This window comes from Anabrus simplex, chromosome 1 (assembly GCF_040414725.1).
Source record: "Anabrus simplex isolate iqAnaSimp1 chromosome 1, ASM4041472v1, whole genome shotgun sequence".
Lineage (NCBI taxonomy): Eukaryota > Metazoa > Arthropoda > Insecta > Orthoptera > Tettigoniidae > Anabrus > Anabrus simplex.
The window spans coordinates 1,255,789,673-1,255,861,761 of record NC_090265.1 but is presented as its reverse complement, the minus strand read 5'-3'; positions in this window follow the sequence as shown (position 1 = coordinate 1,255,861,761).

Genomic DNA, 72,089 nt, shown 5'->3' with positions numbered 1-72,089 from the left:
TTTGACTCGCCAAGTGCAGTCTTTATCTGACGCCCGTTTTGCTGGTAGCGAAGACGCGCAAAATATACAAAAATTAACTGAATATTTCCAGTCCGATACGCATCTTTAACCTCTACTCTTTTGTTACATCTAAATGAGGACAATAGGGCGGGAGGGAGTAGAAGTAGGTCCTACAATGTCAGCAAGGACAGGCTGGCTACCTTGCTCTGCCTCGGGCGGACAGGTTGAGCCTACCCACACAGCGCAACGCATGGCCGGGTAGCCAACGTCTAGGAGAATACGAGTGAATGTACTGTACTTTCACTGTTGAATACAGAGTCGCTGAACTTTTCAGAGCTTATCTGAATCCTGCATAGCGAGCAGACAAGGACTGTAAAAACAGAATAGAAATATTGCTAGCGACTTTACGTCATCGCACCGACACAGGTCTCATGGCGACGATGGGATAGGAAAGGTCTAGGAGTGGGGAGGAAGCGGCTTGACCTTGAGGTACAGCCCCAGCATTTGCCTGGTGTGAAAATGGGTAACCAAGGAAAACCATCTTCAGGGTTGCCGACAGTGGGATTCGAACCCACTACCTCCCGGATGCAAGCTCACAGCCGCGCGCCCCCAACCGCATGGCCAACTCGCCAGGTAGAATAGAATTAAAAGGCAGAATATTTGATCGGGGCAAAAGTAGTAAATGTAATATAAATTTCAGCATTTCTTTCAAGTACTTTTTCCCGGCCCCGCGGTGTAGCGGTAGCGTGCCTGCCGCTTAGCCCCGGGTTCGATTTCCGACCAGACCAGAGATTTTTACCTAGATCTGAGGGCTGGTTCGAGGTCCACTCAGCGTACGTTATTACAATGGAGCAGCTGTCTGAGTGTGACATGGCAGCCCCGGTCTAGAAAACAAAGGATAACGGCCGAGAGGATTCGTCGTACCGACCACACGACAGCTCGTAACATCCAGGCCTTCGAGCTGAGCAGCAGTCGCCTGGTAGGCCATGGCCCTTCGGGGCTCTTGCGTCTTGGTTTGGTTTTAGGTACGTTTAAGAAAATAAGAGTAAAAATCAACGTACGGCCTTTGCTACTGTGTGCAGGTAATTTGATTTGACGCCACTTGGCCTGCCGGCTCGTCAATTTCGATGTTCCATTTTACTCTATCAGATGGCAGAGTACTGTAACCAGACCTCTATCGAGCGATCTATGATAGTTTTAATTTTGACGTGTAAACGAAAAATTTGTCACCAAAGATTTTTATATACCGATATCATGCGACACGAAGTACTGAATGCACTTATTTCCGCCTTTCAAGGATACCACTACCTCTTCCGGGTTTGAACACGTGTTACAGGGATCTGTAGGCAGACACTGAGTAGAGCCCTGCACGGATGTGGATATCCGCGAAGGTAGCGTCTTGGCGGATGCAAATTTTCAAATACTGTAATTTATTGATTTTTCACTCAGGTACACTCTTATTTTTGCTTGTGGTTAGGCGACCCTTGACATTGGTATGGGAGAGTGGAGATATATAAAGAACCTTGAGACCATAAAGTCATAAATCTGACATAAGCCTAACTGGCTCCTGCCCGCTATTACTGAAAGGAAGGAACCAAGGTTCCGAAAGAGAACCGTAGTTGTCACAAGAGGAAATCCCTCATAAATCTAGTCAATGTAGGGAGTCCGGTGCGATGTATCAGGCCTGTTATGTTATCTCTCAGTTTCGATACCTTCGGGCTAAGATAGTTAAATATTTGCAATATCCGCGTATAACCGTGCGGATGAAGGAAGAGCAGATGCGGATAATATTTTGTATATCCGCGCAGGGCTCCAACTATCGGTGACAAATTTTAACAGCATGTACAAATGACGCAGGCGTATGGTATTTCAATACGGTAAGAACAGATCCAGCCATTTCTTTAGAAGTGTTTCCCAAATTTCTGTTTTTTTTTTTCTTTTCGTTATCGATCACAAAGCACGACTGTAAAATCACATTTCCACTGGATTGATATTAAATAAATAAATAAATTTTAATTCTGAAGTTCATTTTCGAAAGCAGGCCGAGAGGCTTGCTAGATACCCAACTTCAAAGTCAGGTTCAGATAATTTCTGTGCTGGTTAGTCATTTAAAACAACCGGCATTCGGTCTGTTAGACCATGCGGTCAGCACTGTACATTTATTAAAGGAGGAAGGACAAGCTGCAATATCTTCACGACACGGAGCCTGTCATGGCATTATGACTTCTTGGTGATGGTAGACCACGGTGTAGGAAATTGGGCTGGTTTTATACAAAGGAGAGTCCCTCTTCACGAGAGACCACACGAGTGTATTCATAGCTGAGTAGATCACACTTACAAAGCCGCACAATGGTTATAATCGTCCCATTTCCGTACACGTAGTCTGGTGCAAGGTAATTTTCGTCCGATAAGTAATTCAACTCTTCTACCCAATATGTTAAAATATGGAACTAACTGAAACAACAAATCATATTTTCACTTGATTAATATTACGTACAGTTTAATTCTGAATTCGTTTTTGAAAACAGATCGGGTGGCTCGCTATACGCTATACGCTCGTATATTCGACTTCAGACTCAGGTTTACATACTTCCGGCTGTATAGGACGGTCACCAATATAGGCGGCACAGTTTAAAGAAAGATGGGACTACCAGCAGGTTGTGAGTCAACGAAAAACAGGAGCGTTGCAGAGGAACTCGCAAAAGTCAGGAGAAAGAATACTGTGTTGTGTATAACGAGACAGGAATGTGTTGGTGATGTAGGGAAAGTTGAAATACAAAAAATCCCATGTCAGGAAAATATTGGGAAAATACTCAAGTGAGGGGAAATGTATGCAAATTTTGTTACTCCTTAGATAAATTCCTAACATAAATTGATTACTGAAATATCTCCATTTTCTTCGATTAAATCTTAACTTTACAGGATTCGTCAAAAAGCACTGCGGAGGAATTCATGAGCGTCTTTTTTTACAAGATCTTCGTATTCCACTTGATTTGCTTACAATGGAAGATGGTTCCTAATTTCTCTTGGTCGACGAATCAGTTGATAGTGAAGAGAGAATATCACCCTTTGCAACATCTAATGAATAGATGGTTGCCCAGTTGTACTTTCTCTTAAAGCAATAATCACCCATCTAAGGGAAAACAGGCTTCAAGTGCGTACACTCAATTCTTCTTAAACGAGGCCTTTAAATGTTGCAGCAAACAGTGCAACCAGTATTTTTCAGTACATGATGTACTGTATTGTGTTTATGATTAAACATTCGAAAAAATACCCAACGATCGGGGGGGGGGGTGTAGGAGTAAATTAAAAACGAAATTAACAGATTACGGATGTATGTGTGTTCCAAAACAGCTCTCACTCAAACTTTGTACACTTATGACTTAGGCCTACTATCCGAAAAAAATATAATATGGAGTAAAACACCCCTAGCCGTGCGCGTAGAGGCGCGCGGCTGTGAGCTTGCATCCGGGAGATAGTAGGTTCGAATCCCACTATCGGCAGCCCTGAAAATGGTTTTCCGTGGTTTCCCATTTTCACACCAGGCAAATGCTGGGGCTGTACCTTAATTAAGGCCACGGCCGCTTCCTTCCAACTCCTAGACCTTTCCTATCCCATCGTCGCCATAAGACCTATCTGTGTCGGTGCGACGTAAAGCCCCTAGCAAAAAAAAAAAAACACCCCTAGCACCCTTAGAGGTTCGACATAAAAATAATTGAAAACAAATATTAGTGTCAAATCCATAGTTTTCTGGGTCACTCAGATGAACAGTGACACTCCGGATGCCGTTTAAGTAGAACTTCGCCCCCACTGGCATGCAGGGTGAGAAGGTGTGGAAACGAATATGTCCAAAACGTCCACTGTTATGGATGTGTGTACGTTCCCGAACAGCTCCTTACCAAACGTTGTACACATATGAATTACTGTCTGAAAAAAGGTCCCGTAGGGGTAAGACAATCCTAGCACCCTTAGAAGAGGTATGACATAAAAATAATGGTAAACGACTAATATTAGTGTCGAATCCGTAGTTTTCGGGGTCACTGAGATGAGCAGTGACATTCCGGATGCCGTTTAAGTTCAATTTCATCCCCCAATCGGCATGGGGGTGAAAATTGGTGGAGAAGAAAATGTCCAAACTGGCCGAGATTAGTGTTGAATCCACAGTTTCGTGGGCCCTAGGCTGATTGATGACGGTCCCAGTGACAGATGGAATCATGTACATCATATCTATGGCGCTACGCGTAAATACATACAGTCATTACTTTATTTTATTATTTCTTCGAAAGGATCAACCATTTGCCAGACAACACGGGCTGCTGCAAGTCCGAAGTTCAATTAACACGAAACAAAATAATCCTAAACTAAAACTTTTAACTCCTAACAATAACTAACAACATAGTTACCCCCTTTGGATGGGGGACGCAGATGAATACACGCACGGTATCCCCTGCCTGTCGTAAGAAGCGACTAAAAGGGTCCCAAGGGGCTCTCAACTTGGGAGCGTGGGTTGGCGACCACGGGGCCCTTAGCTGAAATCTGGCATTGCTTCCACTTACTTGTGCCAGGCTCCTCACTTTCATCTATCCTGTCCGACCTCCCTTGGTCAACTCTTGTTCTTTTCCGACCCCGACGGTATTAGAGCATTCGAGGCCTAGGGAGTCTTTCATTTCACGCCCTTCGTGGCCGTTGCCTTTCATCGTCCGTTACTTCATTTTTCGAAGTGACGGATCCCTTCTTATTTCTTCCTTTTTCTCTGTGTGCCCCCTGTGGGTGGGGAATGCAGATGAAGAATACACCCACGTTATACCCTGCCTGTCGTGAGAAGTGACTAAAAGGGGCGACCAAGGGATGATTGTATCAGAACCATGAAACTACTTTTGATTAGTACCATCACGCGGGGAACACCGTGGGTTGCCTGTACTTGCGAGTAGTACCACTATATTAAGTACTAAATGGGTTTGTGATTAGTAGTAGCAGAGAGTGGGTCACTGAGGGTTTCCAGTACTCGTAAGTCGTACCCTTGGTGAGCAACACCACGGGTCTGGGCGTTGCCCGTGATTAGTACACCTAGGTGAGGAACACCATAGGTTTGCGTTGCCTATGTGTGGTGCCATTATGTGAGAACACCATAGGTCTGCGTTACCTGTACGACGTCCAATACTTGTGAGTAGTACCATCATGTGTGGAACACTGAGTCTACGCTACTTTTGATTAGTACCCCAACAAGACTAACACCATAGTTCTCCTTTACTAGCAATAAGTACCCTTATGCGGGGCCGTTGACCTGTATTTTGGACCCCTTTAGACAAAAGCATCCTCGATTCAGGATTGTGCTTTAGAGGTGGTCTCTTGGTCAGTAATACTATTTTTATGGTAGTTTTTGGGTAGGATCCACTGATTGTTTTAAATTCATATCCATCCATTCATTCTTCGTGCCATTTTTTATTTTGGTCAGTGGATGATTTAAAACTTTTAATTTGTCATTTCATTTCATACCATCAGGGGCCGATGACCTAGATGTTAGGCCCCTTAAAACAACAAGTATCATACAAAATAGTTCGTACAATGTCAATCAACGTTACAATAAAGGAATCTATAAAAATTGGCTTCACAAGTAATTAATAGGTATTAAAAATATTAGAAGTAAACATTCAATTAAGTACCCGGGCAGCGCTGTGTAATATAGCTAGTAACAATAAAAAAAATCGCTTATCATTATCGGCACAAAACGTGTAAACGGCTAAAAAATCATAATATGACCAGAAATATGCATTTGTACAATGTCTTAATCAAATATGACACCGATAAAATATTTTTTAAAATATGCATTAATATGATCAATAACCTTGCCATTGTGTTCATAAAAACTAGAAATGTGATTAACTTAATTTTATAAAAAGAGGTCAGAATAAAAATATGACGTGGTAATGGATCGTCGTTGAATTTACAGTCGTTCTAACAGGACTCCGAATCAGTTCACAGTGGCTTGTTCGTATAAGCGGCTCGTGGTTGCATCAATCCTATTCTTGCCTCCGTGAACGACAGGGGGAACATACGAGAGCATTCAATAAAACAATCCTCCCGTCTCGTACAAGTAGCACCAATAAAACTGCTACTCTGAAACACTACAAGCTAGTGCTAGGCCCTGTACTAGTGAGCACCGAGTGCCGAGAAAAGCCTTACCTCTAGACGAGCATACAGACTGGATTTATTGAATGTTCTGGCCAGGAGCGATAATTACGGCACTCAATCAATTAAAAAGCTTTCAGTTCCCACCTAGAATCAATCTAAGCGGATGGACAGTTATTACCATATCTCCGTCCTATTTAAAATTCTCGGTTCAGTACCTACTGTTATTAACCAAGAGATATTCACAAAACAATAACCCTAACACGCCTGTTCCCATGATTGTGGGTTCGATTCTGGTTCAGATCGGTTCATAAGAGTGATGAAAGGCAACAAGTGCATGACATTTCTCTTAGCCCTTTTCCCAATTTACTGGGTTCGGCATTTCATGTTGATTTCGCCCAGTTTTACGTCACAATGCCCTTCCCGACGCCGACTAAGTGAAGAGGATGTATTCGCCATTGGGGGTAGTTGCATGAATTAAGACGAACGTAAACACCCAGTCCCCAAACCAGAGTAACAGGCCACACGCAGTTAAAATCCCCGACCAGGTCGGGAAAAATAGCTGAAGGCCAGTAAGGTGGTCATTCAGCCAAGGAACTGGACCCAAAAATGGTAAAGAAAAACACATTTCTAGCTTATATAAAAGCGGTAACACGGTTTTGATTGGCCATGTATGCACGGGTCTTTTAATATATGTTATCACTCATCTTTTACCAAAAACTGGTATAAATGCTTTTTTTTATTTTTTATGAAATTATAATTGTTTTAGCAATTCTCCAAGGTTATTCACATGTCTTGTGTCCATAATGCCCAGTGATTCTAAGGGAAGGAAATGCGAAATAAACAAATACTTTTTGGTTAAAAGAAGTTTTGAAGATAACAGATTTCGTGGACAGTAAATTGTCAACATAGAAAGGACCAAGAAATGTTAGGAATTTCGCCAATTTGCTGCTGGTCAACTTTATCTACACCCCGCATAAAGATTCCTTGTAAAGTGGCTCTAATCACCATTGTTGCCAGGTAGTTTCACAGTATAGTCAGTGAATCCTAATATAACTGCGAAATAATTAGCTGTGTCGAGGAAAAGCGCTGTATATTTTTCTCTTTTTTTCTTAGAGATCTTTCATCTCCTCTACAGTGAAGGGTGGAATCTCTAAAATACATGTTCTTGTTTTCGCGGGAAAAAATTAATTCAGTTTGAGCTCATATTCAATCATTTCTTTTTGTGGAATGGAATTAAAAAGGTATCTTCTAAGCAATTTTTGAGCATTTAATTTCTTTTGCGTCATATTTCCACGTCTTTATAGCATATGTTATGGCATAAGAGAATGCATATTTGCATATTCGCACAGTGCTTACGACATAAAATAATAATTATATTATATAATTATATACAATATATATATATTATATATAATTATAATTATATTATATTATATATTATTATTATTATTATTATTATTATCTGCCATTGATGTTTTCACGGCCCTAACTTACATACATGATATAGGCTTTTCGGCTTATGCCGTGTCAAAAAAATAAGGTGAAATTCTTCACGTTTCGCAGAGAACTAGGCCTATGCTCTGTGTTATCAGAAGAAAATCTCGACTGTCCTCGAGAAAGGCTTCTAAAATAATGAGCTTTGAATTTAGACGTTACCCAATAGAAGTGGAAATGGTACGTTCATTCGTCACCAGATGGCTCCTGTTACCAGACTGTAGTCGTATTGTCCTGCCATTCGTTTATGACGTCCTAATTCCGACATCTTGCATGACGTACCATTACCATGTCTAATGCTATTCTTAAGAAGTAGGAAGGCGCACAGTACTCCTGTCACTTGACTATTCATCGTAAAATACAGGCTTGAGAAAGCAAAAGTGACAGTCCATATCTACAAGGATGTACTAGTGAAGTGTATCGTTCCTACCACCTAATGAAAGGACTAGTGGTTCACACGAAGAGGCTCGAGCCTTCGTCAACTGACAATGAATGTCTCACCATATGGAAATCAACACGCTGAATGCCTTCATCAAGCCACAATAGTAAGAGTACAAAAGATGGGTTTACAAGTCCCGTTGGCGATATCTTCTGCAGTGTATTGTATCCCTTGTAGGGCACCGTCCTGGCATTGTTTGAAAGCTTACAAAAAATACTAGTAACGATATAACGCACTTTGCAGTAGGCTATATAATATATACATTTAATAAAACAGTTATTTACATTACAAGGTATAAAGAGAGGTGTTACGTGGAGCTGAGATGTTTCGAACCGAACGAGCGAACGTAGTACACTTCCAGCTAACCGTGCTTCCAGCCGTGTAATAATGAACACATTATACTTAGTTCAGGGACCACCGCAATTAATAATAATAATAATAATAATAATAATAATAGTCTAATAATAATAATAATAATAATAATAATAATAATAATAATAATAATAATAATAGTCTAATAATAATAATAATAATAATAATAATAGTCTAATAATAATAATAATAATAATAATATATAATAATCGTACAGCCCAACTTGGCAGGTTTGATCCTGGTTCAGACTGGTGGTATTTAAAAGTGCTCAAACAGGTCAACCTCGCGTCGGTTGATTTACTGCATGTAAAACAACGGCTCCGTGGTCAAGACGAACAGTTAAATCTCCACACGTACGAGAAGCGTACAGATAGATAACTCCTCTGCAAACTTAGGTGGGTCCAAGTCAGCAAAGTGAGAAATTCCAACTCCTCTCCGTACAGACAGGATTTTGCAACTATTCAATTTTCCATGCAGACGTTGTCATTCATAAACAGCAATCTTCGTTCACCTGTCTTGGCAATTAGTTCAGAATAATATGAGTAACAGCGGGATAGAAGTGCCTAGCAAGGAAACCCTGCCATCTGCAAGTCTCCGATCTGATCGAGATTTGGAACGACTTCAAAATTAGATGCCCAGTCGTATATTTAGCACCTGTTTCGGGGCGTCAAAGTTTGCTCGTTTAAGTACCGCATTAACAGGTGTGAGGGTAGTGAAACAGGTAGTAGAGGCGGGGCGGCCAGCCAGTTCATGTGTCACACACACACACACACACACACACACACACACACACACACACACACACACACACACACACACACACACACACACACACACACACATTACTTCCCCTCTTGATAATCAAGGTACAGCCACAGCATTTACCTAATGTGAAAATGGAAAACAATCTTCAGGGCTGCCGACAGTGGGGTTCGAACCCACTATCTCCCGAAAGCAAGCTCACAAGCTGCTCGACCCTAACCGCACGGCCAACTCGCTCGGTCATGCATTTTCTAAAGTTTTCTTACCGCAAATGTTTACTTATTGCCGGCAAAAATTTCTTTCATCTGTACTTGAATGATTAAGGCAAAAATTTCACTTGATGATGATGATGCTTGTTTAAAGAGACCTAACATCTAGGTCTTCGGCCCCTAATGGTATGAAATGAGACGAAATGTAACGACAATTTAGAAGTCCAAAATCATCCACTGACCACAATTCAAAACGCGATGACTAAGAATGAATGGATGGATATGAATTTAAAACAATCAGTGGATCAGATCTGAAATGCCCCACCTTCCCAGAAACTAGCGTTAAACAATAGTGTTACTGACCAAGGAACTGCTTGTATAGCACAATCCTGAATCGATGATGCTTGTAGTCTAAAGGGGTCCAAAATCCAGATCATCGGCCCCTCATAATGGTACTTATCGCTAGGAAAGTAGGACCATGGTATTTGTCATGTTGTGGTATTAATCAAAAGTAGCACAGACTCGCGGTATTCCACATGTTACAGGTAATGTAATGCACACATATAACACAGACCTATGGTGTTTGTCACATTACAGGCAACGCAAACCTATGGTGATCCTCACATAGGTGTACTAATCACAGGGACTCGTGGTAGCCCGTGGTGTTCCTCACATAGTGGGTACCGGTACTAATCCTAGGCAAGACAGATCCATGGTGTCGCTCATATAGTGGTACACAGGTACTGTAAAACCCACCCGGATTCACACACTGTCAGTACTAATCACAAACCGATTGTGTACCTAACATAGTGGTACTATGCGCAAGTAAAAGCGACCTATGGTGTTCCCTGCGTCATGATACTAATTAAAAGTAGTCTCATGGTTCTAATTCGATCATCCCTTGGTCCCCCCTTTTAGTCGCCTGTTACGATAAGCAGGGTATACTGTGGGTGTATTCTTCGGCTGCGTACCCCACCCACAGGGGGTTAAAATTTCAATTACCTAGCATTTTTTGCACTTATTCCTGTTCTGTAAGCCTCTGCTCTGAAGTTATTTCGAACACATCACCATGTAGGGTACACTTGTTACCTTCACATACATAATGAACGTGTTTACTTTTCTCGCTGTACCTCAAGAATATATCTATGACGAAGCACAACAAACCTTGAACAACGCAACCAAGCTACTTCAGGCAGGCATCCCTATGTCGGTACACTGCCAATTCAACACATGCAGGAAGAGTACATAGCTTTGAGGCAATTCACATAAGTTATACCTCCACAGACACTTTTGTGCCACTTCACATAATGTCCATTTTACAAATTGTAATTCGGTGGCAATTTACCGGGCCCTTCTCCGAACACCCTTAATTAGAAGAGAAAAAGGAAAATGTTTGACCCGTTGAAGAAGGAAGGGTGTACAAATGAAAGAAGAAAAGAAACTACCTACGTCTCGGTAACTCAATAAGACTTCTACGGTGAGTTATGGCCTTTTCTTTTTATGATCAATGATCAGAATTAAGAGGAGATGATTCTGTATTTCACCTTCAAACAATAATCAGCATTCATTTGTGATAACCAGGCACTACAACACCATTAAACAAATTGGCGAATTCTCCCAAATATCGCATGAATGGCGGAATTCCAGTAGATATTACATGAATGGCATTTCATGGTTTTTTCGGAGGATGAATAAACGACAATACGGACACAAAAACTGCAGTCGATAAGTTACATATCATATCACTAACATCGTAAGGAGAGCTGATTGCACACTCGTTCTACCATGCTATACTGCTGCTGTACATAAATATGCAGTTAAAAATACGTAGTTAAATACAGTATGTAATAACTAAAAATTATTAACTTAATATCAATGCTTTATCTGATGTATTCTGTACACAGAAAAGGAAACAAAACCGAAAAAAGTTAGAAATGCAGATGTCATTCAACCTCTAAATTTCAATTGTAGGCACAATTAATAACTAAATAGTTTTCCAAATTTTCTGCGCCCATCGAATACCTTCTGTCTGTCAGGATGTTCTTATATATAGAACAAGAATTTTCGACTTTACATGAAGTCACTGGCACGTATTTCAAATTGCCCCGCAAATAAATATTTAATTGTAGATTTGCTCAAGCAAGGGAGGTCATTATTAAGAGAGCAGAAACACAACATGCTTATTAGAAAATGTTTCTGAAGACTTTTGTATGGAGCCATGTATGGAAGTGAAGCACGGGCAATAACCGAAGAAGAAAGAAAGAAAAAAAAGAAAGAGAAAAGGCGCTTTTGACAAATGGCATTAAACCGAAGGGATCACAAAAGAACAGTCACTAAATCTGAGAGCAGAACAATGTGACGAAGTTTGTGCAAGGGAAGACAGACATAGCTCGAGACACTCAATAATTGCTCCGTCAACACAGCTAAGGGATGCGATTCTTTGTCAGAATACCTCACTTTAAATTATTAAATTATGTTTAGAAGTTAGATACGTACAGGCTTTAAAAACTATTTCCAATTGTTTAATTAAAAGCTTAAAATCGATATAAAATTAGTGAAAAAAGAATCGTTTTCTTTCAAATGTGCTATATCCTTCAAAATATTTAAAATATGTAATATTTATCAACATATGTATTATGCATCGAAATATGTAAAAAAAATAAGTAACTTTAAACTCGTGGAATAACGGTCCTTTTAGTGTGATTCGCCGATATTTTAGTTTTTCTTGTAGCTACATACAGTATATGGGAACAGAATATGTACTGTACTCATACGTACGCGGAGACGAGACAGGTGAGAATAGTCCAGTGTTACCATGCAAAGCGTTCAAGCTCTAGGAGATGGTGAAGCTTTCTCGATAAAGATTAGTTCTACGATGTTTACCAGAGGAAGCAAGAAAAAACACTGTATTCTTCGTTTCATGACTAGAGAACTCTCAGACAGGCGCGTAACACCAACAAGGGAAGGGACATACAAAGATCCGCAAGCCCACCCCTCAAAAATCAACGCTGTCAGTTCTATGCCTTTGTGAAAAATGGTTGTGTAGAAAGGATGAAATAGTAAACTTGGCAACAGATTGAAACCTTTCCTCTAGTAGTACCTGTCATCCAACAGCAGTGCTGTAGAGCAGGGTTCTTATTTCGTGAACCAAAGTAGAGTATACTAGTTTTTTAGCATTGAGAAGTAAGCGTAATATAATTCTGTGTCTAACGTTTCTGTTTATCACTGGAAGTGAATTGGTAGGCCAATAACGCTTCTTAATAATAAAATATTTTCGCCCAATCACGAAGGACCATCAACTGGAGAGAGAAAGTACTCCTTTATTGTAATCGTTATAAACACATGCAGTTAGTTGTTAATAGCAAAATTCTAAAGATAATCCGAACGATAAAATGTTAGAAGAATTATAATATAATTTGCATATGCCCTACATACACAAAACAGCCCATTGCAACCTTGCCCTGCCAAGAAGGCTACTGTACAGTCAAATGGCCAGCAGATACTGGAGTATCACGTGGTCAGCATTACATCCTCGTCCAACTGTTTGGCTTTCTTGACCGTGACCGCTGTTTCCTATATCAGATAACGTCTCAGTTGATCAAACGGGACTGGCTTATACGGATCCTCTAAATCTTTCTTGGGCGTATTCTCAATGACTGAACTTATACTTTCGCAGATAGTTGAGTCATACAGCCTAGTATATAGTATCATGTAGGCCTGCAGTATATATTTACTTCGTTACTAAGAAAATGTACCTCTTCAGCTTTCATCTTATTCAAACTTTATTTCCTTTATTCCTCCGATAATATGTTGTAGTTTTCTTTCACCCCTCGTTGGTTTTTTCCATCTTCTGTTTCCTGACTTACATGTAAAAGATTGAGTATAAGTCACTGGTAAGATCTCAATTAGAGTATGGTTCCAGTGTATGGGACTCTCACCAGAATTACTCGATTCGAGAACTGGAGCCTGGAGGAAATCCAAAGGAAAGCAGCCCGTTTTTTTCTGGGTGATATCCTACAAAATAGTTGTGTTACAAAAACTTTGGGCTGGGAAGGAGAGCTACTCTACTAAGCGGTATGTTCCGAGCTGTCGGTGGGAAGATGGAAGGACAAATAAGCTTGAATGAAGATATCTCATTCAATTCAAATACAAGCCTATTCTGATGTTTCAGTAAATATCCTTTTCTAAATGGCGGTCATTTATATGTAGGTATTTACTGAACTTTCACATGTTTTATGTTAAAAACGAAAATAAAGGGCAAATGGTTGGTCCTACCACAAAATAAAGCCCAGTATATGTAATGGAAATTTAGTTTTCTACAAATGTAATATGGTTTTCCTTTGTAAATAAGGGCTCTCCAGAAAATTCCGTTTTTACGTGTGAAGACGTGTAATGGCGCGGCTAGTCCCAGGGTTCACTATATTATTTTTCTTTCCAGTGAGAATTACAATCTAATACCATATGTCAGTGACATCGCTAAGTATCGACCTGTCAACGACGAGTACTTCAACTAGTTTAACATAAATCTTGCTCATCGACATATTCTAAATGTTCTTGTTCCTTTACTGTCTTTTAATAGTTCTTTTACCGGGCGAGTTGGCCGTGCGCGTAGAGGCGCGCGGCTGTGAGCTTGCATCCGGGAGATAGTAGGTTCGAATCCCACTATCGGTGGCCCTGAAAATGGTTTTCCGTGGTTTCCCATTTTCACACCAGGCAAATGCTGGGGCTGTACCTTAATTAAGGCCACGGCCGCTTCCTTCCAACTCCTAGGCCTTTCCTATCCCATCGTTGCCATAAGACCTATCTGTGTCGGTGCGACGTAAAGCCCCTAGCAAAAAAAAAAGTTCTTTTTGGCATTAAATGCTTTGACTTTCGTCTTTTCCTGGTCTGATGGCTTATAATAATAATAATAATAATAATAATAATAATAATAATAATAATAATAATAATAATAATAATAATCAAGTGCGAACATGAACGTCAGTGCCTCTTCTTCATCTATCGTATGCCAATGATAGTCAATGCACAATGGAATGAATTAAATGAATGTTCACTGTACGCTTACAATTTGCGATGTAATTGGTCGGTGACCACCAGTTGAATCCAATACCATAACTGCTCTAGTTCTGCATCGCGTAAACCACTGAACCTCTTACGTATGATGGAACATTAGCCCAGACAATAATTCATTTCTGAATCAGTGAAGACATGTAACGGCGCGGCTAGTCCCAGGGTTCACTAAATTATTTTTCTTTCCCGGAGAGTTTATGGTTTTGGAGCATTTGTCATATATCATTGGCGTGTTGTCACAATGGAGTATATGTGTTCGTGTTTGATCAATCAGGCGGTAGTTCACTGTACCGTTAAACATCGATTTCCATCAGCGAGATTTTCAATATAGATTATGTGTGGTGCGATGCAGCGAACATTATGGGCCAATGACGTACGTGCGTGGTCAATAGTCCTCAGCCAAACGCTGAGACAGCAATATTCACTACAACCCCAGCTCTGAATATGGCTCTCACTAACGCCGAGTCCATCAGTTAGGGCGAAATTACAGTTAACCAGTGGCGGCTCGTGCAAGAAATCAAATGTGAGCTGTACTTTATTTTAAATAACCAGCCTAAGGCGTAAAAGTAAGCGAACCAACATACAGGCGATATCAACATACATAATCATCCAGGTTTTAACAGGACTAGAAAAATCCCAGACGCCTATTTTTTTCCTAACTGTAGCTACAAAATTGTAGTCAGAGGACAACAATATTTCGGAAGTTCTTGACACTCTATAAATAATAGTAGATACAAATTTAATTTAGCGGAGTTTTAAAAATCCTGTCAGAAAAATTTGCTTTTCTTTTTGTTTTTATTAAGCTAACAGTCTCTCTTTAGCATAGCTACTAGAAACAGAGAATGTAAGGTATATAAGCATCGGGTACAACTGAACAGTGACTTGAGTGGCGATAAAAGACATCAATGTATATCGTGACCCCTCGTAAGCTTTGCATGATCTATGGTATTTGCCAGAGTTCTTTCCGTGAATGAAACATTTCCTTTTCTCAAGAAACTCTTCAGCACTATCGCCTACTCTCAGTCAACTCAAGACCTAAGTGGTCCCTTTCTTGTTATATTATCTATATATCTATATATATAAGAGTTTTGTCTGTACATTGCTCAGAATTTGAAAATAATGGTATTTCTGTATCTGTCATGTCCACAGTAACAAGGAAATGCATTTTTTTATTTTTCCGTAATTTCTGTCTGTCTGTATGTATGTAAGCGCATCACGAGAAAACGGCTGAAAAGAATTTAATGAAAATCGGTAAAGTCGGGTGATGAACCACTACAATCTAGGCTATAAATTATTTTATTCACGCCGAGTGAAATGGTAGTTTAGGGGAAGGCCTGAAATGTAATTCTCAAATAAGTTATTTATGTTATTAGTGGTCGTATCGATAAATACTACATAACTAACATAACTTTAGTTATGTCGTAATTTAGTAGTAGTTATGTAAGAAGTTATTAAATTTCCGATCACTTATGTCTTAGGCCTATACATTGTTACCGTACCGCATATAATCACAGAGATATTCATGAATTTTGATTTTTGTTACTAAGTCCATATCCGCGCCGAGTCACGAGAAAATGGGTAAACAGAATGTAGTGAAAATAGGTATGTAAAGTCTGAGAATAAGTAACTACAGTCTACGATATAAATAATTTTGTAAGAAGCCCTAATATCACAGAGTCGAAAGAAAACTAATGTGAAGACCTGCAATATAGAAATCTCAAACTTTATCAACAATAACATTACATTGACCATTGTTTGTTGTGATGTGTTTTTTGTCTTGTGTTTCCACTCATCCCCGATAGATAGGATTTCTGCAGCGTACCGAGGTTTTTAAAATTTGATTTACGTCGCACCGACACAGGTAGGTGCTAAGGATAACATGATGGCAAGCATAATTGGCAGTCATACAAATTTTAGTGAAAAATGGAAGGGTATGTATAGGTATTTTAAGGCAGAAACAGGTTCCAAGAAGGACATTCCAGGAATAATTAATGAACAAGGGGAGTGTGTATGTGAGGATCTTCAAAAGGCAGAAGTATTCAGTCAGCAGTATGTAAAGATTGTTGGTTACAAGGATAATGTCGAGATAGAGGAAGAGACTAAGGCCAAAGAAGTAATAAAATTTACATATGATAACAATGACATTTACAATAAGATACAAAAGTTGAAAAATAGAAAAGCGGCTGGAATTAATCAGATTTCTGGGGATATACTAAAGACAATGGGTTGGGATATAGTACCATATCTGAAGTACTTATTTGATTATTGTTTGACCGAAGGAGCTATACCAGATGAATGTAGAGTTGCTATAGTAGCTCCTGTGTATAAAGGAAAGGGTGATAGACATAAAGCTGAAAATTACAGGCCAGTAAGTTTGACATGCATTGTATGTAAGCTTTTGGAAGGCATTCTTTCTGATTATATTAGACATGTTTGTGAAATTAATAACTGGTTCGATAGAAGGAAATTCGGTTTTAGGAAAGGTTATTCCACTGAAGCTCAACTTGTAGGATTCCAGCAAGATATAGCAGATATCTTGGATTCTGGAGGTCAAATGGACTGTATCGCGATTGACATGTCTAAAGCATTTGATAGGGTGGATCATGGGAGACTACTGGCAAAAATGAGTGCAATTGGACTAGACAAAAGAGTGACTGAATGGGTTGCTATATTTCTAGAAAATAGATCTCAGAGAGTTAGAGTAGGTGAAGCTTTGTCTGACACTGTAATAGTTGAGAGGGGAGTTCCTCAGGGCAGTGTTATCGGACCTTTATGTTTTCTTATATATATAAATGATATGAGTAAAGGAATGGAATCGGAGGTAAGGCTTTTTGCGGATGATGTTATTCTCTATAGAGTGATAAATAAGTTACAAGATTGTGAGCAACTGCAACGTGACCTCGAAAATATTGTGAGATGGTCAGCAGGCAATGGTATGTTGATAAACGGGGCTAAAAGTCAGGTTGTGAGTTTCACAAATAGGAAAAGTCCTCTCAGTTTTAATTACTGCGTTGATGGGGTGAAAGTTCCTTTTGGGGATCATTGTAAGTATCTAGGTGTTAATATAAGGAAAGATCTTCACTGGGGTAATCACATAAATGGGATTGTAAATAAAGGGTACCGATCTCTGCACATGGTTATGAGGGTGTTTAGGGGTTGTAGTAAGGATGTAAAGGAGAGTGCATATAAGTCTCTGGTAAGACCCCAACTAGAGTATGGTTCCAGTGTATGGGACCCTCACCAGGATTACCTGATTCAAGAACTGGAAAAAATCCAAAGAAAAGCAGCTCGATTTGTTCTGGGTGATTTCCGACAAAAGAGTAGCGTTACAAAAATGTTGCAATGTTTGGGTTGGGAAGAATTGAGAGAAAGAAGAAGAGCTGCTAGACTAAGTGGTATGTTCCGAGCTGTCAGCGGAGAGATGGCGTGGAATGACATTAGTAGACGAATAGGTTTTGAATGGCGTCTATAAAAGTAGGAAAGATCACAATATGAAGATAAAGTTGGAATTCAAGAGGACAAACTGGGGCAAATATTCATTTATAGGAAGGGGAGTTAGGGATTGGAATAACTTACCAAGGGAGATGTTCAATAAATTTCCAATTTCTTTGAAATCTTTTCGGATAAGGCTAGGAAAGCAACAGATAGGGAATCTGCCACCTGGGCGACTGCCCTAAATGCAGATCAGTATTGATTGATTGATTGATTGATTGATTGATTATGGCGACGATGGGATAGGAAAGGAATAGGGGTGTGAAGGAAGCGGCCTAGGCTTTAATTAAGGTACAGTCTGGTGTGACTGGTGTGAAAATGGGAAACCACGGAATACCATCTCCAGGGATGCCGGCAGTGGGGTTCGAATCTACTATCACCCGGATGCAAGCTCACAGCTGCGCGCCTCTAACCACACGGCCAACTCGCCTGGTCGTACCGAGTGTAACAGCCTGCCTGTATATTGGCGGGAAGTAGCTGGGGAGTTAGATAACTTTCTTCTTTAGCATGCCATTCCTCTGGTTCATACATTTTCTGATATTACTGGTACGTAATACACTGGTTCATCGTAGCATTCGAGCTATTCAATCCCTACTCTGAGGCACTGATTGGAATGAGTAGTGTGCATATTTAACGGAATAATGACAGATGAGTGTTCACGGCAGTCTGCGACCTGGTTATTCCAGCTCTGGAACTTTGGACTGTTAGATGGGCACCGTAGTACTGTTCGTTGAAAGTGAGAAAGTGTGCAGTTTTTCATTTGATCAAGTATTTTATATGATGACATTGCTTCCAATCGCTACATTCCTACTGACCTTTTTGTAATGACCTATGTTGAATTCAGTTAGGAAAACCACCAAGTCAGTCTTTCTGAGAATCCCGTAGCGAAGCACGGGTACATCAGCTAGTGTCATATAAAAGCCGCGTATGTTACCCGCCAGGTTCAGGACGAAAACCAAGATGCAGAAGGGGAAAGAAGTAAAGTGTTCACACGCGGAAGGATATTTTCCTCAATTGTTCAGTTGACTACCGGTATAACATCAAAGGGACCGCTTAGGACTTGAGTTGACGCGGACTATAGAGCAGATAACGTCATCAGATTAATGTGAAGGAGGGTGTAGTACGAATACGGTGGCGTGCCAGATTCGACCGGCGTTGACAAGCAAATTGTCATTTGATAAGCTTCGTCATCACCCAAGATAAAGTAAGCTAAATCAGAACCAGAAAACGTTAGAGAAAAGGCCAAAAATTGAGAACACTGATTACTGTGTAGGGAATGAAATTGTCTTTGTTCTGTTCAACTACTAAACCGCAAACTGTGCACAACATTAATGCACATTGAATTAATAATCGGGAAATACAAACTATACAGCTCTTTACCGAGCACAATTCGAACGATTGTATGAAAGGCTCACAAATAATAATGAATGCGTACATTTCTTACGAAAGTTTAAATAAAACGTACATTACTTCACACACACACACACACACACACACACACACACACACACACACACACACACACACACACACACACACACACACACACACACACACACACACACACACACACACACACACACACACACACACACACACACACACACACACACACACACACACACACACACACACACACACACACACACACACACACACACACACACACACACACTATCTAAACCCAGTTCAAGAACTCGTTGAAATATGTCAGTGTAATGTATAATTTGGAATGCCATAAACCGAGGTATTCCTTCCCCAAAGAAAACACAGATGGGTCATAAATAGGCATAGCGCAAGATATATTTCAAGGACAAATCCTAAGAATTTTGGGGAAAATGTACAACCAGGTAATCTTCTGCTGAATACTAGAATAACACAACTTCAGTTATATTTTATATTATATTTTAACAAGGATTATTTGTTTTACAGTTAACTGATCTGCAAGTACAGCTCTTGGGGATCATCAGGACGGTTACGCGCCAGATGCGACCGTGCCGGATGCGACCCGGCCATTATTGTGCCACTAGCGACCGAGTGCTTAAGCATCGTGCCGCATGCGACCCATCAATCACTTACAATTGATCTGCAGTACGGGCTGCCGCCAAGTGGCAGATTGCTTATCAGTTACTAACTTAGTGTCTTGTAAAATAAAGGTCTGACACCGTGATTAGCAGGTTCGAGTGCCGTTGGTCGAAAGAAACAAAATATAATACTGTTTCTGGCTTTACGTCTCGGTAACTACTTTCATGGTTTAAGGAGACGCCGATGTGCCGGAATTTAGTCCCGCAGGAGTTATTTTTACGTGGCAGTAAATCCACCGACACAAAGCTGACGCATCTGAGCACCTTACAATAACACCGGACTGAGCCAGGATATAACCTGCCAAGTTGGAGTCGAAAGACTAGCATCTCAACCGTCTGAGCCACTTAGCCTGGATGAAAAAAACTTTCAACATCAGAATGTTGGCCGGCAGGGTAGGAGAGTTGGTGGTGTACAGTTTCTAATCACTAGATTGCGTGTCAAAGGCATGGATTCAAATCCAAACCTCTTGGCATTGTTCAAATGGAGTGAGGGGATATGATGCTGTTGACGGTGATTCGTCCGTCGGATGGCGACGTAAAGCATTGAGCAGACCCCTTGGTATTATTCGAGAGGAGTAGGTTACGTGCCGACACCGGGTTTCATATCCCCCTACCTCACTATCATAATCCCACATCCAGACGCGCAGGCCGCCCATGGGAATCAGGTAGAAAGACCTGCACCAGGTAAGCCGAACACGTACTCCGACACTTCTGGTACTAATAGGACACGATAAGTAAGTAGGCCGAAGTCGTAAATCTTTTCAGAGAATTAGGATTTTTTTTGCTAGTGGCATTACGTCGCACCGACACAGACAGGTCTTAAGGCGACGATGGAATAGGAAAGGGCTAGGAGTGGGAAGGAAACGGCCGTGGCCTTAATTAAGGTATAGCCCCAGCATTTGCCTGGTGTGAAAACGGGAAACCACGGAAAACCATCTTCAGGGCTGCCGACAATGAGGTTCGAACCCACTATCTCCCGGATGCGAGCTCACAGCTGCGCACTCCTAACCGCACGGTCAACTCGCCCGGTGTTATGTAAAGTAGGGGCAGTAGCTGCTTATAGGACTTACTGAAATGACATTGCACTTCGTACTGGTACTTCACAGTAAATTTCTTGAAAAGTAACTGAGGAAGATGCTGCTCGGCCATATCGGTTTCCCGAAAATCTAGGGACTGATCCTGATGATCGCCAAGAGCTGTACTGTACTTATAGATCAGTTAACCGTGAAACAAATAATATTTGTTAAAATGTAACCGAACTTGTGTTATTCAGTAGAAGATCGCCTGATTGTACATTTCCCCCAAATGTTTAGGATTTTGTCCTTAAAATATATCTTGCGTTATGCCTAGGCCTATCTATGGCCCATCTATGTCTTCTTTGGGGAACGAATACTTCGGTTTAGGTATTCCAAATTATACATTACACTGACATATTTCAACAACGAGTAATGTATGTTTTATTTAATTTTTCGTAAAGAAATGTACACATTCATTATTATTTGTGAGCCTTTCATGCAATCGTTCGAATTGTTCTTTGTAAACAGCTATTTAGATTGTATTTCCCGATGACTAATTCAGTATGCATTAATGTTGTGCACAGTTTGCGGTTTAGTAGTTGAACAAAAAGACTATTTCATTCCCTAGCCTGTAAGCAGTGTTCTCAATTTTTGGCCATTTGTCTAACGATTTCTGGTTCTGATTTGGCTTACCTTATCTTGCGTGATGACAAAGCTTATCAAATGACAATTTGCTTGTCAACGCCGGTCGCATCCAGCACGGTTACAGATTATGCGGTCGCTAGTGGCACGGGTCGCATGCGGCACGGTCGCATCTGGCACGCCACCATCAGGACCAGTCCCTGGATTTTTGGGAAACAGTTGCTTTTCAAGAACTTCCCTGTGAAGTACCAGTACGGAGTGCAATGCCATTTCAACAGCAGCTACTGCCCCTACTTTACGTAACACTTCAGGAGGAAACTCGTCTTACAACACGAAATATGGTGATGCGTTTACATCCTTTCCTAAAATATGTCCATATATGGAGCTGCGTTTCCATGTCTGGGAGAAGGTACCAAGCAGGTTAGGTCAGTACGTTGTAGCACGACTAGTTACAGCTACTTCGGTAGGCTGCTGGGTTCGAATACCCAGTTGGCCATCCTCGAAAATGGTTTATCGTAGTTTCCCATTTTCATCTTCAGAAAAATGCCTTGATGGCACCTTCCTTCAATTTCTACCCCGTGCCATTACACTCACAGGCAACACCATCACACAACATACATCCTCGGACACTCCTGGCACTAAAAGCCAGATGCTAGAAAATAAAATGTTATTTGTTGTGTCTTCTAGTGAGGAGTGTTGTAGCAGGTATAGGCCCTACAGAGAATAGCTGACATTAGAAACGTCATGCCCATGCGTGAAGCTGGTGGGTCTAAGCCTGATCTTCGTACAGAGGACCGCATATTAGAATTTACTGCAGAGGATCCCCAGCAGGAATACTCGCCAAATCGCGGCAGTGGTAGGAGTGGACCGTTCTACGAACATAACGGGAAGACCGGCAACATCAGAATCATTTGCAGTGTGTTCAGCACTATTGGAAAGAAATTATGCACCGCAGATAGCCTTCAACCCAAAGACTTCATGAATCATATTTTGGTCACAAATGAGGTCTCCTTTACGAGGAATGGCAGCTTCAGTTTTGACAACACGCATGTGTAGTCTGAGAACAAGCCCCATGCTATGAGACGTTCCCTCCGCAAGGTTCGGTTTTCCCATTAATGTTTGGACAGGGATTTTGGGGAGCATTATCAGAGGATCTGTGATATTACCTCATAGAATGACTAGTGTATCTTATCTACTGTTTCTGGAAGGCACTCTACCACCACCACTACTACTACTACTACTACTACTACTACTACTACTACTAAAGGATGTTCCACTCCATTCGCGACGGCATCTGTGGTTGCAAACATGATGGAGCACCCCCGCACATTACCAACGCAGTGCGCCGTCACCTGGACGCCGCCTATCTGCAAGGTGGATTGACCGACAAGGTCCCGATCAAAACCCCTTAGATTACTTTTTTGACGGATTCATGAAATCTAAGATTTATCGCAGAGAAATGGAAACTCTGCAAGAGTTCCGGGAATGTGTCTTGGAAGCTGCTCAGGATATCAGTCAAAACAACGAGGTACTGAGGCGGGTTCAAGAGAATTTTCTCCGAAGGTGCCGAGCATGTATTTACCGCCAATGGTGTTTTCGAACACTGCTGTAACAATGAAAACCATTTCTCACGGCCAATCTGGTCAAGTGTGGTATTCTCTAAAAGGTACATAAACGCTTTGTCATTGTTTTAATGTTTTTCTATCAAAAAGTAAATACGCTTAAGAGTTTTACGTAACTTTTACTTTTGTTATCATAAGCCACAGGACCTCCACTTTTATGTGGAATCCGACCCATAGGACGTGGCATTTCATTTCGTAAATCCCACACGTATTGAACGGGAATCAAACCCGGATTGTCTTGGTGGGAAGCGAGCAGTGATGCCACTGGGCTCGTTTCTATTTCCCCCCCCCCCCCCACTTTATCCGGTTTTTACTGCAGGTCAGGGTTTGTAGCAGATATGTCAGACTTTTACGGCTTGATGTTTTTCTTGACGCCAACCATTAGAGGAGAAATGCTATGTGTTAATGTGTTGGTGGTGATTATCAGAGAGTAAAAATGGAAGGCATCCGACACTGCAAAAAATGAAGATATCAGCGAAAGGGCCACGAAGGGCGTGAAAGTGAAAGACTCCCTATGCCTAGAAAGTTGTAATACCGTCGGGGTCGGAAAAGAACAAGAGTTGGCCAAGGGGATCGGATAGGATAGATGAAAGTGAGGAGCCTGATAGAAGTGGGAGCAGTGCCAGGACTCAACAAGTGTCCCGTGGTCGCTAACCCACGCTCCCAAGTTGAGGGCCTCTTACGACAGCAGGGAATAGCCTGGATGTTATTCTACTGCCCCCACCCACAGAGGGATGTGGAGTTAGATAACTTTCTTCCTTAGCATGACATCCCTCTGGTTCATCGATTGTCTGATACTACCGGTACGTAACGCACTGGTTTATCATAGTATTCCATGCATTTGATCCCTATTCTGAGGCGCTGATTGGAATGAGCAGTGTGCACACTTAAAGGAATAATGGCAGAGGAGTGTTCACGGCCGTCTGCGGCCTGGTCATTCCAGGTCGGGAACTCTGATTGTTAGATCGGCAGCATAGCACTGTTCGTTAAAAATGAGAAAGTGTGAGGTTTTCTATTTGATTATTAATATGATAATATTGCTTGTAATCGCGACATTCCTACTGATTTCATTGTAATGACCTATGATGATTTCAGTTGGGAAAACCACAAAGACAGCTTTTCTGAGGATGTAAAAAAGCAGGTAGAGAGTTAGTGCCATTATCATCAAACTGTCCAACTCGACCGACTGGCAGTAGGAAGTGGGCCTGCCATCATAATGAAAACTCCCCAAGTTCATTGTGACCTAGTAGGCAAGAGAACCTGCCGTTATAATTCCCTAACCCAGTATTCACATGAGAAAAGACGTATGGTGACTTTCCCGTCGCTTTTCTGGGTAATTTTAAGAACTATGCAATTTAATATAAAATTACTCACAGCGTGTAGGATTCCGTAGCGAAGCACGGGCACATCAGCTAGTCACATCTAAATTTGTTTCAGAATCTAATTACGCTGTACCGGGGGCTACGAAATTGAGGTTGAAACCCTTTCAGAAAACAAACGAGAAAGTTTGGTAACAAAACACACGAGCAGCGTTAAGAAAATGTTGCAAATCTTGGGCTGGGAAGACTTAGAAGTAAGGAAACTAGCTGCTCGACTAAGCGGGATGTTCTGAGCTGTTAGTGGAGAGATGGCGTAGAATGGCATTATTAGACGAATAAATTTGAGTGGAAAGTAGGAAAGATTACAACATGAAGAGAAAGTTAGAATTCAAGACGAAAAATTGTGGCAAATATTCGTTTATAGGACGTGGAGTTAGGGATTGGAATAATTTACCAAGGGAGATGTTCAATAAATTTCCCAATTCTCTGTTGGCCACCCCTGGCACTGCTAGGTCTCTGGCATGCTTGCAATTAGTACAATGACGCCATATTTAAGAAGGTCCCATTACAACTGGACAAATCTAATGGGGCCTGGCAGTGTCTGTGGAGGTTGCGGACGGTCAAAAAATTGCCGTTTTCAACCTGTCTCATCCATGCTCAACGAAGTTCATGTCCGGTGAATTAGCTGGCCAATTCATATAGTTTATACTCGCCCCTTTCATGAAGTTCCGGACCGATAATGTTGGTGAATATTAATTCAGCATCATATTCATCCCACAAAGGCTGTAAAATTAATCTTTCATCGGTATAGTGCTGGGCAGTAAACGTCCCTCTAATTGGTACCAAATGTGTACAATCACGATCACAAGAATTCCGGGTGGAAAAGGAAACATAACGTTTGGGCGAAGATTTTGGCCAACCCTGATGATGCGACGTTGCGTACTCAGAGGCCACTTCCAACTTCATTTTTTTTTTTTTTTTTTCGGGAACTGATTAAGATGTTTCTATGGTTAAACATTCTGGCTATACTAGCTTTTCATAATCAAGGAAAACAATAACTACATAGGAACGGTTTTCCAAACCCCCTTGCGTCTCTGATAATTATTTAATGCCAGGTTATTTTTACTTTGTTTTTGAGGATAACAGCAGTAGTAGTAGTATTAGGAGTAGTATTTAACAGGGCCTATATTGACGAAAATAAGGGGCATTCTTTCTTACAGTGGTTGAGCGCGATGGCATTTCATAATGAAGTCATAGTCGAGACCGCTAACATTTCAGCCAGAATTCGCACACAAGAATTACAAAGAAACTGGAGAATTTGACCCTCAATGAATTAACATACACATTACGACTGTTGCTTTGAAGGAGGCGCGTGGTTCCTCCATTCCCCTCTCCCTTCATTGTCGAGCCAGTGGGACGTGTGGGCAGGCGAGGAAGCAAGTACCTTCCCCTCCGCGTGTTTCGTTCATGCTAGATATCCTCGTACTTCGTTTCCTCCACCTCCCCTGCATGTGTTTCGCACATGTATTACAGACCTACTGTGTTTCGCACACTGCGGCGCCATTTACAGGCGACGCAAACCTATGGTGTTCATCACATAAGGGTCCTAACCCCAGGGACTCGTACTATCCCATGGTGTTCCTCATATAGTGGGTACTAATCACAGGCAAGCCAGAATCATGGGTTCCCTCATCCGATGGTGCCGCTCATATAGTGCTACTAATCACAGGTAGGCCTACTGTAAAAGCCGTCGCGCTCTCGTTTGCTACTAACCACAAATCTATTTGGTACTCAACATAGTGGTACGACGCGCAAATAAAAGCGACCCATGGTGTTACCCGCGTGGTGATACTAATCACAAGTAGTTTTATGATTCTAATTTGATCATCCCTTGGTCGCCCCTTTTAGTCGCCTGTTACGACAGGCAGAGGATATCGTGGGTGAATTCTTCGTCTGCGTCCCCCACCCACAGGGGGGCTTGTTTGTATTTCTTTTTCATATTTCATCAAAGTCTGAAACATTTATGGCATATAGCAATCAAAATAAATCTGTAATTGTACCTACCAAATATTATGTCCTATCCAAACAAAATGGACCTAGGCGAACTCATACAATTCTTAAAAGAAAAAAAAACGAGTTATCTGAGGTACTGATATAATCTAAAAACTAATCATTTCGTGACGCAATACACCAATCGGGCCTTGGCCTGCCGAGACGACTGCTGCCCAGTCAGACATCCTCAGCCGTATTTCTTGGCTTTCCTGACCGGGTCCGCTGCCTCTCGTGTCAGCCAGCTCCTCAGTTTGTCCCACGAGGCTGAGTCAACCCCGTTCCAGCTGTCAGTCCAGACTTGAAATCCCTCGACTGGCTGAGAATGGAACCCGAGGTTCACGGGTGAAAGACAAGCACAATATCCCTACACACTGGACTGGCTAAATAATCTAACAGTGGAAATTAAAACATCATACTAAAGAGTTGCTGGGCGCTAATGAGTCTAGCGCTGGGCATACAAGACCTCCGCCTAACCAACTATATTACGGAACCGGTCTAGAGAGAGAAACATCTGCAACAGTTTATGAAAATATTACATGGTCGGCATAACTCTGAGGAGGTGGTGTGTTGTTTATACCTCAAAAAGTGTATGGATTGAAATGATTATTTGTAAAAGTCAGCTAATGACCGTGCTAGGAGCATCATGAAACTTGATCGTTCCACTTTTAAATGCATTCCGTAGTTTAAACTTCTCAAGATAACAATAAGGTGCGTACGTCGGAGACGACATTTTTCTTTAATACGATTGCGAGTTAATTAAACTTAAACTGATTTATTGTTATTGTTTTAAGTAAAATACACTGATACGTTTCTTTCTGCTCTAAATAAAGCCGGACACGTGTTCTAACTAGTTTGAAAAATATGGTGTAACCTGTCTTACGTGACGACATCCGAGACGCACATGATCGCGTAACATGATCATTCGCGTGACGTACTTAAACTTCAGGGTTATGATTACATTAGTCTGAAAATACTTTACTCTGGAATTCTGTACAAGAGAAAAAATATTTCTTAACGCTAATGTATAAGGTTATTTACAAAATCTTTATAAGTAGTTCCGTACAACACTAAAATAGTTATTCATATTATGACATCGGAGTGGGAATTTATTACAAAAACAGGGTAAAAAACATACATTATTGTAAACTGTTTTTAAGCACGTGCAACCGAAGGGAATGTACACAGAAGCAATCCTAGATCAGTCATCGACGAGAAGTATTTGACTCAGTCGCAAAGCCTACAATCCTATTGTCTGATAAACGATTAAGCCTGCGGCATATGATGGCCCGAGGTCTCCATCCAGCGCCAGCTCACGCTGCACGGACATGAAGCGAACAGGTCTGAATAAAGAGGTGTGGCTTCGAATAGTCTAATAAACCGAGATATTTAGAGGAATACAGCTCAGAGAAGGAAAGTGTATATATTGAAAATTGGTCTCAGCAGAGTTTAAAAAGTGATGCTGAGTTTGCTCTCTTGGTTCAGAAAACGCAACCAAGAAGAACCGAAGTAATGTTACAATATGTATTCAATATCTAGGTCCCTTCTAAATGAATTATTATTATTATTATTATTATTATTATTATTATTATTATTATTATTATTATTATTATTATTATTATACAAATATCATCGAACTAAGTCGGACTAGGCTCAGAAGACCGGTGTTTCTGTCATCTGAGCTACTCAGCTTGACAAATATAGTGACAATGTGTTCTGAACTGCAGGAAGGGTTGTGTACTTGCCATCTACCACGTAGTGTCAAGTTACATTGTGTTAATTTTGACCATCGTAATATTTAACCATTTCTCCCTGACCCTCATATCACCTTGGATGAGCTAGTAATATCAGATGTTTTCTTTGGATGGCTGGTAAGATCGGGAGTGGAGTTTGCTCGAAGTTGATAATCATTCATAACAGAAAATATACAATAATGTGCAATCTTCGTGGTAAGTCGTGAACTAGGGTTTGATTAGAAGTCGTAATTACAACAGGTAGTGCTCAAAGAATAAGACTTTCCAGATTATCAACATGCTAAAGTTCTAAATCAAATTGGGAGGTGCTTTTATTATTAAATTCAACGACAGTAAAAACGCTACTTAAATAGAATTATACACACATATATCTTCATTATAGACTGTCACGCCTTTCAACATTAAGTTTGAACACTTCTGAATTGAATGCCTCCACGATCAAGATGGATAGAATTAAAACAAAATATTATCATTTTAAAGGATAATTAAACAAACAAGCCTGCAGTTTCACGGTGGAATCCAAACCAGAGAGACGTGTCGTTCATTTAACGATCTCACATGCGTTGGCCGCGACTTTAACTGCGACCGCCTTAACGAAAATCAAGTGACTACGCCCTCTCCCATAAAGGTGATTATGTAAAGAACCGACAACTAAAATGAAGCAAATTAATTAGCCAGAAGTCGAACAATAAAGTAATTTTATTCAGAAGTACATAAATTTGGTGATCAATATATCCCAAGCCCTTCACACGAATCAATAAATCTCAATCTTGTTCTGGTGGTCTGACTTCTCTCGCGACTTGACCGCTCTAAATCACCAACGAGAGTGCGGGCGAGTTACAGTTTCTCTCAATAACTCGTAGCGACGAACTGAATGAAATCAGAAAGCAAAATTACTACATTATATTATAGATCGAACAAGGGTTATGAAAAACTTCAACGTACGCTATCTCTGTTAACCAGCGGCATTTTCTAATTACTTTGGTACACTATGCAATGATGCACACGTAGATACAGGTTTAAATCTTAATGTGAGGGTTAGAAGAGGTTGATTCAGTCTCGTAACGTCTCGCATGCGAGTCAGAACCCAGTCCTAGAGAATCAAGCAATTCGAGTGGAGAGACAAAATCCCGACCACGTGACACTCCAATGTATTTCATATCAGTTTGACACACCCATGGCCATCGACGAGATCCCCAAGGCACAAGGGTGTGTTTGTGTAGATCGGATTAACGTTCTTTTATACTATTTGATGAAAATGGTATTCTACGGTATACACGAAATCTTTCTTTAAATCTTCTTATCTTATAGCTATTAATCTAATATCTTAATTTAGCTCTGAGCCTTTCTGAAGGGGTTCCACACATAGATCTTTTTTTTTTTCTTTTTGCTATTTGCTTTACGTCGCACCGACATCGATAGATCTTATGGCGACGATGTGACAGGAAAGGCCTAGGAATGGGAAGGAAGCGGCCGTGGCTTTAATTAAGGTACAGCCCCAGCATTTGCCTGGTGTGAAAATGGGAAACCACGGAAAACCATCTTCAGGCCTGCCGACAGTGGGACTCGAACCCACTATCTCCCGATTACTGGACACTGGCCGCACTTAAGAGACTGCAGCTATCGAACTCGGTCACACATAGATAAAATGTGTAATTCATCCCCCTGAATGTCAACCTCACACTTTCACGTGAAATCCAAACTATATGGACATGATTTTTCATTTTGAAATTTCACATGCGGTGATACTGAGTATACGAGGAAAATCTCTGAACTATCACATCCCACGTAAACAATTTTCTAAGGTATATTATAATTATTTACGATATATGCAATATGATCAAATTAAGAAGACCACACCTAGATTGATTTTAAGATATACTCCTGTACTACTACTAACTGCGATAAAGAACAAAGCAGAGAGAATTAAAGCAACAAAGCTTCCCGCTGCCTGCTTGCCCGCCGCTCCCAGAACGGAACATCCTAACATAACGTGGGCCTGTGCCACTTAACAGAACGCCAGCCTACGTGCCGCAATTTACTCATGTCGGTGTTTCTGGCACGAAAGTGTAAGTTTAACAATACTAGACTTTCACACTACAAACGCAAAAAGACTATAATATTTACATCCAAATACTTAAACGTTTCATCACAGATTACAATACACAGCTCATAAAATTATAATCAGTGATTTCCTCCGCATATTCTAGAGTGAAGAACAGTTTGCGCTGTTACGTCCAGAAGTAGCAAAGATCATTATCTATTTCAACAGATACCAGCATGGCCTTAGAAACCAATTCAAAATTACCTTGCCCTAAGATTTCCATAGAAACTTCTGCATCCTATGAAATAAAACCTATTAACGTAACAGCACACTGTATAACAAAACAAAAATAAACGAAACTTATTAACCTAAGCCAGATAATTTCATAACAATACAAAAGTAATTGCCTCCGTGGCTCAGACTGCAGCACATCGGCCTCTCACCGCTGGATACCGTGGTTCAAATTCCGGTCACTATGTAAGATTTGTGCTGGACATAGCGGTGGCGGGACAGGTTTTTCTCCGGTTTTCCCTGTCATCTTTCATTCCAGCAACACTCTCCATTATAATTTCATAGCATTTATCAGTCATTAATAATCAATCACCTTGGGAGTGGCGACCCCATTGTAATAATATCCTATATATTATGGTTCATTCATTACATCTCTGACCCGGCCAAAGACTGGAAAAACAGGTTGTAGGTTTTCATTTTCACAAAAGTAATTATTACAAAGAGAACTCGCACACAGTAAATTATTAATCACTGGCATGGAATGAACATTTCTAAATATGCCACTAACAAAGTGTCTTCTGTTACAAAATACGAGTACAATAAGTGGAATATGCCAGAATCTAAACGTTAAAAAAAATCATGCAAACGTGTGTGCAGTGGTTGTAAGGAATTTCAGGAACTTAAGGCATTTACAAGCAGGTGTCTCAAGACAAGACTCTCGCTGCATACCACGGGAGGCATCAGTTCCCTACCCTACTCACAGGCTGAGGGACAATACACACGAGCCCTTTTTTTTTTTCTGAAGCGCACTTCCGTTACTGTTTAACATTTTAGATAACCTCTACGAAATCAACTTTCCGGTGTACAATATGGTAATGTTACCAGCTATTTCGAATTTTCAACACAGTCACCATAGAAATATGACCCGTACTTTCACTCATTACGAAATATTTATAACCTATGTGCACTGTATGAGGTAGTATTTGTCCCCAGGCGCTCAGTTAACAACCTGCCTCTGTCCTGTTCTAAGATTTATGAATTGGAAGTGCGAAAGCCATTAAAAAATATACACTCACCACTCCAAGGTTGACGAACCCATGTTTCTGAGCAATATCCTCCGCCACTTCTGGTCCACCGTCAATCGCGACGGCCCACTGTTGGGTATAATGGGCAGCATGACCCATCGCAGCGAACACTAACACACACACAACATTCATCTTCAAAGCACACAACACATGAACAACACAAATGTCAAATTCTAAAAAGAGTAAAAAAACCACTTATTTCATCTATTAACGGTAGATGCAATAATTTCACTATTACACATCTTCCCAAGCCGAACACTGAAGCATGTTACGTATTTGAAGTGAGAGGCTCGCGGAGCGACAATAACCGAACTACCGCACGCTACTCGGGTTCACCCGGCTCTGGGCTGAGCACACAGCCATGGCTCGACGAATCAACCTCGCACTGCTGCCAACCTGCGCGCCAGCGGGGAAACGCGGAAATAGCGATGCACTCGCTTAAAAAAAAAAAAAAAAGGAAGAATGGAAGAATGCCGCACGAAGAAGCTACGGGAAGATAAACTTAAAAAGTAGGGAGGGCGGGAAACAAAAGAAACGGAAGGGCAAGATATAAATGTAAAATTAGAACTGTAAAACGTGCGTTACGTTTCTTAATAGGTCAATTAAGCGGCACAGAAAACACAACTGCATTACTGTTCAGAAGGAGCGGAAGTGATTACATCGCCGTCGTTCCAGCTGGTGGTTTCCGTTCAACTGTGCCATCATGTTCACCAATGAAATAGTAATATATTTTTGACCGGGCGAGCTGGCCGTGTGGTTAGTGGCGCGCGGCTATGAGCTTGCATCCGGGAGATAGTGGGTTCGAATCCCACTATCGGCAGCCCTGAAGATAGTTTTTGCGTGGTTTCCTCATTTTCACACCAGGCAAATGCTGGGGCTGTACCTTAATTAAGGCCACGGCCGCTTCCTTCCAACCGAGCTCGATAGCTGCAGTCGCTTAAGTGCGGCCAGTATCCAGTAATCGGAAGATAGTGGGTTCGAGCCCCACTGTCGGCAGCCCTGAAAATTGTTTTCCGTGGTTTTCCATTTCCACACCAGGCAAATGCCGGGGCTGTACCTTAATTAAGGCCACGGCTGCTTCCTTCCACTTCCTAGGCCTTCCCTATCCCATCGTCGCCATAAGACCTATCTGTATCGGTGCGACGTAAAACCACTGGCATATATATACATATTCGTGCTGCTAAACATCGTTCGTAGTAATAATAATAGTTTGTGCCCATCGTTAACGGAACAATCCCTTAGTACGTGCATTCTTGTCGACCCCATAAGTTGTTCCTCAGATTCTGAGACATGAGACATGTTTGCTTCTCCCTGTCATCGGCTTGTCGTGATGTTCGTTTCCTGGCTCTTTCTGACGCTTTGCAGTGTCATCTTTTATGAACATGGGTTGCTCTTGATTTTGATTTCCTCCAGGTGTAGAGACCAAGTATCAGGTTAATTCTAAAAAAGTACAGCATATAGAACGTTGCCATTTTGATCTCCATTGCAACTCCCCATACAATTATTTATATTGCATCGGGGAGATAGTGGGTTCGAATTACACTGTCGGCAGCCCTGAAGATGGTTTTCCATGGTTTCCCATTTTCACACCAGGCAAATGCTGGGGCTGTACCTTAATTAAGGCCGAGACCTCTTCCTTGCCAGTCCTAGCCGTTTCCTGTCCGATCATCGCTATAAACCTTTCTGTGCCGGTGCGACGTAAAGCCACTAGAAAAAAAAAGTACTTATTGGCTCTTGGGCTTAAACTTCCAGAAGGCAGTTACTGATATTTCCCATATTCACTATATTTGGTGGAAGGGGGGGGGGGGAGAGAACAAGGAAGTTTGCAAATGATATTCTAGATAAATTTTGTCACGGGCAATTTTTCTGTAAAACCAACCGGTGGCCTATATATCGAGTTTTATGTTTTGGCTCCCTTTGAAGATGACCACCTCCCCTTTCCCCCACTCCTGCTGATTGTTTCAACAAAATATAAATAAGATCCAGTCGCCCTTATCCTAAACTCAAATACCGTTGCTACGTTTTATGACAATCCCTCTATCCGCTTTCCTGTGGTGCTGTAACACATAAAAATTAAACTCAACGTACATAGGATATTACTTGTCCTGCCTTGTATTAAGGCCAAGTACCAGGTTAATATTAAAAACACAGGCAGAAATACCATTTTTATCTATCTATATATCTATTATATCTATAGTTAGATATCATTTGATTATCAGCCATGACAGATGATGTAATAATGGCTTTTTACAATTTGCTCACCGAGCTCGATAGCTGCAGTCGCTTAAGTGCGGCCAGTATCCATTATTCGGGAGATAGTGGGTTCGAACCCCACTGTCGGAAGCCCTGAAGATTTTTCCATGGTTTCCCATTTTCCCACCAGGCAAATGCTGGGGCTGTACCTTAATTAAGGCCAAGGCCGCTTCCTTGCCAGTCCTAGCCGTTTCCTGTCCCATCGTCGCCATAAGACCTATCTGTGTCGGTGCGACGTACAGCCAATAGGAAATAAAAAATACAATTTGCACCACCGACAAAGATAGGTCTTATGGCGACGATGTGATAGGAAGGGATAAGAGTGGGGAGGGAGCGACCGTGGTCTTAATTAAGGTACAATCCCAGAGCATTTGCCTGGTGTGAAAATGGGAAACTACGGAAAACCATCTTGGGGCCTGCCGACTGTGGGGTTCGAACCCACTATATCCTGAATGCAAGCTGACAGCTACGTGACCCAAACCGCGCAACCAATTGCTCGGTGTAATCATCATCATCATCATCATCATCATCTGTTTACCCTCCAGGTTCGGCTTTTTCCCTCGCATTCAGCGAGGGATCCCACCTCTACCGCCTCAAGGGCAGTGTCCTGGAGCTTCAGACTCTTGGTCTGGGGATACAACTGGGGAGTATGACCAGTACCTCGCCCAGGCGGCCTCACCTGCTATGGTGAACAGGGGCCTTGTGGAGGGATGGGAAGATTGGAAGGGATAGGCAAGGAAGAGGGAAGGAAGCGGCCGTGGCCTTAAGTTAGGTACCATCCCGGCATTCGCCTGGAGGTGAAGTGGGAACCACGGAAAACCACTTCGAGGATGGCTGAGGTGGGAATCGAACCCACCTCTACTCAGTTGACCTCCCGAGGCTGAGTGGACCCCGTTCCAGCCCTCGTACCACTTTTCAAATTTCGTGGCAGAGCCGGGAATCGAACGCGGACCTCCGGGGGTGGCAGCTAATCACGCTAACCACTACACCACAGGGGCGGCGCTCGGTGTAATAAACACTAAAGAAAAAGCAACATGTAGGCCTATATACCGTAATATACACACATTTTCAAAACACAGTAGGGCCTATATGTGGAAGAAGAGAACGTAGACAAAGAAAGTGAAAACTAGAGTAGGTACCGTAAATACAGATTTTAAATTTATTTGTTCTCGACCGAACTCCTGAGGATGCTAAAAAAGACGAAGAATACTAATCAAAACTCTCCTTAGTAGTGCGCTAAAATACGAAAGAGAAAATAAGATACACAGTTGATTTTATAACAAGTATATTATACAGCTAATGCTTTAAGATCAGGGGCTGCCTGGCCGAAGCGGTAAAGGCCTGTTCGGTTCGCCCGGAAGTACGTGGGTTCGAATCCCCGTCAGGAAGTTGTAAAATTTAAGAAACGAGATTTCCACTTCCGGAGGTGCATATGGCCCTGAGGTTCACTCAGCCTACACCAAAAATGAGTACCAGATTAATTCCCGGGGGCAAAAGCGGCCGGGCGTAGAGCTTAAGCACTCTACCCCATCACGTGCCGAAGTTACGAACAGTGGAAGCCTTTGCTTTGCTTTTTAAAATAAAATAGGGGAGAGACTGCTAAATCCGCAATATTAAGCCAAAAGGGAAGTATGGCGCATTTTCAGAATGATTACCAAAATAATATTTATACATTGGAATATTATTACTTATGCTATATATATTTAGAACCTCAAAACTATTGTAATTTACTTTTTCAGTTACTCCGTTTAACTGTAATACGTGGGTTAAATCCGCAGCCACATGGATAATTCCGCAGTAGTCCGCGAATTAATTGCCAATAACAATGCAAATAATATTAGAGCACTTTAAAGTAGTAGGCCCATTGGGATTTCTATGTAAATAGGCTATACATTTGTCATTTGCTACAAGTAACATTTTTAAATGCAGTATGTTTACGAATTAGGATATTTGGAGTGATTGAAAATACATTCCTCCCACCCCCCCAATATATGTCCATGTTTCCGGGCACATATGTTTACAAATTTGAGGAAAACTCATGTATTTACATAACTTAACATTCTGTTTTAAATACACTGCTGTTTGGAGAAAGTGAAACACCAAGACCGAGAGCTGTGATCACAATGCAATTTATTCCACAGATTAGTGACATGACAAGACACAAACGATTACAAGTGGCTGTGAAACTTCAGTACGGCGTAGCGCCACGCACGCGCTGCATTCAGAGCCGCTGGACGTCGTGGCATAGAATCAAAGAGCGCCTGAATATGCTGCAGGGGAATACTCTGCCACGCGGTTTGTAGGCGCGTCCACAAATCATCAACAGTGGCTGCAGGAGGACCTCAACGAACAAGTTGCCGACCGACCATATCCCAGACATGTTCGATGGGCGACATGTCAGACGAACGGGCAAGCCAGGGAAACAGTGGTATCCGTCGTTCTTCGAAGAAGGCTTGCACATTCCTCGCCACATGCGGCCGAGCATTGTCCTGCTGGAATATGGCGTGTGGAACGGCCTGCAGGAGGGGCAGTGCCTCGGGCTGTAAAACCTCCCATATGTAGTGGTAGCTGTTCAGATTTCCCTCAAGACATAGGAGGCGAGATCGCATATTATAGGCAAAGGCGCCCCCAACCATCACACCTGGCATTTGTCCGATATGCCGCTCAACAATACAGTCTGCCGGATGCGTTCACCACAGCGGCGTCAAACGCGTATGCGGCCATCACTCTAGGACAAGTTGAAGCGGGACTCGTCCGAAAACACTACATGTTGCCACTCAGCACGCCAGTGTCGGTGTTCACGTGCCCATTGCAGTTTGCGGCGTTGGTGGTTGCTGGTCAATGGAAGCCGACGCAGTGGCATGCGTGCCATCAGTCCAGCCCTCAGAAGACGGCGTCGAACCGTCGATGCAGACACGTCCACCCCATTGCAGTGCTTCAGCGTCGAGCCAACACTGTGGACGAAGCTGTTATCTCCGTTACGGCCAAGCGGACAAGATGCGGTCATCTCGCGCTGTGGTCACATTGTGTCGTCCAGTACCATGTCGGCGGTGTGTAAGGCCTTCTCCTCTCCACTGGTTCCACATACGCCTCATGTTGAAGCGGCGCGCCCTGTACGAGCCGCAATGTCATGGGAAGACAGACCCATCTCCCAGAACCTAATCATTCTGTCCCGTTCGAATGCACTCACATGCTGATATTCCGCCGTGTGATGTCAAAGAGGTATAGTGGCACTTGGCGAAAATCGAGTCTGGCGAGTCCAAGCCTCGCCGAGTAACCCGTGCGAAGTACTCGAGTCTCCACTGTGACGTCACGATCAGTAACTGCGACCTGTTGCCGAGCAGTCGGAAGAAATGCCCTGATCATTAAGTACTATTACAACAGCTACGTAAATGATGACTATAACGAGAAACACGCGAGTGTAAGACCGTAACATATTTGTTTCGAAATGCCATTCGTTTAGTTTGTCACACAATGACATTCTTCCTTTTCTCCTTCGTCTATATTTAGTTGGGCTCGTTCATTACAGCGCCTCTGTAGCGTAACGGGTAGTGTTATTAACTCCCATCCTTGGTACCGCCAGAAATTTTAGAATGTCAGGAAGGCTGGTATGTGATTGAAATGGTACATGCAGCTCACCTGCAATGGGGGTTTTCCCTGAAGGAGCTGCACCACCTCGGGATGAGGATATGAGTTTGCATATTTGCATTATATCGCCCAGTAGGTTAGCCTTTGGTAACCTGAGATATGGAGTGAAGATTAGGAACATAATTTAACTATTCATTGTAGGCTTCCTTGTCTATCCCTTCCAATCTTCCCATCCCCCACCAAGGCCCCTGTTCAGCATAGCAGGTGAGGCCGCCTGGGCAAGGTACTGGTCATTCTCCCCGGTTGTATCCCCCGACCCAATGTCTCACGCTCCAGAACACTGCCCTTGAGGCGGTAGAGGTGGGATCCCTGGAAAGCCAACCCTGGAGGGTAAGCAGATTAAGAAAGAAAGATGACAATCTAGCTGTATCCCTATTTCACATTAAAAATATCTTAACACAGTCGCTAGTTACGTAGATTCATCTGAACACACTGCAGACAATTGACAGTGCGAGACGCAAGGTTCGGTAAGGGACGCAATGTTCACGCAATTGTAGATATCAGATATACCACACACAGCTTTAAAAGCTTTGCGGTCAGGTATTCTTTGTATAGTCACGAGCGTACAATAATGCCCTTTATAATATAAATAGATTAGTCGAAAATGTACGTTTGTCCTGCCTGATCTCTGCAATTTCACACTGTGCCCCGGTAAAATGAAACGGCGTATGGGTTTTAGTGCCGGGAGTGTCCGAGGACATGTTCGGCTCGCCAGATGCAGGTCTTTCGTTATGACACCCGTAGGCGCCCTGCGCGTCATAATGAGGATGAAATGATGATGAAGACAACACACACACGCAGCCCCCGTGTCGGCTAAATTAACCAATGATGGTTAAAATTCGCGACCCTGTCGCGTATCGAACCCGCGACCCCTGTGACCAAGGCCAGCACGCTAACCATTTAGCCATGGAACCTGACTGTAGTTCATAAGCACCTGTGTCCACACGTTCCTTAGTTTACGTTACAATATGGTTTTGTTGTGTAGGCCTATACATTCATGTAAATATGGCATAATGTACATGTTCGGCTGTATATATTGTTGTGCAGTAGAACAACGAATCCCCTAGTTGAACGTCCACAACGTTCAGTTGATTGAAGGAATGCTCTGGGGATTTGGTGAGGTATCCACGAATAACAATTATATTGTTTCCACCTCCGGTATTTTGTCCTGCCGTATAATATCGTACTTATTTTTTCGGTAAGGTACTGTGTGTGTGCTTCGGAATTAACGACTGTTTCAAAGGGTGACTGTGTACACACTTCTTTAAAGATGTTAAGTACCGCATCGCAACATCAGTCCAATACTTGTCCTTGGCCTACCTAAAATATTAAGCATCGTGTTGTTTCCATACACGGCTCGCAGATAACGCTGCCAGCGTCCTCGGCCTCGAGTCCGGACTCGAGTACCTCAAGTTTTACGATCCCAGACTCGAGTCTTCGCGAGTCCATTCGCAGCCCATCACTACTTGTAATACTGACCTGGCCGGTCACACACTGGAGGGCGCTGCTGGGCCTACGTGCACGCCATCTCTCTGCAATTTAAAAACTTATTATGATTCCGCTGTTCTACACGTCCTCTGATTTTGGCGTGTTTCAGACCATTGCTTCTGGCTGTTTCACTTTCTCCAAACAGCAGTGCATGTTCCACATTTCATGGTTTCAAAGGTATTATTGTCAGAGAAATAATTTAAAACTTATTTTACGAGCATCAATATTTCAAAGCTGGTTTCTGATTTTTTATGAAATATGGAAAGCAAATTCTGTTATATACACATTATTTTCTTTCTTTCTTTTTTCTTTCTTTCTTTCTTTCTGGCTTGGCCTTGTCATTCAACCCGCTGTGACAACTGGATGAATCATTTTGTAGCAACAGTGCAAAAATATCCTAATTATTTTAATAGCCATATCAATAAAATTCAACTGTTGTTTATGGTTTGCATGTTTAAGCAATAAATCCTTAATTATACCCCTTTTATAAGTATGAACATTTTTGTGCAATACAGATATTATTTACATTGTATTGCACCCTTTTTATTTAAACAATAGTCCATATATTTTTTTAGCCATTATGTTGTACTGTATGTACATGTTTTAGCCATTTTTATTGCATATTAATCCTAGCCCTGGGAATAAATATTGCAGTAGTACTCACGTTAAAGCTGTCTTCCAAACACAGAAAACAGGATAAGTAGATACTGAAATTTCTTTATGCTATCTTCAAAAGGATCCACTACACACTTTACAACCTTTACTATCAGAATGCAAAATATTTAGCGGACGTAATAAGCCTATCAGACCTACTCACGCTGGGGTAAAGCCACAGTAAAGTTATATTTCAGTTACTGCCGTACTGCGGATTTAGGCCAGCCTCCCCTACAGGAACCCTACTATCGTGACAAGTTTCTAACTTATGGAACACAAGTGACGTTGTAGAATGGAAAATGAAGCTTTCGGTGTGTGGGTGCCCCAGTTAACGATGTTTTTTGTACTCTGGAGAGTCCCATCGTTGTGAGCAGCAGTTAGGCCCTAGGGAATAGTTCTCTCTCCGAGCATGACCTCGATAGCTTCGACTTTGTAAACTCACGGCCATTTGAATTTCGGGTGAGAAGGGAATCAGGTAAAGTTTGGGCGAAGATCTTGGTCAATCCTGAACATGAAGAAAGACAAGCTAGCAACGTCATATGTGTTCGTCTTCCAGGAGTTGTGACCTGTGACGTCACGCACTTACAAGTTACTCCTACTCGATTGGAATTCTCTTGGGAACAGATTAAGATGTTTCTGTGCTTAAGTATTCTGGCTATACTGACTCTCCCTAATCAAGAAAAAAATTAATTAACTGTAATTTCATTGTGAAGGAGTGTACATGATGTAGTCCCGCCCCAGTACGTACGCCATTTAAGTGTTCGTTCAGGACTGATAATAACTTCATAGGAGCGGTTTTTCAAACACCCTTGCGCCTCTGATGGCCAAACTACTTAATGCCACCTTATTTTTACCTTGAATTGTGATATAATAATAATAATAATGATAATAATAATAATAATAATAATAATAATAATAATAATAATAATAATAATAATAATAATAATTACATTACATACATACATTACATTATCATTATAGACTGTTATGCCTTTCAGCGTTCAGTCTGCAAGCCTCTGAGAATTTACTAAACGTCGCCACAATCCTCGATTTGCAACTAGTGTTGTGGCCTCATTTAGTTCTATACCTCTTATCTTTAAATCGTTAGAAACCGAGTCTAACCATCGTCGTCTTGGCCTCCCTCTACTGCTCTTACCCTCCATAACAGAGTCCATTATTCTCCTAGGTAACCTATCCTCCTCCATTCGCCTCACATGACCTCACCACCGAAGCCGGTTTATGCGTACAGCTTCATCCGTCGAGTTCATTCCTAAATTAGCCTTTATCTCCTCATTCCGAGTACCCTCCTGCCATTGTTCCCACCTGTTTGTACCAGCAATCATTCTCACTACTTTCATGTCTGTTACTTCTAACTTATGAATAAGATATCCTGAGTCCACCCAGCTTTCGCTCCCGTAAAGCAAAGTTGGTCTGAAAACAGACCGATGTAAAGATAGTTTCGTCTGGGAGCTGAAATAATAATAATAATAATAATAATAATAATAATAATAATAATAATAATAATAATAATAATAATAAGCAATTTGGCAAATAACCTCAGCAGTTGTACTGTAGGTGGCTGATTTTCCCACTGATTTTAGTCAAGCAATATCTTTATTTGAATCAAGCAAATTGTGTTTTGTTTGCGGTTCATCGACATTAATCGCATGCGCTTTCTCAAATGGGTCTACTAGAAGAGTTGGTCTTATTACATAGTCTAACACCTCTAGGCATGGCCCTTCTGCTCGATTAGAGGTTGGTTTACAATAAGCTGAGGAGGTGGATAAAGGAAAAAAGTAGACTACTGTATGTATGAACCTACAATTAACTATTTTAAAAACGATTATAAGATCAAATGCACTTATGTAATAGGTCTAGTGGCAGGAGCACGAGGTGCTATATTCTACCTCGTTTTTTAGGAATTTCGAATTAAAATATCACCTTCGAACTTCCGTACGAGATGAGGTATTCACCATAGTTCTAAAGAAGAGTTATCAAATTCTGAATCACCATCTTAATCCACACCTCTAGGAGTTGTTTGAAAATGTATATCATATTCTCATATTTTAAATATTGTAATTATAATTTTAATGTTTATTATTATTGACTTGTATGTATTCTGAATCCTTTGGTGCTACCTCCATTGGGAGGCAGTTTTGTAAATAAAAATCAACGCCGTATTTATTGAACGTGTGTTGAGTTGTGTGTCAGCAATCTCCGCCTGTTTTTGGGATTTTTATAGGCGAATATTTCACAACCTAAGTTGAAAGATAAGTTTGACAACGCTATTTTCACTTGTAGAGGGAGAGAAAGATTATTACGCCTCTCCCATGCTTAGACTACATTACACAAGACGGATAGCGTCAGTGAAAGCATGGTATTTAAGGGAGGCGAATGTGTTTCCGTTTGATTTGCACTGACCCGTAAATATGGTTATATTTTACATGCAGTTTAAAATTTATTTTTTAAAATAGTAAACTGAAATGTTTTGAGCATTTCTCTATTCTTGTTTTTCTTCCATTGGCTTATACACACATATTTTCTGGCCAGATTGAAATGTACTGCAAAAAGAACTATAATTTAAGTTGCTGCATGATATTTGTGGACATCTAAGATTAGAGTCAGAACAACGTAAAGGCAGAATTGAGATACAGAAAGAAGGTGGGAAGCAGTAGATACTGTAAGATCTGTTCAACCGTTGCCTACGAGATATATAGTACGCGAACCTTTTCTTGAGCCCTGAGCTCCATAGTGCTGAATGGAACTAGGACTCAAGAAAAGTTTCGCGTACTTTGTACAAGGCCGGGACATAGCTACTAATTTGTCGCTGAAAAAGCCGCCCGACCGTGTTCACGGTTTGGCCGCTAGGTGTCAGGTTTCTGTTCTGTTCCTGGCGGACATTAACATTGTGATATACGGAGTAATTGTGTGCTGTGTTGATTTTGTGCAATTTATTGTGAATATTGTTTCTGTCGGTGAGTGTCTCTGAGGTTGAGAAGAAGGTGCACTGTTGCGTACCTCTCTGTATTTCGGATGACACTAAAAAAGCATGAAAATTGACGTTCCATAGTTTCCCTTCCGAGTGCGGTTTAAGGGAGAAATGGAAGCAAACTATTTCTAGGCAAGGTGATATAGTAGGATCTCTTTAGGTACCTAGCAATTCTTCTCATTAAACAGATTTCAGTGTAAGCACATCAATTAAATTTCCTTCTATTTTCGTTATGTATCCTGTTCACAAACAGGAAAATGTCAAACGCAGGAAGCGTCCAGCTCCCAAAAATGATGTATCGCCATCAAAATTTAGTCAAAGTTCCGATTCAGATAACGATGAACATACCATATCTTCACACGTCAGCCACAAACGAAAAAGGAGTACAAGTCTCGTTTCTATATCCAGGAAAGTCTACGAGTATCTCTGTTAAATCTAAAAATTATACGGATGAGAAAATTAAATACCAGATTACAGAAAATAATCTGAATATTGAGAAGTAGGATACGGGTAATGAAATCAGAAAAAAACATTTTTACGGCATCTGAACTTGACCAAAAAGCAAACCAAATTGAAAAGCATGCTAAAATTGGTCATTCAGGAGCTTTATTCCTGTTAGAACGAATTTAATTTTTTCTTCTTCTTCTTTCTTCATCCGTTTACCCTCCAGGGTCGGGTTTTCCCTCGGACTCAACGAGGGATCCCACCTCTACCGCTCAACGGTAGTGTCCTGGAGCACCAAGACTTTGGGTCGGGGGATACAGCTGGGAAGGATGACCAGCAGGCCTACCTCGCCCAGGCAGCCTCACCTTCTATGCTGAACAGGGGCCTTGTGGAGGGATGGGAAGATTGGAAAGGACAGGTAGGGAAAAGGGAAGGAAGCGGCCGTAGCCTTAAGTTAGGTACTATCCTGGCATATGCCTGGAGGAGAAGTGGGAAACCACGGAAAACCACTTCGAGGATGGCTGAGGTGGGAATCGAACCCACCTCTACTGTTGACCTCCCGAGGCTGACGTGGACCCCGTTCTAGCCCTCGTACCACTTTTCAAATTTCGTGGCAGGGCCGGGAATCGAACCCGGACCTCCGGGGGTGAAAGCTAATCACACTAACCACTACACCACAGAGGCGAACACAAATTTAATTTTACGGGAAGAAAAAAGAGAAATACGGTAACGGGCATAACATCGCTCACCAAACAAAATATCAGATGTGCGGAGGAAAAGATTGGATCGCTGATAATTGGGGAAAGGGCGATAAAACCCAAAGTTATTTATGGCCGCAATCTCGATCCGCTTATCGGATACTCTGAGGCATAATTAAAGGAATCGGTAAGAAGTGACAAACTCGCTATCAGATTTCTCTGCTTCTTTCGTGAATTACTTATTTCGTTAAAGCATATTGTAAGAAATACGTTGTAGAAAATAAGTCAAACAATTGCTCTTGGTCTATCTTTGATCTCATATCTGTTTGCTGCCTTCTGAAATTACTAGTTTTAATGATTTTTAATAGTTTTTCATATTCGAACGTGTTGTAATGAGCGGGCGAGACAGATCAGTAAAGAGAACTCTAGCGGCACTTACTGAAAGTATCTCGAGAATGAGTCTAGTGTGCTGTATTTCCCGGCCTTGTGTATCTCGTAGGCAACGGTTCAACTGAATCCTTCAGACGCGTCGATACCCTACCATGATCCACGGATTACGCTACATACACAATGGACTGGGCCCTCTGCCTTTATACACGCAAAAGTCTTGACGCGTTGATGGCCAGAGAGTGACTTCTCCACAACATATTATAGGAAGATAAAAGCAAAATTAAACCCCATCCCAAAACAGAAACAGTGATTCTGTGTGTCAAAAGCGTTCATACGAAGCCTTTTTACTGGCGGCCATGTTACAAGACTAACCTATAAAATGGTCTTATGTGTCCTGTTACACAAGGATTACAAAGAAACAGGAGAATTTGAACCTCAGTGAGTTGACGTTCTTCATTTGTGTGCATGACTCTTCTCTGACCAATGAAAGAGAGTGGAAGCCGGTACGGGGGGGTTCTGAGGGTTGTGCAGATGTCCTTGCCTGAAATAATATTTGTGGCCACTAGTTCGTGAGTATATAGGTATCGTCACCGATGGTAGGTCGACGTAAAAAATTAAATAGGATCACCTGCCTGTCTTTTTTCTATGCTAGTGGTTTAACGTCTTTCTAAAACATTGGACGTTTCCGGCATCGCAAGGATGGAGAAGGGCTAGAACTGGGAAGACACAATAAAAGCCATTTTCAGGGCTGTTTATGGTCGGGTTCGAATCCACCATCTCCCGAATGTAAGCTCACAGCTACGTGACTCGAACCACGTAGCTACTTCACTCGGTAATTATGTAAGTGTGTGTGTATGTATGTATGTATGTATGTATGTATGTATGTATGTATGTATGTATGTATGTATGTATGTATGTATGTATGTATGTATGTATGTATGTATGTATGTATGTATGTATGTATGTATGTATTCTAACCTTTCAGCCTATGATTTGGGCGCCGGTATTAATCCGAGAGTCGTATACGGCTGATCCCCGGTGATATTTCGAAATAAGATAAACTAATCTTAATAAGCAGGAAGGATAAAAGAGTACAAAATAATAATGAAAATATTATGAATGAGAACATTTTGCAAATGAATTTATTTAAATCTTTGGCAGAACGGCAAAGAAAAAAACAATGAAAGAATAAAAAATCATCAATCAAAACTCACGAGGTCAACTGAAACCCATTAATTATTCAACAAATATTACAAAAGTCGGTTATATCTTCCGAGTATCATTTTCCAATAAACACAAATGCTTCATTCATTAAATTTGTTAAGTCGGCTTATTTAAAATTTTCAATTCTACTCATTAAATTTCTGATATAAAACAAACTCTTAATCTCAAATCCTAAGAAAAACACATATCGAGAGGTTGGAACTTCATTTACAAAGTTTTATGAATCCATCTTTTCGGCTTCGTTATAACAGAAAATCAACCGACGTAAATTGTTACATGATATTTCATTTTTAATTACCTCTTATTGGGTTTCATTATTAAATTACTGAGCATTATTATTCCAAAAATAAAGTTGACCCGTGTTACCTATTACAAGTTAATTTAAATTACATGAATTATATGATTAAATTACATTTGATTGAATCAAAAGAAATTTATTAAATCATCAACATTATTAAATCATCATCTTTCTGCTGAATCATCCCTATAATAACTACCAGGAACCGGACTCGGACCGAACAAGTACATCCGATCTAATACTGATATGGTAGACCATTAAAAAATTTCGATCTCACAAACAATTACAACCAGCTGTCTCATTACTAAATTCCACCAACATGGAAATTATACGTTAACTAGCAATTACCCGCGGCTTCGCTCGCGTGGATTTCGTAATTTGATCAAAGTAAGCGTTCCTCGGCATTGTATTAAGACATTATTTGAAAATTCCTAAAGTATAAAAGTATAAAGTATAAAAACTCACCCAAATTTCATTTGCCCCAGAAATTCTTTGTAAACCATGTTTGGGGCTAAGACGACCATGCGACATAGAACTGTACATGTGAGAAATAGTCTTCTCTCAAGTCGAGAAAATAAATACATGTTTCTTCATTTTTCAAGGAGATTACAAATACTTATTCCCACATCTGTAACATCTTCAGTTTTGAGATTTACATAAGTATTCCCATCAAAAGAATTCAACCCCTGGATCAGTCCTTCCCCCACACTCACCCCCATCTAGGTGTATTTCCCGAAAACAAAAATACATGTTTCTTAATTTTTAAAGGAGATTCCAAATACCAATTTTCACGACTGTAACATATTCAGTTTCTAAGATATATCCTCATAAAATATTTAAACTATTTTTCACTTCTTTTCACCCACTGTTAAGTGCCTTCTCCGAAAACATAAAGGTACAGGTACCTGTATTTTTAAAGGACTTCCCAATTCAAAGTTTCTTGTCTCTAACATGTTAAGTTTTTGATAAATAATGTAGATATACCGGTACTCATTTTAAAAATTCACCCGCTTTTCCAATTCTTTTCAGCCCCATAACTGGATATTCAGAAAATAAAATACGTGTTTCATTATATTTAAATGAGATTCCAAATACCAGTTTTCATGCGTGTACGTCTGTAACACCTTCAGTATACGAGATAAATGTACACTCATAAGGATAATTCAACTTCTTCTTCTTCTGTCCACCCCTCAACCGCCTTAAGTGGACTTTCCGAAAACAAAATAAAACTTTTCCTTTATTTTGAAAGGAAATTAAAAATACCAACTTTCACGTCTGTAACAGCTTCAGTATTTCAGAAAAAGTATCCGGATAAACATATTTTAACTCCTTATTTAGTTATTTTCAACCCCACACACCTTACGTCGATTTTCCGAAACCAACAAATGCGTGTTTCTTCATTTTTAAAGGAAATTCCAAATACTAATTTACACGTCTGTAACATCTTCAGTTTTTGTGATATAAGTATACTCATAAAAGTAATTCAACTCCTTTTTCACCCCTTCCTACCCGATAAGTTGATTCGCCCCTCCCCAAAAGTGCATGTTTCTTTATTTTTAAAGGAGATTCCAAATACCAATTTTCACGTCTTTAACATCTTTAGTTTTTGAGATAAAAGTATCCTCACACAAATAATTCAACTAATTTTTCAATCCATTCATCCCCCTTAATTGTATTTTCCGAAGACAAAACAACACGTGTTTCTTTACTTTGAAAGAACATTCCAAATACAAGTGTTCATGCTCTAACATCTTCAGTTTTTGAGATATAAGAATCCTCATAAAAAGAATTCAACTCCTTTTTCACCCCAGCCCGTTAAGTTGATTCCCCCCCCCCCCTCCAAAAATGCGTGCTTCTTTATTTCTAAGGTGATTCCAAATACAAATTTTTACGTGTGTAACCTTAAGTTTTTCCATAAAAAGAATTACATTTTTTCACCTCTTGCTTCTTTATTTATAAAGGAGCCTCCAAATGCAAATTATCACGAGTATAATATCTTCAGTTTTGAGATATATATATCTCCTCATAAAAAGGAATTAAACACCTTTTTCACCGCCCCCGCCTCCAAGTTGATCCCCCCCCCCCCCCACCAAAATGCGTGTTTCTTTATTTTCAAAGGAGATTCCAAACACTAATTTTCACGTCCGTAACATCTTTAGTTTTTGAGATATAAGTATCCTCATACAAAATATTCAACTAATTTTTCAATTCATTCAACCCTCTTAAGTGGATTTTCCAAACACAACAATTACGTGTTTTTTTATTTTTAAAGAAAGTTCCAAATTCAAATTTTCACGTCCGTAAAATCTTCGGTTTTTGAGATATAAGTATCCCCATGAAAAGGATTCAACTAATTTTTCACTCCAACTCCGCCCGTTAAGTTGGCTTCCCCCACCCCAAAAAATGCGTGTTTCTTTAATTTTTAAAGAAGATTCCAAACACCAATTTCCACGTCTGTAACCTTGAGATGTAAGTCACCTCATAAAAGGTGTTCAACTCGTTTTCCCCTTTATTCACCCCCATTAATGGGATTTTCCGAAAACAAAAAATACGTGTTTCTTTGTTTTTAAAGGAGATTCCAAATACCAATGTTTGCGTCTGTAGTCTTTTAAGTTTTTGAAATATAGATATCCTCATTTTAAAATTCACCCCCGTTTTCACCTCCTTGGCGACGGAATATCCAAAAATCCTCCCCTAGCGAGCACCTACATGTTAATATGAATGTATCCCCAAAATTTCATGTCTTTATGTCCAGTAGTTTTGGCTCGGCGATGATGAATCTGTCAGTCAGTCAGGACAAGTTATTATATATAACATCAAATGAAAAGAATAATTCCCGTGAATATATATATATTGTCCCCGACGTAGTCAATCAGCGAACACGAGACACCCCAGGGGTGCTCAGTTCGATGGCTGTAGGCTTATAAAAATAAATGAATGTGGCAGGATTAACATAGGGTTCGTCGAATAAGCATGTTCAAGGTATAGAACAAATATGACACTTTTATTGAATTAAATGAAATATTAGCCATCCTGAAGTCTGTGATTATGACTATGATCACTACTTTATGTAATTTAATATGGCTCTTGATGTAACAAACTTAAATACAAACAAATGGGTTGGTACACGGCAGTTGTTTTCCCTACTATTCTAACAGAGTATTATACATTGTTAATTTTCTTTATCGTCTTTAAAGTCATTAAATTATTAATTTAAAGTTGAATCAAAAATTGTTATTCAGAAAAATGAGGTCTGGGCCAAGCCTTCATCGAACAATCTGGAAAAAATGCAGTAATTGTAAGAACGAGTATAATAAAGAAATATCCAAGATTCAATAAGTTAACAGTTATAGCAAAATAAAATTTACATTCGTTATATTAACAATTTTTTAGTTATAAAATGAAAAGTTGAATTTGCCTTTGTTTCTCTAAGTTAATCCGAGACGTCGGATATATCTGTTCACGTCGTCTCACATCTCTTTTCGTGAGAATTAATACTGAACTTATAAGCATCTGATCAATAATTGAACAAAATAAAACGCCTTCTGAGCTTACGAACATTCATAAATGGAGAGAATATCATCCATGTGGAAATCCCATCCACTATCCATCGATAATATCTAAGTGTCACACATTATCAGAACAAAACACATAGAAAATAATTCTCTGACTACTAGCAAATTACTACATCTACAGCTAACTACTGAAATTATCAAGAAGACTGTGATTATCAAGAAGAAAATATCTGCAATATTTACATGTCGACGAGTGTCGATCAACTATATCACTCACCTGTTAACAGATTTATTACGTTCCAACAAGATCGAGTTACCTCATGAGAACGAAAAATTGCATTAACGATTGAACTTGCCTAGTCACGAATCAAATATTATTGAGATATTTCATCGAAGATCTGTTCTTCAGACCTAAGGCCTTCGCGAACATTCACCTGTACCTTCAACTTGAAATTATTAAATTACTTGAGCAAAATTGGGATATTCTCACGAATTAAGAAGTGCATCGATTAACACGGACTTTCATTTTCTTCATCTGAAGACACTAATATTAGACTACACTGCGTTCGTCTCGAATAATCCATATTCACATTACAACCTAATCAACATCAGGCTTAATAATATTACGACATTAACATGTGAAAAACTCAGTTTCACGAAGAGTCATATCATGCGCAATTATTCCACATACTTTACATGTACAGTGTACCACAATGACGATTCTAACTTGTCGCATCCTCATATCAAATATGTGTAGCCACAAAATATAAGGACCTACCATCGTCCTACAAATACATAATATCCACTTAAATGCGTCTCGATGATTAATTAATCCAATTAATTATCACATGCCACAATGCACATATTCTCATTAAATTCATACATAGAATTCAGACTTAATATCCCGATGACACGTTATCTCAAACAAGAGGTACAAGTAGAAGTTCCATTTCAAGGAAAATGTTGAAAATATTGACAAAATATCCTTTCATCAAATCCATCGGACATAAATTAACTCATATTCGTAACGAAATTCACTCAATAAGCAAAGATGGTTTCGATAACACATGGATAACTCTATCAGAACCCTCACTGTCAAATTCATGGCCACATGGTCATTAAGCAATCGCATGTGTTAATTTTACGACGTATCTGAGCGAAAGATACAACCATAAAATGCGTCAAAATAAATTACTAAGAAGAAAGAAAGAATAGAACAAAACTACATAGAACAGATATAAATGAGACGTAACCGACTTAACTTAAGGAGCTATCTTCACGTCTGGAAGTCTGGAATCTCAATCAGCCATGCTAGGATGAAAGAATCTGCATCTCGACGCCGCCGACGGTGGTCGATGGTTTAGAACTTCATGGTGAAGCACAGGTAATCCATAATACGAAGTTCCGTCCTCTTCTGGAAATGATCAAGTCCAGGTCCTCCACGTTCACTCGTAAGAAAGCTGAAACTTATACAAAGTGCTTTAGAATAAACTCCAAACACACACGTAACTGTATTTTGGAAATGACACGTACTTAAGGGATTAATATCTGCACATTCGACGTCTGATCACAGCTCTGTTTTACGCTGTAGGCAATTATCAGAAGTGTAGAGCACAGAAGTGAAGTCACTATTCCTGACGACAATATTCACGATGTTTTACGTTGAAAATCTTGCTGGCAAGGACTCTGAGCGACTGAAGACGATAGTTCGGGAACACGTCAGTATGTGAGAGTGAGTACTCTTATCACATGACTTAAATATCGTATCTGGTACACATGCACGGAAGTAAAGTCAATTTAGATACTAAATTCTTCTACCGTATGAATATATAATTTTATCACCATCTTAGCCTAAAGGTCGTGTAAATTAGTTAAACAATTTTAGTTTTTAATTTATATCATCTAAATGTGCTATTATTCATCCAGTTTATTTTAATTTAATCCTTGAGCATTCCGTAATTATGCATGTCACGCCACCAAAGATATTATAAATATTTCATTCATATCGTTCCTCGCAATTACAAGTGACACGCGCTAGCAACTTTTTTTTCTCTCGCCAACCTTCATTTTGTTATTTTATTTTGTTAGTCGACCAGCCACCCTCTCTACGTAAAAAAACTTGTTCTCGTCCACGAGCCAAGGTCACGCACACTCCCTCTCGCCGACAAGCGAACACAAGCCACACACCAACACCTGTCCAGTCAGCTTTGACCTACTCACGGCCACATCATATGTATGTATATATATATATATATATTGAACCCATGACCTTGGTGCCCTAAGAGTATTATGCAAAAATTATCAATGGGATGAGAAGTTCGATTCTTGATAGCATGGATTTGACACGTGACGAGGGGGTGATTACCTTCGGTTCCACGCTCTGGGATACGTGACGTCAGTCGCACGTGTCAACGGCGGAAGAATCTTAAGTCAGTTTTGTGATCTATTTCAAAGCGCGTGTATGTGGCGTGCCCCAAGCCAAGTCAAAATATAGTGCCTATCAAAGGAGGTCATTTATCCCACAAATCGAACCCGTATAAATGTTAAATGTCCATGAACACTACCGCCAGAAATGTAGTGAGTATGTAGTCACCTTCAAAACTCTTGTAATTACAGTTTAGTTAAGTCAGAAAATTTATAGAAATTTTCTTGGCGACAAAGGGAGATGCCTGAAGAGAGGGGGTAACTGGTATAAACATGAAGGGACGCCATGACGAAGCCTCCTTCTCCTGCATTTATGGTACGAAGCGGACGATAAAGTGTTGAGCTGCTCTGTGAAATCAAACAACAAAAGTAGACTAAGTTCAACCGCAGATTTTAGGCATTGTGGCTGGGGTCTTGACTCCATGTGGAGATAGTTTCTTGAGTGGAAATAATTGTACCAGAGAGGACGGTCAAAGTACTGAATAAATTCCCCTGTGATAAGTAAAGTAATTCGTGTGCGGAAGTAATTACAGTCCATCGTGTGCGCTCAAAGAGAAAAAAAGTGAAGTGCATTTCTTTTTTTTATGCTTCATTCGAGGAAACCTGAAGAAATATAAAAATCTGTAAAGCCAGAAATGTAAAAATGGCTAAATAAAAATGCTAGGGTCGCAGGTGAGCCCTATGGCGAACACTGGCGTGACTACATAAGGTATGCGACTTTCCATCTTACTACCTATTATATCTTGTTTCATGATCTCTAAATGTGTATTTGAATGAGGATATACGACGCAGAGGTCACCCCTATTAAGTTTTTGTAAATTTTAGAATACGACTAAAAGAGTCATTTGTTTAATTTTCACTTGGATAAAATTTTTGAAGTCTTGCGAGTGCCGTATGATGTTGTAAAAAGTTACTGAATAGGGTTTCGAAGTGATATCACGTCCAATGTAGATCGTCATTTCCGTGTGTTTACTGCCTATATTTTGTGATGTCAAATTAAGATGTTCATTCGAAGTAAAATTTTTCTGTCTGTAATTTTGACGTAAAATATATAAGAAATCCATGGTTACTCATTTTCAATCGAGTGGAAGCGCGCTGTCGGGTGAGAGTCTAGTGTGATGAATTTGGTCACGGAGAGAAACGTTTTTTCTAGGCCCATTTTAAACTGTGTCTGACTGACAATAAAAAAGGTCTAGTAGAATTTTTCAGTCATTTTCGTGAAAATTCAGTTATTAAATACGATATCATTTTATGCGATGTATTCATTATTAATGCATTGTGCGATATTAGACGTCGGGATTTCTAGTAAGGATTTTATTCCAGTTCTTTTGTCGGTGATAGTTGTGAGTGGGGAAACAGAGGTTAGTTTTGTCGTATGAGTCGAGATGAGATTTGTGAATCAGGGTGTAGACCTGTCAATGAAGCCGGGACATGGGAGCCCGAAGAATATTTTATAATGTTGGGAATGGAAAGCAATATATAGAAATCCATAGCGGTATTAATTTGCGATGTGTATAATTATTGTGGGCATCTTGAAGCATAATCTGTGCATTTTGTTGGTTAGAATATCGTATTTGTTTAATGATGTCGGCAGAGTTTAAAGATTTAAAGAGAGAGGCCAGTTAGGTTGAGCGACAGATGTCTCATGTAACTGCCAAGCAAGCTGGGAGGTGAGAGGCCGGCAGCTGATAGGGACTCACCGCAGGATAACGGGACACGCGTGGAATTGAGATTGTATTTCTCGGCCGGGAAGAACGTTAAATGTTGGATTTAGTTGAAATTTTCATCCGGTAATAACCTGAGTGTTGTGGAATACTGTAAATTTGTTTAATTGGGGACGTAATGACCATTTGAAACCACGTACTTCGAGTATAATGAACAAGAGTAACCAAATTCAGGGTTGTCCAAAATATAGAGCAATAGTAGTGGTGATTGTTTGTCTGTGAGGGGTGCGCAAACTTTATAAAGGTTATGACGAGATATGACATCGTAATTATATGGCGAGTTGCTTTTGGTTTGTACGTAGATTATTAGGGTATCCAAGTGTTAATAATGGCTAGGATTAGATTAGATTTAAAGTGTGAGGTCATGAAACGAGATATATAAACTGGACATGAATGATGTAGTTCTTTTCCAGATAATAGGAAGCAACAGATAAACATCGATAGGATTTAAAAATTGTGAGAACACAATTGCGTAGGAATTTGTGAAGAAACCAGAGTCCGCGGAGATAGAAATTGTTGTTCTTCAAGATTTCATTAAATCATTTAAATTTATTTAATTATTATTAAATTTAGTGAAACCGCAATTTTAAATAACTTTAAATCAAGCGAATAACTTGGAGATGCATTCTGGAAATCTTAGTTTGTTTTCTGGCTAATATGTAAATGGTAACGTAACGATTAAGGGGACATATCCGAAGGAAATGGATTTTACTGCCACAAAGCTTGTGAGAATTGCTATTGTTGTAATTATTTAACTTTGATTGATTAAGCAGTGAATGTGCTGGGGATAGTAAAGTGGAAAATTTGGTCATCAACCGATGTAATTTAGTTTTGTTTAGCCTTCAGCCTAGAAACTTGGCTGGTCAGGGGGTCATCAACCTCAGTGACTTAGTTAGGGCCATATGCCACTGTAGCATCATTTTCCTTGCGGTCATCATCCACAATGACTTTAAAGTAACTTAGAAGTTTAGATGTCGGTCCATGGCATAGACGCAGGTCACATCGATTCAATTAAGGGTCCATGTTGTATAACGACTGTGTGGCACACACCGATTGGACGGCCTTAATTATACCCAGAGTCCAGAGTTCGTGTTACGAGGGCTGGACCATAACGAATCACTATGATGGTACATGTGGTCTCACATGGAAGCCGAATTTAAGGATTTCTAGACTTTCCTTTCTTTAATAAAAAAATGAGACAATGGTTTCTAGTAAGAATGCCCATCAGGCAGACACGTCAAAGGCTCACCAGTGTTCTAACCTTCTATGTAATAAGATGATTGTGGTGTCTAGGGGACACGATTGATTTCAGTGATACCGTTGACATATCGGAATGCTTCAAAATTTCCTGAATAAATAGGAAGGGACCTAAAGGGTTCAATATATATAAGTAGTATAATACAGGGATTCGGGCGCCACAGCCACCGCAGGCTCCCAGAGGCCACCTCCACCACCACCACAGCCAGAGGCCTCCCAGAGGTCTCCTCCACCACCCGCGGAAAATTTGAATTTGTAAACAAAGCCACGTGCTTTTTGACAGCTATCATCGACAACAACGCATCGCTAACCTCAGTACTGCCATCTTGACGGGCCTAAACCTCAGTAGTACCAACTTAACCTAACTAGCGCGAGGTAAACAAATCCACGTGTTTTTTGACAGCCACGTGCTTTTTGACAGACAACAACGCATCGCTAACCTCAGTACCGCCATCTTGACGGGCCTAAACCTCAGTAGTACGAACTTAACCTCACTAGCGCGAGGTAAACAAATCCACGTGCTTTTTTGACAGCTGTCATCCGCCATCTTTAAACTCCAGAGCACCGTGCTGCCCTCTTTATCGCAGTAGCTGCAAATTCGTCACCTGTCATCCGCAGTGCTACCATCTTAATGGGCCTAAACCTTAGTGCTACCAACTTAACCTTACTAGCGCGAGATTTGAATCGGTAAACAAATCCACGTGCTTTTTGACAGCTGTCATCCACCATCTTTAATCCATAGAGCACAGTGGTAAGGTAGCTACTTACCTTTGAAATGTGGTGGCGGATAATTTGAAAAATGCTTTTTGATAGCAGCCATCTTTGAGCACCGTGCTGCCCTCTTTAGCTAGATACATGTGGTGGCAGGCAATTCCACATGTCAGCAGCCATCTTTAATCAAGAGAGCACCGTGCTGCCCTCTATGTGGCTTTGTTTACAAATTCAAATTTCCCGCGGGTGGTGGAGGAGACCTCTGGGAGGCCTCTGGCTGTGGTGGTGGTGGAGGTGGCCTCTGGGAGCCTGCGGTGGCGGTGGCGCCCGAATCCCTGTATTATACTACTTATATATATATATAACATCGCTCAAGTCCGTCCCAGATGGAGAGATCTCATGAAAACCTACCTTGCTTCGGACTTAAAGAGGCCACATCGTAAAAACGATTGAATATGTCTGATAGTGATGGTGATATATATATATATTGTAACCGTAAAAGTTTGTTTCGACGGCTAGCTGAACACAAGACTCGACACAGGGTTGACCGGGCCTTATATGAATTGTTACAGAGGAGAGGCAAGTAAGATAAGTATAATGGAACACTGATTTTTTAAAAAGTTTATTCATGAAATAAAGTCAGAATTTAACATCACCTCAGCACAGTAGCATGCTCAAAGCTGCCCCAGGCATCCAGCTTATCCCTGAGTCCTGGTAGCCGGGCGACCTGGTATGGCTGGGACACCAGCTTCGCGTTGACTTCGAAGCGGGGCTTGTTCTTAGGGCGGATGATGACTGCCCAGCCGGTGATGACCTCGCCGATGATCTCAGTGATCGTCTCTCCCAAGAACTCAGCGATCATGCTGAGGAGATCGATCATGCGGCTCGTTCCCTGGTAGGTGCGCATCCCCAACGGTTGTACACCACAAGCGACGGGCGTCGAGAATCGGGGGCGGCCGTCGACCTTAGTTCCGCCTGTAGTTTCGCCACCGCTCCCTCGTGGTCGTAGTCGGCCGGTCTCACTGGTAGGGTCAGCTTCTCCATCCTGATCCTCCTGAAAATAAAGCTCCTGAAAGAGAAATTGCGAGCACTGAAAAGTGCTCAGCTCTGACAAATGCTCTTTCGAAGATGTACTAATAAATACAATTGCCTGGTTAATACTTAAAAAGTACAGAGCGCCTGGCAAGGACAGAGAAAGCGGAGCGAGAGGCACGTACGTCCTTCCGTTACGACAGTCAGCTCGTCCCTTTGCTTGATAAGCGAAATGGCTGCCTATTAATTCAGTATCCCCAAGAAATTGTAATGGTTAATATCTTCCGTAATTTTCAACAGATCTCCTTGAAGCTTGGGAATCATGATTACAAAAAAATAAGCTACACGTTGATGTAGTTCATTTCTTCGTATATTAATTCGTTTAGAAGAAATTAATGATGGAAAGGAATATAACATTCCGTCGTCTGACGTAATACAACCTTGACCAGGTTCTGTAGTTGTGACGTCTCACTTCCCCGCTGCTCGCAGCTGACATGCTCGCTGGGGAGGCGTGTTCGGCGGGTAGCATAACTCCACACACATCGGGGACTTTAACTTAGAATCGTGTTACGGGTATTATACTGTATATATATTGTACCAGTAAAATAGCCTGACTTTATGAATTAATTTTAAAGTTAGCACGAAGTCGGTCTTGGACAATTCTGGATGGTTTCTAGCTAGGGCTTGGTACAGGAGGCAGGGTCCTATCTACAAGAAACATTTTAAATAGAGTGAATAATAGTTTTTTTTCAGAAAATGCATTTCAAAGTGAACATCACCTTACTGTTGATAGTCGCTGTCTTCAACATCTCCTTTTGATGACCCGTGCTCCCAGTTCAACAGGCTGAACGGGGCTGGAACACGTTCTGCAGGTTGTCAATATTACGTTGAGATAAGACCGGAACAACCAGGTTGGTTTGATATGGGTTTGAGTCTCAAACTTTCGACGTTTTGGACGATCTCCGACGTTCTCCGACGTTTTCCGAAGATCTCCGACGAAGTTGCGGGGTAATCACTCGTACAATAATTACACTAGTGTCCAAATTTACACAGTCCCCCGACACTTTAGTTTAACAGCACTGTTTCATTCAATATGGTTGGGATATGCCGTCGAATTCTCTCTTAATCTTGTAGACAGAATTTATAAATTCACTAAAGATGAAGATGCGAGTTTCATCGAGATTGGAAGAAAATAAAGCACAGTTCAAGAATAGAAATAATGAAACTGAAAACTGTTCACGCAATTGGCACAGTTCGTGGTGATTTTCCACTAAATAAAGTAGCACTTGACGTTGAAAGAAATGTATGACTGCTCTCGAGTTTATCAAAGACACTGCTGTCAGTTGTGAAATAATACTAAACACCTTGACGAAGAAATAAGATTGAAATGAATAGCACAGTTCGCGTTTAGGCGCACTTGACATTAAATAAACTAGGTGACTTTTCGAGAGTTTATCAAAGACACTGCTGTCAGTCACACAAAAATAATTTCTACACTGTTCAGAAGAAATAATACACAATTTTGTTTGAATTGGATAAATAACACAGTTTGAGTTCGGGGTGAAACACTGGTGTCGTAGCACACGATTATGGTAATCACTTGCGTTAACATTCATGTGAAAGTTCGAACACTTTCTTAAACACCCTAGTTTATGAATGAAATTATGCTGACTGAGATTTAACAAAATGTCACAGTTAATAGTATAATGTGGTAGTGTCACACTAAAATTAATGATATGCGTTCAGAGATTAAGTTCCGTTGGCTAAGAATTAAAAAGAAATATCACAGTTCCTGATATATCGCAGTAGAGTCACATTTAAATTAATATTGATTCAGAGACTAATTTTCACACAGGTAACGTGGTAATAAACTCAGTTCCACAAGAACGAAAGTTAGTTATATCGAGAAGTTTCTACATGCGCACAGAATATAAGTTCAACTCAGCTGTTGTCACCTAAGTCCAATACACGACTTGTCATAATCAGAGTTCAAATACGCGCACAGATATAAGTTCAACTTGATTGATAGATTCAATGTCCATTATTAAGACTGTTATACATTAGAGTTCACACGCGCACAATTTATAAGTTCAACACGACTGTCAGAGTTTAAGTCCCACGCGAAGACTTTGAATATTCGAAGTTAGATTCTGTCAGCACTTCGACGAACACTGCAGCGTGGAGAGTCAGGCTGGACACACAGCTTTGACTGTCTGATCAGAGTCACGTGAGCTCAGCTTATATTCAGTTTGGGGCTCCTACGTCATCAGATAACGTGATCTCTTTGAGGCGGATTATCTCGAGAATCCCTCGACGGATTTTCTTGAGATTCACAATTTGGGACCTTTATGTTATCCTCTTCAAAATGACGTATCGCTCAAGTCGCTTCGATTACCATTAGATAAGTTTTGAATTTTTTTCAATCGAATGTTCGCGAAGGCGTGACGTTCATATCTAGAACATACCAGGCCATGCAGACTGCACGTGGCGTCAGGCGGATAGTCTATCCTGTCCCTGCAGCTACGTCACACACACAGCTGTCGCTGGATCGCCTGCTCGCTCCTCCGACCGTAAACAAACCAAGTTCGCTCTGAACGTCTTGCGTGATGATGAAGTACAATTAGTAGTCAAAAAATACGGCATGTACAGGTCGTAACCGGTACAATATATAGATATAGATATAAATATAGATATAGATAAATTAAACTAAATAAAAACTGTAGCGGAGGGCCCTACGGAATACAAACAAATCCCCCCCAAAACTTGCAAATACACTGGATTTACTGCAGTGGGAATTGAACCCCTGCCTCAAAACATGGCAACCATATGGAACTGAGTCCACAATCAATAAATCACAACAACCACAAAACAGAATATGTGTTCCCAAGTACATATATAAGAAATATAAGTCCAAAATATCAACAAAATAACTCCAGATGACAACCATCATTGAAAACACCAGATCCATCGACCTGGTCGAGATTCGAAACAATATCTCTCAAGCAGTATACCTGAAATTTCCTGACTTCTAAATAAGGTGATATTCAGATGACGTTAAATACTCAAATAACCTTGTGCTGTAATTCTACCTGATCAATTGGAATTATTGTATAAAGTAACATCGTAATTACACTTCAATGGCCCTATCTCAACACGATATAATCTTTAACATTCGAACGCAGCGACGAGGAGACTCTAGACTTGAAAATAAAGATATGTGTTTCTCCGCTCCCTGGCATAATATATCTGTCAGCGCTCCGCGGTATCTCCCTAACAAGGCAAGGTCATTCAGTCTCTCCCAAACACCTTGTATAAACTGGCCTCTCTCGGACTCGTAACATTCAATGATTCAAATCTCACCAGGAAACCCTCTAGTGCCCAAGATAAGTCTCCATAGGAAAACAATTATCTTCATTGAGAATGATATTTATAAGATTATTCTATAAAAATTCTACGCATAATTGAAAACTTCATGGTATGTATTGTTACTGATCTGTCACAATGGGCATTATCGGCAGAGATGTTTCATAGCGACAGTAGAATACTAAATTCCCAATGTTACACAACCTATACACAGGAGTGCGCAATACCTTGCCTTCAATTATCAGTTTCGTAATATCTCATTTCACTTTATTGCTAGCTCCCTTCCTATCACTAACTTTCTGAATGCTTAAATATCATATCTCAACAAAGCACAAAATAAACTCATTGAAGAAATTACGAAAAACATGAACTACCTTACAGTACAGATCGCTATCTTGACCAAAATCAAATCACGTTTAATTACTTTAAATATAAACTAATATTCGCTGATGGTCACTGGTTCGAGTTCGTAGCACAACACTGACGAATCTTTCTCGAAGAGCGAAAATAATCATGCAACATGCCATACGACTAAAATGCTTCCCCAAACTACTTTGAATGTACTTAATGCCATCTAATCTTTATAAACGTTACACTAACACGCGTTGATGTTATTGTAAGAACATTAATGTAACTCACGCTTAAGAACATATTTTGAAGATCAAATTAACACTACCACACGAAAATTATCTACACAAATATAAACAACCCCAAGGTATTAGTACCACAAATTAACTATACTAATCTACATGACCGTTGTTACATACTTACCTCAACAACATTTAAATGTTAATGCAAGAAATGACTATATACAAATTTATTGAGGCAGCTAGGCGTGCATATTATGTGAGATTAAATAAAATCAGTGATGTACTCATCCTTGCCTGCGTCCGTCCATGATTCAGCAATGCACAATTTCAGCCATCGGGTTGGCCCATTGATGTGGTGCTCACTCCATGATGGCGTTGGGAATACGAAAGTCCTTACGGTTCTCCTCCATGGTTCTTCATTGTTCCGGCACAATCTGATTTACGGCACAATTGGTAAACTCGTGTCCCGCACAGTCCGAAATGCATTGAGCATAAAACATACAATCAATTATTAAACAAGTTAAAGGAATACAACAAAATAATCCCTCTCCATATCCCATTCACATAACAGTTCGAATTGTAGCCTATTCTTCACCAGAATCTATTATTTACAAGTTCTAGCTTGACTCGCGACTTCATTATGTATAAATTCTAACACTGCTTGAATAACAAGTATCCCGGCACTTCACACCGCTATAATTATTAATCAGTGACAATTTATCATTATTAATTCCCTTATGGGATAGACCCTGTGGATTAAATTCAGGTTCAGTATTTAAAGTTATTATTCCTGCAAACAGAAATGCTCAATGTTCGCTCCACGTTTTCTGGCGATCTTAAGAACACGTCCGACACGTTCAATTCCGAAGTTCATAGTAAGCTTCTAGCCAGCGCGTAGCGTCATCCAGCCCGCCTGCCTTACAGAACATACATCAGGGAGTCCCCGTCTTGATTGTACATACTTCCTGTCTCTGATAAACACATATTTGACTACCCAAACTTTCCAGGATATTTTAATTACATTTTTACAGAATTATAAGTGTCTTATTTGCATTTTAGAATCATCTCTTCTGGATTTAACCTCATTTCGCAGTGTTCTCAATTGCCACTACTGCTACTACATCAGTTCTTTCTTTGCGCGCTGCCTTGTGATTCGTCGGTTCAGAATTTGGCGCCAGTAAATCCCATGAGCTCTGTCTCATCTCGATCTCAAGTTTCTCTCTCTACAAAATATAAAATTCCATTACCCTCTCTATGATGCGACATCCGCCAATCCTCTACACGTGTACCGTTCAAGACATGATTCACCAGGCCGGATTGCTACATACATCCTGCTTCAATATGAACTCTACTTTCTCAAATACAATTTTTTCATAACATTTTATTCGTATGCCAATGGCATGAACCAGTTGGGTTCAGTAAGTATTCTACCCCACCTATGTCCAATTCAGAGTGAAGATAATCCCGGTAGCATCTCAAAAAAATTATTTCAGCAATATTCTACTTATTCATCGTAGGTTCCGAGAAAGATCGCCATCCAGTCCTCTAAATATCGCTCAATAAATCATATTCTTGCTGCTGGAAGTCTCCATTCGACATTCAGTATCAATAACCCTCGACACGAATGAATATTTGACATTAACTCTACATATCTTATTCTATCTTACATAAATAATAAATTCAATTTATCAATTATACTAATTTATTAGCATGCTAAACTGAAGAAACCTTGAATAATTTCTTATAATCTGAGGAAAAGAACAATGTGCTTCTATACAAAGTCAAAAAATAACTTCTGGTGATCAACTGTGATACCATCTTTCTTATGTACATTATTTTTCTCTGGCAATGACTCATAATTGAAATGGGATTTTCTTTGGGATATAAACTTATCAATCCAATACTGAATTTCATGACATTGAATTATATAATACCATCTTGTAGTATCTAAATCACAATTCGACTCCTCTGTCAGGAAAAATTAAGTTCAACGTTATGAATAAGATGCTCTACTGAAAATATAATCCATGTAGTTTGGCTAGTTTTCATCCAACTTCATCCGTATTTGACCATCCTGACGTCCCTACACAAAAACATCTTTATTATACGGGAATGTTCATAATTGGAGCCCTGTCGTGTCTAATTTTATTATTTCACATATAGAGTTTGGGTCTCTTACTATGACTTCGTTTTAATTGTGAGATTCGAGATATTTGATAAGTTTCCTTCATATCACCAAACTTTGCTGCCATAGCTTCAAAAATGTTATTAGAAATGAAATTTTATATTTCTCCTATATATTAAAATTCATTAGTGAAATTAGTAAATATAAACAAGCTAAATCTACCTTTCATTAATCATCAACTAGTATAGTAAACAAATGTATGTGTCAAGCAGTCATATTATTATTCCACCATCAATCATAGTCTAACCTCATTTTATATTCTGCCATGCCATTCATTTCAATTAGCTCAATATCTCAATCTACAGATCGTTTGGGAAAGACCCTAAATACGTCGATTACTCTTATTATATCCTTACATCTTCACCATTATGCATGCGGAAGCTAACAACTATTCATAAAATGTCACTATGTGTTTCAAATTGACATAAAATCAGCTGGTCTCCTGCTAATACACTCTTTTCATTATGAGCCTAACCCTATAATAGTTATCCAATACGATCCTCTATCAAAATATCTCATACAACTTCGCAATATCTTCTTCTTACATATAACCTCTCGAAATATAAACACTTAAAATCAATATTTCCACTAACACACAATTCAAATCTATCTCTTCTTAACCATCATTTCGTTATTTCATTATTTCTCCTTATAACATCTCATTTGTTACGATAATAATCTTCCTCGACGATATTACTTCTGCAACATTCACGTAATTCAAGTAGGATCCAACTCTTCCTTTAATTGTTATAGGCGTGGTCATGTTTGTCAATATAATTACCTCCTAGATCTCATCTACTTCTTATATAACATGCATTCTTTCTGATGTTTTCTGAAGTATACCTGAATAGCCTTCCCAAGATTGGTTTCATGTATCAATACGTAATATACTCACTAAAAGCATCAACATACCGGTAACTACATCACTTCACATGTCAGTATACATATCAATTAAAAATAAATAATATTCGTGGTTTCTATGACCAAGATCTGCTTTTGATAGTTAGAATTTGGCACATAGAATAAATCTGCCTGAGCATTTTGTTGAAAGAAAATATTTATACCTAAAGGTATAAATACCTTTAAAGAAGAAACTTATCTCGGATCTCGTCACTCCACTGAACTGCCTCCTTCTTCTCAGATGTTATATGTGCTCCATGCGGCCGGTTACCATCTCTGCGTACGTCATCTCTGGTCCCAATGCATTGATGCTGCTACGCTTCGTTATGGAATCCTAGGTAACCTTCTCCCTCACCTTAAGCGGATGCCATTATGTTACAGTTGTTCATGAAAGTAGAAATAACATTGGATTGCCAGAATACATATTTGAAATGTTCATTTAGCTTCTTAATATATTATTATTGTTGCTACTTGAAATTGCATATCTATTACTATCTGGATACAGCTTCTTATTAGTTAAAATATATCTTTCCCAGGCTAATATAGATTTCAATTGCTAATCCAACTTCTCCTCTATGTACTATATTGCCTAAAGTACGGAATTTTTCCCTCTCGCCTTTTCTCTACAGCGGTCTCAACATCACCTTCCGCCGGTGCTTAAATTTGACTATATCGGATCTTTGTCGTATTTCTGTTTCTATGCTATATAGCACGCAATTCTTCTTCAATCTTATATTTGAATTGTTCTTTCGATCCGCAGTGATAACAGATTCAGTCTTCCTTCTTCTCCGATGTGTTCACGTAACGTAATCTTTTTTCAATAAAGAATGAATTAGGTTTAAATTATTTTTAAAACAATATGTGTTCCATTTCAACGTTCTTATACATGGTCCTTGCAATTCCACGCCTTCTAAACTTAAGTTGATGTGAGTTTCGGTGACATTTTTTATATATTTATTCTGCCTGAAGTTGCCATGCGCCATTTTGCCTGTCCCTTATTCCTTCGTATTTGCATCTGGACTGTAATGTAATGGTACAGTATGTTTGTATTGCACCTGTCCCGAGCTCATCAGGGCATCATTTAAGCAACTTAGTTTCACAAATAAATCTCGAATGAAATATGTAGGATGAAAACTTCAGAGATAAATCCCGGGCATCGGAGCCCCATCCTCCCTACTTTCACTGTTTCAACGGCTAAGCCCAAGAGCATACGGGCATTGGACTGTTCGATAACAAGTGGGCACTAAATTTTAATATATTGAAAGTAGGGTCTTATATAACATGAGAGGAATACACTATACTCCTGAATGAGAAGATGTTTTTCCCACTCAAACAAAAATTGTAATTAACTGATAGAGGCACAAAACAAATAGTTCACGAGACAATGCCATATAATTACATGTAATAAATGAACTATCTAGAGGGTGCCTCCTTGTCCATGTCAGTCCATTTTATATCTGACTATCATCTGACACCTCCAATCATCTTGTAAGCACGCACCTGGGAATGTGCACTGTACACTGAATGAGGGCGTCCCCTTATTTTATTAACGATACCCGCTGGTATCTGTTATTTCACTGCACAATAAAACATATGATTAAATATATACACTGGGATGGCACCGCTGGGGAAATGAACACAATTATTCGGTATCTTTCATGGTGGTGAAGTATTAAATGAAACGCAGTTACGCACATTCCCACAATCATGAAAATCATATCACCGAATTTTGCATATTAGATTTACTTGACTACATTAATGAATTTTTACAGTACCTATATGCATGTTTCTCGAGGATTATCTTATACTATATCACAAAGCGGGGCCAAGCAACGTTGGTTTCCTGTGAGAAACCATAAACATCATCGAATAATAAAACACATGAACACAAAAAGAGTAATCACCTGAAAGTCCACCGACAAATAATACACTTCACACACAACAATGCATGTAGCAATTGTGAACCTTCCAGGTTTACTGGTATTGATCCAAGGTTTTCAATATCATATGGTATCGAACTCATGTTCTTCTGGTTTCTGCGTGCATACCTGAAAACCCTACCTTCAGTCTGATTTAATAAGAAAAATGGCTGGAATCACTTCATCCGATAAAACGTCTAGTCTACAACGTTGGAGGTAACACATAATTGGCATGCGACTCTTAACACCATGTGCAGGGGGAGCGGACTTCCCGAGATGTTGACAGCCGAGAGACCTCATCTCCGGCTCAACATTCTTTCGCACTAAGGGGTCGTAAATCTATCTCTCTGTGGTAGCCTGCATTCGTCCTCTGGGAGAACGCTTTCCCTTTCACTTCCAGCCTATGTATGTATGTATGTATGTATGTATGTATGTATGTATGTATGTATGTATGTATGTATGTATGTGTGTATGTATGTATGTATGTATGTTCAGTCCGTCAGCGATTCCGCTGGTGGGATCCTCAACAGCTCTGCCATCAGCTGTCATAGATGGCCTAAGCATCACTGAAGAGGCGTACTAGGGAAATGAGGAGTGAAGTAGTTTCCCATTGCTTTCCTCACCGAGCCAGATTTGCTATTACATATCAGTCTGCCAAGCCCACTGAAATGCATACACCAACCGACCCTATGAGCAACATGTTCACACCATTCATAGCAGGGACTGGCTGCATAAGGATCGGCATTACTAGCATCGCTCATACCTCAGTCACTTTCATATTGTCAAAGCCAAGCATGAGACAGAGACAGATCAATGAAAGTAACAAAATTGCTCTAGCCTATACCAGAAGACACAGTGCATTGTAAACACTAGGTCCTGCCAGCAAAGGCATTCCCAGCCTATGCACTGAATTAATTTCACACGACTATCGCCTTGTCCAGGCACATCATCAATCATCCGTGGCTCTACTCAGCCTTACTATGATTATAATATTCATACTATTTTTTCATCTTTGCAGTCTGTCATCTCAAACACGCCACAGGAGCCATCTCTCCTCCCCTCACACACTAGTATCTCAAACCACATTGTTCATTCATTTAGAAGACTCTGTTTCACCAGGTAATTTAACTAACACCACATTACTCGCGTACTATATAAATCATAGATCGCACCCCGAATTATGTCTTCATCTTCATCTTGTTGTAGTCTTACGATTAGGGGGCTTAATACTTGTCTTACTCGTGAAGCATTGAAACAAACTATAATTGAAATATTATGACGACTCATAACGACTAATGGAAATGTAGTGACTTCGAACGTCTATTGAGGTATTAATCCCATCTTTAAACTGCTTCACACACAACAAACACTAATGGCCTTGTAACTAATTTATGCAACAAATTCCACGGGATAAATTATGATTCTCCAATTACAGAAGAAACCTATATAAAGACCTATTAATAAAAAGTTTCACTCCCTTCGAAACACGCCTGTGGTCCTCACCTATCCTCAAAATATTTACATGCTAGAGAAAATTATATACACAAGTGTTAATATTTTACGCGCGATATGAAATTTGTGCTTAGAAAAGCTCTATGTACTTAACGCATTTGCTTGTAGTCGGCTGTCATGAGAAGGTACAGCTGCCATCACGGAAGCCTCGTTATTGGAGAGTCCTCGGTTCATCTTCTTCTTCTGGGTCCCGTACATGATGGCTTGATCTTCAGACTGCCGTAGGACATTCTAGACGGTCCCTGGTGAGATGAATGCAAGCATAGGCACGACTGTCGTAGATTCCTCTCTTGGGTCCGACGATTACTCTCGTATATGTAGGCAAATGGGAAATATATTAATGATGTCATGTTTTATGTATCATCAAATATTCTGCTATGGCTAGACACACTCATGGATTCAAGTGAACTAACCGAGTAACGATTTTGAGTTCCTGTAGCTGGCCATTTATTCCCCTTTTTGCACCACGTCACAGTTATTGATTTCCGTTGTTTTATATGAGCGTTACACTTTTGATTCAGACACTATCCTCTGGCTATACAACATTTTCTATTACTTCGATTTGCGCCTTCAGACACTACACCTGCTTTACTCATGGCAATTAATCATTTGCAGAACATATGGGCATCTCACTACGTTCGCACAATCAACAGAACCTACCTGCTCTTTAAATGTTATACATATGAGCCGCTACTGACTCTAATAATATGTACTCCCTTAATATGTTAAGATGGGAACTACCAGCACCTACACTCACGCACACAATCCTTCCTTCATCCCGTACGATTGGGTTATATATTCACATGGAATTGTCTGATATAACACAGACATAAGTTGAGCACAATAATTCAAAGTGAATAGCGCACAATACTATCACTCACATTGAATTACAATAACTGAGCACACTGGCTCACACTGGCCGATGAAGTTTCACAGCTAACACGTACCAACTGCGGTAGACTGTATTAGAATGGAATACTATTGAATAGCTGCGGTTTCTTACATAGTGAAACCAGCTTGTCGCCTAGAGTGGTGGTAAGCCCCATCCACTTCCAAAATTCGGTCCTTTAATATTTATTTCTCAGAGGCGTGTGAGTAGTCAAATTGTAGCTCAAAATTCCACTTTCCACTGATTGAGTTTCATTCAAATCGCATCGTTGGACCTCTCATAATCTTCTAAACGTTCTCTTGAAAATTCGCGGTTCAGCTATTAATTCCTGAGGATTCACTCATTTCTTTCGAGCGGCGCGACCCTAACATCTGTTTCTTATTTACCCACATCTGTCTAAGGTGTGTCATTATCGATACTCTCGTTATGTAGTACATTTTCTGACAGCATTACTTGTATAAATTACGCCAATTCAAGTGAGTCATTACTCATAAGTCTCCATAGCGTGTATCAACAATTTTATTATTATTATTATTATTATTATTAACAAGTGAATACGATGAGTTGGCACCAGTGGATATAAAGAGAAATCGCTGAGAATCTCCAGCTCTTGTGTTTAAACGCTGTAGCACACTCCTCCTTCTGACCCAATGCTCTCCTGCGCTTGGCGTGGCTTTTCTTATCTCTGTCTGCAAATAGAGAGCGTAATTCCAAGGCCTTGCTGTACATAGTTCTATTTTCCTCTGTAAGCGTAACTAGACCCTCGTCCTCCTAGCTAGCGCAGCGCTACTCGTATCCCGGTCTGCGAGAAAAATACTCATTACGACCAAATACGTCGTAAAATGTCGCGAAAAACGGCATATATTATCTGTTGGATCTCATGACGTGCCTATGGGCATAGTGGTGAACGGTTACAGTATTTATGTATGTATTGAGCCATATCATTATATGCCTCAAAATATTTATCAGAACACTGTGGTATAATTTTATTTTATAAATCATTGATTCGCAGAAAATGAAGGCAGGAACACTGGTGGGCCGTGCCATAGCTCATTGAGAACCCCGTATTAATCCGGTAGGAACGGGCTCCTTGAGTTAAAATTGAGCCGTTAGCCGTGAATTCAGTCACGCAGACTTTAGCATCAAGTCCAACCGCTGCAAGCTGTAGCGGAGAATATTTGAACGTGGGGATCCACATAACGGTTGTATGAGGTTGACAAACGTTGATATCCCAGGGCTGGAATCACCTGAATTTAAACCAATATATCCGCCACTGAGTTAGGTCCAAAGGTCCGACTTTATACGAAATTAAGAATAAAGTTATCATAGGCCAAGAGGCAATAATAGTGACTACTTGTGCTAAATTAAGAGAAATGCGAAGTTAAAGGCGAGGCCGTTGGACCTTGCTTGGTCGTTACAAAGAAGTAGCCAATGTTTATCGGGGTTTCGTCTCGAGAGCGGCATCATGGCAAGGCTATATACGCTTGCGTGGAGGGGGAAGCGTTCTCATTCCTCATTCCCTGCTGCGTGGAGGGGGGAAGTGTTCTCATTCCTCATTCCCTGTTCATTCGTACTCAATCTTCCAGGTTCAGTTGATCGTCATGCACGTATAGTGTGTTACATGGACTTGTAAATTATCATCGCGTTGATACTTTCAGTATTCAGAGATAGTGATTTCTAATCTGACTTTATTAACAGTAATGATAGCCAAGTGCGGCCTGGCGCAAATCGCAATTTATCTCGTTACATTTCATTGGGAATTTTTTAAGTCTAGCGCTTTATAATAGTGAATTAGTTCAACAGAGATAAAATCGCTAGCAACCTATATAAAACATTAAATGCGCGTCCGCGAGTCGCGAGTTAACGTGAGCGTTCCGTACAAATAATTACCGCTGAGGAAGACTGATTTCGACAGGGCTAGTTCCAATGAATTAGTGACGCACACATCGGGAATAATTATTTGCGCGAAGACTACAGCAAATCGTAGTCTATCACTAAGGTCAAAATCTTGTGTACGTTCACAAAAAGCGGTGAAGCTGAAATTTCACACTATTGCAGACGACTCCAGGAGAAAGAAGAGGAGAACCATGGCGTCACCATGATTCGAGAGAAAAACCATTCAGCCAGTGATGTCTGCAGTTGTTATGCGCTAAGGCGACCATGACATTGCGGTCATATGATTCGTCGCTGGTGGAGAGGTGGCTCCAAAGTTAAATCCTTAAGTTTTTAAGCATGCAAAGTGTGATAGTCAGACACTAGTATGGGATTCTCAAGCAATTTAACTTTTGTTTACATGTAAGCCACTAGGTACTCGTTTTGTTCAGCTTTGTAATAAGAGTAAATACTTTCAGGACTGTAATGCATGTTCAAGCCCCGAGCTCAGTGTATATAATTTAATCAGCTGGGAACAAAGGTAAGGTAAGTTAGTTATAGGTATGCGTTTTATTTTGATTTTACTTAATATGTTTTTATTCCCTTGTGAAATGATATGTGACAGAGTTGTTGGGTAGAGTCTTTAAATTATTAAGTAGGCTGCACGCCGTCAACGTTGCGCGATTTTACAGAACAGATAAGAGACAGCCTTAGATCAGGATGTAATTCTATGAATGAAGCATGAACATTTCAGATGTGACGAGTTGGGTGATAGATTTTCATTCACCGTTGAATATAGAGAAGGATCTTCTATTTTCGGGGCAGGCAAGTTCAGGAAAGTAAGGGCATCGAACCGATGATATATGAGGTGAGAGGCTAGAGATGCCGTGCGCTGTTGCTGGGGCTGAATTAATACGATTGAGGAGATTAAGCCGTGATGCTTACTGGGAGACTTAATTAAATGTGTTAACGAACCAGCCTAAGAAATGCTTGAGATTGCACTGGGTGTGCGAATACGTTGTGAGAGAAAAATTGTGTCTTGCTGCAAAGAAAAGTCGGCCTTTGTCCCGAAAAATTGGTAAGCTCCCAGGCAGGTAGCTTTTGTCAGCTGTGTGCTGTGCGCCCCCTTACTAGTGAAAGTATTTACGAGTGAGTCCGTTAGTTCCACGAACTCCATCTCTGTCCCAGTTATTGAAATATCTGTTTCCTACAGCCGATCGTCCAGGCCATGTGGAAAGAAAGAGCGACGTTATCTCTTGTCGAGACATGAATTTTCGGAAGCTGAATATGTCGAGATCGAATCCCGACGACTCTATCTATTTCAATGCATATTTGTGTGTGTTTTATCTACAGTGATTTTTGTGTTTGTAATTTTGTGTTTAAGTGTGACGGGTAGATAATCGATTGAAATAAGCGAATAGTGAACTCTTACGAAAAATAGAAATACGTCTTTTCCCAAATGAATCTCCAAATATTGAAACTAAATGAGTTAATTAACTGTCTTGACCTTTAATATCTCTAAATAAAATTCCTTATTCAAGTAAATGCCGCCTTCTGGCCGAATAATGGAACTAAGCGCCAGTCCTACCAACTGACAGTTCTTTTAACTAACAGCGGACAATATACCTACTTTAATTTGATGTCGTCCGGCTGCATATACCTACTTTAATTTGATGTCGTCCGGCTGCATGCATAAATGGTTAGCATTTTGGCCTTTGGTCCAAGGGGTCCAGGAGGTCCCGAGTTCGGTTTCCGGCCGGGTAGGTGATTTTAACTTGTATTAGTTAATTCCTATGGCTCGGGGGACTGGGTGTTCGTGCCGTCTTCAGCATTAGACTTCATCTTAGGTAGGGCCTCATCCTCACAGATGTGCAGGTCGCCTCTAAAGACCTGCACGGGACTTCTCCGGAGGCCACACGTCATTATTATAAATTTATGTTAAAGGGGAAAATACATTATATTAGCTTTAAGACAACAACAAACTATTTTTTTTAAATAACGATACACCTCGGTCTCTTTCATTCACTACCCATTGTTTTTCCCTGTGGGTTGGGGTGGCAGAATATCATCCACAGTACCCCCTGCCTGTCGTAAGAAGAGACTAAAAAGGGGCTCCAGGTGCTCTTTAAATTCCTTAAGAAAATACTAGATAGACAATCTGCTACCTGGGTGACTGCCCTAATGCATATCAGTGGTGATTGATTGATTGATTGATTGATTGATTGATTGATTGATTGATTGATTGATTGATTGATTGATTGATTGATTGATTGATTGATTGATTGATTGATTGA